The sequence below is a fragment of the Hemiscyllium ocellatum genome, chromosome 3, assembly GCF_020745735.1.
Source record: "Hemiscyllium ocellatum isolate sHemOce1 chromosome 3, sHemOce1.pat.X.cur, whole genome shotgun sequence".
NCBI classification, from domain to species: domain Eukaryota; kingdom Metazoa; phylum Chordata; class Chondrichthyes; order Orectolobiformes; family Hemiscylliidae; genus Hemiscyllium; species Hemiscyllium ocellatum.
In genome coordinates, this window is record NC_083403.1 from 110,313,829 (window position 1) to 110,385,917 (window position 72,089).

The following is a 72,089-nucleotide window of genomic DNA, read 5'->3' on the forward strand; positions in this document are numbered from 1 at the left end:
GTATTTCTTCTCTTTTGAGCCTTTTGTGGTGGGTTAGTCAGCGAAATTGGCAGGGCAGCCAGAGAAGACCACGTGCGGAATGGCATCTCTCTCAGATTTCCCGGCACATCCTTCTGGCTGGCAGCGGCAGCAGCAGCAAAGCTCTTTTGGTGATTGGAGGCAGTGCCGGTAAGGCGACCATCTTGGAGGAGGGCGACCGGAGTAGCACTCTTGCTGAGATGGTGACAGCTTGGTCTGGCAGCAGAGCCAGGAATTCTTGATTGCACTAGGCTCAGAGCGGTGATTCCTGACATCAAGGTGACAGCGCAGCAGATTTAGCTGGTCAGACAGTTCAAGGCTCGGGACTCTCTTTTAGTTATATCTTTTATCCATTTCATTTTTAAACTATTCAAAACGACACCCAATTGTGGTGACTGTTCATAGAGTCAAAGAGTCACAGAGATGTACAGCACAGAAACAGACTCTTCAGTCCAACTCATCCATGCCTACCAGATATGCCAACCCAATCTAGTCCCACCTGCCAGCACCCAGCCCATATCCCTCCAAACCCTTCCTATTCATATACCCATCCAGAAGCCTTTTAAATGTTGCAGTTATACCAGCCTCCAATACTTCCTCTGGCAGCTCATTCCATACACATACCACCCTCTGCGTGAAAACGTTGCCCCTTGGGTCTCTTTTATATCTTTCCCGTCTCACTCTAAACCTATGCCCTCTAGTGCTGGACTCCCCTACCCCAGGGAAAAGACTTTGCCTATTTACCCTATCCATGCCCCTCATGATTTTATAAACCTCTATAAGGTCTCCCCTCAGCCTCAGATGTTCCAGGGAAAACAGCCCTAGCCTATTCAACCTTTCCCTATAAGCTCAAATCCTCCAACCCTGGCAACATTCTTGTAAATCTTTTCTGAACCCTTTCAGGTTTCACAACATCTTACCAATAAGAAGGAGACCAGAACTGTACGCAATATTCCAACAGTGGTCTCGTTAATGTCCTGTACAGCCACAACATGACCTCCCAACTCCTGCACTCAATACTCTGACCAATAAAGAAAAGAATACCAAACACCTTCTTAATTATCCTATCTACCTGTGACTTCACTTTCAAGGAGCTGTGAACTTGCACTCCAAGGTCTCTTTGTTCAGCAACTCTCCCAAGGACCATTAAGTGTATAAGTCCTGCTAAGATTTGCTTTCCCAAAATGCAGCACCTCGCATTTATCTGAATTAAACTCCATCTGCCACTTCTCGGCCCATTTGCTCATCTGATCAAGATCCCGTTGTAATCTGAGATAGCCTGCTTCTCTGTCCACTACACCTCCAATTTTGGTGTCATCTGCAAACTTACTAACTATATCATTTATGCTCACATCCAAATCTTTTATATAAATGATGAAAAATAGTGGGCCAACACTGATCCTTGTCGCACTTCACTGGTCACAGGCCTCCAGTCTGAAAAACAACCCTCCACCACCACGCTCTGCTTTCTACCTTTGAGCCAGTTCTGTATCCAAATGGCTAGTTCCCCCTGTATTCTGTGAGATCTAACCTTGCTAACCAGTCTCCCATGGGGTACCATGTTGAACGCCTTACTGAAGTCCATGTGGATCACATCTACTGCTCTGCCCTCATCCATCCCCTTTGTTTTTTCTTCAAAAAACTCAGTCAAGTTTGTGAGACATGATTTCCCATGCACAAAGCCATGTTGCCTATCCCTAATCAGTCCTTGCCTTTCCAAATACATGTACATCCTGTCCCTCAGGATTCCCTCCAGTAACTTGCCCACCACTGATGTCAGGCTCACAAGTCTGTAATTCTGTGGCTTTTCCTTACCACCCTTCTTAAACACCACGTGCCTACGTTTGCCAACCTCTAGTCTTCTGGCACTTCACCTGTGACTATCGATGATCAATATCTCAGTAAGAGGCCCAGCAATCACTTCCTTAGCTTCCCACAGAGTTCTAGGGTACACCTGATCAGGTCCTGGGGATTTATCCACTTTTATGCATTTCAAGACATCCAGCACTTCCTCCTCTGTTATATGGACATTTTTCAAGATGCCACCATCTATTTTCCTGCATTCATTATCTTCCATGTCCTTTTCCCACAGCCAATACTGATGCAAAATATTCATTTAGTATCTCCCCCATCTCTTGCAGCTCCACACAAAGACTGCCTTGCTGATCTTCGAGGGTCCCAATTCTCTCCCTAGTTATCCTTTTGTCCTTAATGTATTTCTAAAAACCCTTTGGATTCTCCTTAACTCTATTTGCCAAAACTATCTCATGTCCCCTTTTCGCCCTCCTGATTTCATTCATATATATACTCCTACTGCCTTTATACTCGTCTAAAGATTCACTCAATCTATCCTGTGCATACCTTACATATGCTTCCTTCTTTTTCTTAACCAAACCCTCAATTTCTTTAATCATCCAGCATTCCCTACACCTACCAGCCTTCCCTTTCAACCTGACAGGAATACACTTTCTCTGGACTCTCGTTATCTCATTTCTGAAGGCTTCCCATTTTCCAGCCATCCCTTTACCTGCAAACATCTGCCTCCAATCAGCTTTCGAAAGTTCTTGTCTAGTACCATCAAAATTGGCCTTTCTCCAATTTAGAACTTAATGTTTAGATCTGGTCTATCCTTTTCCACCACTATTTTAAAGCTAATAGAATTATGGTCACTGACCCTAAAGTGTCCCCTCAGTCACCTGGCCTGTCTTATTTCCCAAGAATAGGTCAAGTTTTGCACCTTCTCTACTAGGTACATCCACATACTGAATCAGAAAATTTTCTTGTACACACTTAACAAATTCCTCTCCATCTAAACCCTTAAAACAGTGGCAGTCCCAGTCTATGTTTGGAAAGTTAAAATCCCCTACCATAACAACTCAATTATTATTACCGATAACTGAGATTTCCTTACAAACTTGTATCTCAATTTCCCTCTGACTATTAGGGGGTCTAATAATACAATCCCAATAAGGTGATCAACCCTTTCTTATTTTTCAGTTCCATCCAAATAATTTCCCTGGGTGTAATTCCGGGAATATCTCGCCTCAGTACAGCTATAATGCTATCCCTTATCAAAAACTCCACTCCCCCTCCTCTCTTGCCTCCCTTTCTATTCTTCCTGTAGCATTTGTATCCTGGAACATTAAGCTGCCACTCCTGTTCAGCTTGAGCCATGGGCTTCTGTAATTGCTATGATATCCCAGTCCCCTGTTCCTAACCATGCCGAGTTCACCTCCCTTCCCTGTTAGGCCTCTTGAATGGAAAGCAATACAGTTTAATTTTTCACCTTGTTCCACCTTGTTCTCTGCTTTGTCCCTGCCTGCCCTGACTGTTTGACTCGCCTTTGTTCCCAACTGTACCAGTCTCAGATTGATCTCTTTCCTCACTATCTCCCTAGGTCCATGCCCCACCCCACCCCCTTTAAATCCTCCCGAGCAGCTTGAGCTAACCTCCCTGCCAGTATATTCGTTCCTTTCCAATTTAGGTGCAATCCGTCCTTCTTGCACAGGTCACTACTACCCCAAAACAGCTTTCAATGATCCAAAAATGTGAATCCTTCTCCCACACCAGCTCTTCAGCCATGCATTCATCTGCTCTATCCTCCTTTTCCTGCCATCACTAGCTTGTAGCACTGGGAGTAATCCAGATATTACTACTCTCAAGGACCTCCTTTTTAAATTCCTGCCTAACTCTCTGTAATCTCCCTTCAGAATCTCAACCTCTTCCCTTCCTATGCCATTGGTTCCAATGTGTGCAATGACCTCTTGCTGGTCTCTCTCCCCCTTGAGAACATTCTACACCCTCTCTGAGACATCCTTGATCCTGGCACCAGGGAAGCAACACACCATTCTGATTTTTCACTGCTGGCCACAGATCCATCTGTCTATACCTCGAACTAGAGAGTCGCCTAACACAATCAATATTTTGGAACCCGATGTACCCCTCATTGCATTAGGGCCAGTCTCAATACCAGAAACTTGACCATTCATGCTCTGTTCCCCTGAGAATCCATCACCTCCTACATTTTCCAAAATAGCATACTTGTTTGAAATGCGTATAGCCACAGAAGACTCCTACACAAACTGCCTACCTCTCTTACTTTTCCTCGAGTTAACCCATCTATTTGACTGCATCTATGACTTTTCTCCTTTCCTATAACTGCCATCCATCACATCCCCCTTGTAAATTCCTCATTGCCTCTAACTGTCCCTCCAACCGATCCATTCGATCTGATAGGATTTGCAACCAAAGGCATTTATTGCAAATAAAATACTCAATAACCCATAAATTCTCCCTAAACTCCCACATCCAACAAGAAGAGCATATCACTCTACCAAAGGCCATTTTTGCTCTTTCAATCTACAGACCCAGAAAATAGCACTGTCTTATTCCTCTACAAAACACTGCTCCAGGTTAAATTCATTCTTATGGCTTATATTTTAAGTTGAAGCTTTTCCCTGTATTTTAACGCACTATTCACTGTGAAATGCAAGTGACAATAAATAGATCATTCATTCAAATATTTATAAGAATCAGGGAATGATGAGAAATTTGGTTCTGCTTTGCAATGAATTATTTTAATCAGAATTGCAATGCCCAAAAAGCTGGTGGGGTTAGGTTCAGTGAAGAGCTTCAAAGGTAATTGGAAACAAAGAAACTGACAGAGTCCGAGAGAGAAATACAGTAAGAACATCTCCACAAAACATCAGTAGTGTAGAGTATTATTCTCCTTTCTTGTGATAAGTTGAATTGATCAAGATATTTAGTAACATTGTTGCTGAAGCATCCTGCAAGAATATCTTCTTGAAGTCGTAAGGGACCATTTGTGACAACTTTGATGGCACAACAACGCTCTTTCATTGCTGGATCTCGGACAGATTTCTGGGTCAGTTGGATTAGATATCTCTTTCTCATCAAGACCCTCAAGTTCCCACACCCGTCACACAAGGGATATCCTGGAAAATCAGACCGAAGGAGTGGAGAGTAGGCAAGGAACTATTTGGCTACTCTTTTATTGATTGGGATCAGCCTCTGAAATTAATAGCTAAATTAGTAACCCTTTACACTGCATTTATTTACCCTTTATTTAAGGCAGAATACTATCTAGCATTTTAACACATCCCACTATCTCCCCCAGCACCATTGCCTGGCTTGTGTTACTTAACTTCTAATTTGACAGAAAATCTGCTCTTTGAGATAGGCAGTGAATGGAAAATAAAGTTCCCTCAACACCGCCCCCAACCAACACTCCGAGGGCAGGGAAAAATAGAAATTTCTCCTTCTGTTTGGAGGGAGGGATATGAAATACCTCAAAGGCTTCAGTGAGATCTATTACATCTATTATGCAGCTAACAAAGTAGTTCAGGATTGCAGCATACTAAAAGGCCTATAAAATAGCTAGAAATAGTAGTAATTCTGAGAAATGTGATCTTTATAAAATACAAACAAGGAGTTACAAGAAACTGATTAAGAAATTTTTTGGCATTTGCATATTCTCCCCGTGACAGCGTGAGTTTCCTCCAGGTGTTCCGGTTTCCTCCCACAGTCCAAATATGTGCAGGTTAGTTGGATTGGCCATGCCAAATTGCCCCATAGTGTCCAGTGTTGGTGCAGGCTAGGTTGTTAGCCATGGGCAATGCAGGGTTATAGGGATAGGGTGTGCGGTGGGTCTGGGTGGGAAGCCCTTTGGAGCGCTGGTGGAGACTCAATGGACCAAATGGCCTGCCTCCCTGCTTCCACACTATAGGGATTCTCTGATTCAATGTAAGGGAGAATAGAATATGAATGCAGACCAGCTAGAAACATAAAATGGACAGTAACATTTTTATAGGTCTGTAAAAAGGATACACTTGGCTTAAACAAAAGTAGGTTCAGTCAACGTCAGTCAAGGGAACTCACTGGAGTTTCGAAGAATGAATGGTGATTTCATTGAAACATATAGGATTGTTAAGGGTAAATGCTGAGAGAATGTTTCCCTTTATGGGAGGGTCTAGCACCACAGGGCATAGTCTCAGAATGAGGGAGTGTAAAACTAAGACTGAGATGAGGGAAATTTCTTCACTCAAAGGGTTGAAAGTCTTTGGAACTCCTTGCTACAGAGAGCTATGGGGTAGAGTCCTGTGTGCACTGAAGGCTGAGATATATACTAGACGAGCAGGAGAATCAAGGATTATGAGGAAAGGGCAAGAAAGTAGATGTGAGGAATGTCAGAGCAGCCATATCTTATTGAATGGTGAAACAGGCCAAACGACCCATTCCTGTTCTTATTTCTTATAGTCTCAAAAGAGCTGAGGTGGTGCTGGAGAAATAAGGGACAGCCACCTTGAGACACTGTGCAATTTAGGGTGACAGTTGTTCTCAAAAGCAGTTAGAGTGACATAAAGCCATATAGTATGGAAAAAGACCCTACGGTCCAACTCATCCATGCTGACCAGATTTCCCAAATTAATCCCATTTGCCAGCATTTGGCTCATTTCTCTGTAAACACTTTCTATTCGTAGACCTATCCAAATGTCTTTTAAATGCTGCAATTGTGCCTTTAAAATGTTGTAACTTTTGTAATCACGAGGATGGATGCAAAACAACAAACCATACAAAATTCTGTGCTGTCAAACACAGGGCCAGGAATCTGGGTTCGATTCCTGCCTCGGGTGACTGGCTGTGTGGAGGTTACGCATTCTCCCTGTATCTGTGGGGGTTTCCTCGTGTGCTCCAGTTTCCTTCCCCTGTCCAAAGATGTACAGGTCAAGTAAATTGGCCTTCGCTAAACTGCCCATTAGTCAGATGGAAATAGGTCTGGGTGGGTTACTCTTCGGAGGGTTGGTGTGGACTTGTTGGGCCAAAGGACCTGGATCCACACTGTAAAGAATCTAATCTAATCTATTCTAATTTAAATGCTGACATTATGCTCCTGCCTTCAATTAAGCAACTTGATGCAATCATTTTTAATCTTTATTCTCAATGTCTTTTTTTCTGAACAGCACTGCAAAAGGAGCTTAGCACCAATAAGATTATTTTGTCATTCCCACTCCGATCCAGACTGTATGCCTGTAACATAGTCAGTTAAATATGTCAAAAAAAATTCCAACTGATTGCTCAAATGTTTATTTATAAAATTTAGTCAGTTCCTGATTCATTAGAAACAGGGTTGAAATTAAAAGAAACCATTTAGCAACTAAGCAAGCCCTGGAACTAATCATGATGCTTGCAAAACTGAGAAGTGATCTTTAATTGGACAATTTTGGCCTCAATTTGCCACCAGCAGATAGCGTCTTTCCAAACATTCCCCTGGATGGTAATAAGTCCCTGAAGTAGAAAAGAGGTTTCATATCTGTCCTGAGTCCTGCCTGCCCCCCAGCCTCTCAGTGCCAGGAAATCTGATCCCATGCATGCAGGACCCAGTGCAGTGGTGACATTTAAAAGTGACTGTGGCTGCCATTTTGTAGTACAGCAGCATATGCAAATCACTGGACTTCCCCCTCATCGAATCACACCAAAAACACTCAGGGGAAAAATTTTACATTTATATAGCACCTTTCATACTCTCAGAGTGTCCCAAAGCCAGTTAAGTACTTTTGAAGTGCAATCACGAGGGTATCACAGAGAACATGTCATTCACATTGGACCCAACGTGGTAATGACCAGATAATCTATTTTTGGTCATAGTGATTTTGATAATGTCTTGAGAAAAAAACACCACCTTTCCAAATAAGACGTAGAGATAGCTCCAGTGACAGCTCCCTGCAGGGCAAGTGGAACTTAAATTGCTTAAATTGTTTAACTTAATGGTACAACACATGGTGTGAACTATAAATACGTGTTTTATGGAGAGCACAGGTCCAATGGAAAGAAAATCTGCCATTAATTGCTTTAAGCCAACTGTGTAAGGGTAGGGTTCTCAGAATAGACCATATCGGTCTGTTCCTCAAATAGAGGTTTGCGCTAGCAGGCACACCAACTGAAAATGCAGATCTCACCAAAAAAAAAGGCTTCTTCCTTTGACAATCTTGATGATTTGTCCAATTTGTGCCTCTGATAACTGTGAAAACTGGTTGAGCTTACAGCAAAGTATTCAAGTAAACCTACTCAAGAACATCAACAATTTGAGAATTTTCCTTCAATATTTTAGATTTTGTGCCTGGAATGGGTTCTTGAATCGAAAGTATCAACAAACACTGCCCCGACCTTCCCTTGCTGGATTTTGGGTGAAGACAAGATTAGGTGTAGCAGCAAGATCCACTCATGATCATAGAACAGTACAGGCCCTTCAGCCCTCGATGTTGTGCTGACCTTTTATCCTACTTTAAGATCAAACTAACCTACATATCCTTCATTGTACAATCTTCCATGTTCCTATCCAAGAGGCACTTAAATGTCCCTAATGTATGTAAGTCTACTACCACCGCTGGCAGTGCATTCCAAGCACCCATTACTCTCTATGTAAAGAACCTACCTCTGACACCTCCCCTAAACCTTCCTCCAATCACCTTAAAATTGTGCCCCCTCATGATAGCCATTTCCACCCTGGGAAAATGTCTCTAGCTATCCACTGTCTATGCCTCTCATCATTAGATTAGATTAGATTACTTAGTGTGGAAACAGGCCCTTCGGCCCAACAAGTCCACACTGACCCGCCGAAGCGCAACCCACCCATACCCCTACATTTACCCCTTTACCTAACATTACAGGCAATTTAGCATGGCCAATTCACCTGACCTGCACATCTTTGAACTGTGGGAGGAAACCGGAGCACCCGGAGGAAACCGGAGCACCCAGAGGAAACCCACGCAGACACGGGGAGAACGTGCAAACTCCACACAGTCAGTCGCCTGAGTCGGGAAGTGAACCCAGGTCTCAGGCGCTGTGAGACAGCAGTGCTAACCACTGTACCACCGTGCCGTGGCACGGCATCTTGTGCACCTCTCATCCTTCTTTGCTCCAATGAGAAAAACTCTAGCTCCCTCAACCTTCCTTCATTAGACACGCCCTCCAGTTCAGACAGCATCCTGGCAAATCTCCTCTGCACCTTCTCTAAAGCTTCCACATTGTTCTTGTAATGAGGCAATTAGAAATCAACACAATATTCCAAGTTGAAAATGTGTTGCTGGAAAAGCGCAGCTGAAAACACATTTTCAGCTTTTCCAGCAACACGTTTTCAGCTCTGATCTCCAGAATCTGCAGTCCTCACTTTCTCCTACAATATTCCAAGTGTAGTCTAACCAGGGCTCTATAGAGCTGCAGCATAACCTCTCAGCTCTTAAATTCAATCTCCCTGCAAATGAAAACCAACACACCATACGCCTTCCTAACAACTCTACCAACTTGAGTGGCAACTTTGAGGGATCTATGGACATGGACCCCAAGATTGCTCTGTTCCTCCACACTGCCAAGAATCCTGCCTTTAACTGTGTACTCTGCATTCAAATTCGACCTTCCAAAATGAATCATGTAATTACTCATTTCTTCTTCAAGATCTCTGACCAAAGATAGATCTTTGGTGATGATTCACTGAACTACTGGAATATGCCATGGTACGGTCGGGAGGGTGAGATGATATGCTCCAAGTTTACCTCATCTGGGACAGGATTCGAGACCCATGCCACCGGTATTAATCTGAACCATTCACTAGCCACAGTCAATATTCCCATTACTCACTCAAACATGAAGCATTATGTTGCCAAAGTATATGCAAACATCATGATCCTCAAATTGTATCTCAGTGTGAATCAGTGAGGGGAGGGTAGCTAAGACATATGGGACTGTATTACATGATTAACCAACACCTTCTGGATAGCAAAGTGAAACTTAAAGGAATCTGAAACTCGAAAGTTTAGGTCTGGGAAGGAAAATATCATTAAATGATACCAAGACAATTGCAGTTTTCATTAAAAAAAATTCCCAAGTTTAATATATCAACCCCAGTTTTCAAAATGCTACTACCGTACAAAATATAGAACCGATTATAAAAACATTTCAACTTTGTCTTGAATTGATCACTATTTTACAGATAACAAGTCTGAGATATTTATACAATAATAGATTGAAACATTTTCAGTGGTTGTACACATTGAACATTCCAGTGATAGTTCAATCCTGAGAATAAACATTTTTGGCTTATCAAGAAACACCAGCAATTGAGAGCATTCTCTGCAAGTCTCAACTTTCCATTAATGTTCATTTATATTCTAAGGTACAAAAAAACATAGATATTTGAAAGTAGGAAAGACATTCAGTGTTTAAATGAATTCATACAACCATTATCAGATAAGTTCCTGAGGAATCTTGGCAGATTAGACGTGGAGAAGATGTTTCTTCATATGGGAGAATATAGAAGTAGGAGTCACTTTTTACAAATTAGGGCTCACCCACTTAAACCAGAGATGAAGCAAAACTTTTTTTTTCTCAGAAGGGCAAGAGTCTTCCTGAAAAGACAGTGAAAGCAGAGCCCCTGAATATCAACAAAACACAGGTAGATAGTTTCTTCTTAAATGTTTGTGAGGGGTGAGGGTGAAGAAGGTTATCAGGGATAGTTGGGAATGCAGACTGCAGATTGGACCATACAGAAAGACAGGGTAGGCACAAGGGGCTGAATGGTCTACTCCTGCTCCTAATTTGTATGCTCATATCGTTTTAAATTCTGAGGTTGTTTATTGAAAGAAATTTGAAAGCATTGAAGCAATCAACCAAAATAACTCACGTTTCACTATTTCATGTTTACCATCATTGAAAGTTACACGTTTGCCTTCATGTTGAAATTACATGGGATATGGTGTAATGATGGCAACAGTGCATTCTTAGTACTATTTCAATGTACCTCTCATAGAAAATGTGTTACCACTCATTAAAATAGCAGCATGAGGAAGTTCGGGAGACTGCAGTCATATATTATTATACTAACAAGTTATTTTAAGGCTTCTTACTTTTTAGATTTGAATGAGCCGACAAATCTGTGCACAAATTTTTCAAACTTATTTTCATTGTGGTGGGTTACTTGGCGTACGTGATTCTCTTGGTATGAGGGGAATCTTGACTGACGGTGCAACTGCTCACTGGGAAAAGTGTTATTGCTATCAACCGGCTTTGCTGGGACAGAAGTGGGCTCGGTTCTCTTGGGTTTCAAGTTGTTCGTTTGCGGCATGTAAACTTTCTCAAAACGACTGTAAACTCGGTGCTCTTTAGGTTGAGTGGTCGTTGTTGTAGAAATATTGTTCTTAGATTCCTCAGGTTTTAATTTCCTCACTAGAGATGAGGGGCTGGTACGTGATTTATGTTCTGTGTTGCCTATGTCCAGTTGTTCCGTGGCAAATCTCGGAGCTGATGCATCTCCCAGCCTCGTGTCATCCTTCGCAAGCAAATAGCCATCTGTGTTGAATTGCTCTTGTTTGTCAGCATGATCAAATTTTGGAATGTTCACAGAATTTGATGATGTACTTGGTGTCTTCTCCGTTTGCTCATTCCGTGCATATTTTGCTATTTTTCTCCTTTCTAGCTGATCACTCTCAGAGGTTAAAGTGTCAGTGCTGCTATTTGTTTTATAGGATGCAACTGACCCTCTACTCCTCGGCTGATTATCTCTTTTATCGCTTGATAAGCTCAGTAGAGATTTGATCTTCTCTGAACTTCTTGTAAGGAAATTTGTTGGGTGCTCATGATTTTTTTTGCCCTTCCCAAAATGCCAAATCTTGGGAGATTCATTTCCCTTTGTTTCAGTTAGTGAGTGGATTGACAAAGTCCTAGCAGAAGAGGAGTGAAATTTTGTCTTGGGTAGCGTGTAGTGTCCAGATTCCTGTCCAGCTGTGTAATCTGACGCCTTGTTTTGATCAGTCTGGTGTGCTTGGAAGCTCTGATTGTGTTGATTAAGTCTTTGATTCACCTCCCCAGTTTCATTTTGAGGTGACAGTGAATAACTGGACAGTTGCTGTATACCTGCCACACTCGGAGTTTTCACTTCATCTGATGAACGCTGTTTATCGGCAATCATCCATGCATACCTGAGATTGCTCGATGTCTGCTCCTGAGGAGTTGTCGACCCTGAGTTTGCGCTAATCGTTGAAGCCGTTGATTCAGAATTAGGGCTGAAGACATCAGCCTGTCCCATCATAGAGGTCTTGAAGACCAATGAAGAACGCAGACGGGAATTTGACAAATTAGGATTGGTTTTAATCTCGGTTCGGTTTATTAATTCTAAATTTTCATGCATCCTGGGGCCTGCTGGGTTTTCAAACCTGTCCGTTGTATTCAGGTCGGTGCCATCAAATGACTCAGTGCTAGAATTCACTGCTGGCCCAGCCTTATCATTTAAGTAGCTTTCAATTCGCCAGTTTCGCAAACCCGTCCTTTTCATGTTTTCTAGGGTCGGGAGCTTGTAGGTGGAAGGCAGGTTCAGAGTTTTAGGCCCATGATACGTATTCCGAATATTTGAGCTCCTTTCAAAGTTCGGTGTTATTCTCTTATGTTTTAAGCGATCGAGAGCGTTTTTGATGGTGCTGGACATGAATTCACCTCGAGTTGAAGAGGTAACACTTTCGCTTTCCTCGAGCAGATTCTGGTCACTTCTTTGAAACAAGGGTCTTTGGTTTGCTGGTCTATTCATCAGGAGGTACGATGACGTTTCCGGCTGCTCCCCAGCGTAACTGTGTCGCTTCCAGTAATCATTTCTCTCATAGGTCTGTAGGCGACTGATTCTGTTTGTGGCATCCAGACCATTTGCAATGTGAGGTCGAAAATGTGCATTCCGTGAATTAAATTTATTGTCAGCATTGTTCCTCTCATTTAGACGAGTGTTTTGTCTCGAATGCAACTTTTGATACAATGTATCAAGAGTGTGTCGCTTGGGATTCTGCCGACTCAATGGCTGGTATTGGCTAGAGGATGAAGCCAAGGAAGCTAGTGAATGCTGGTAGATATTAGTATTCTGGTTATGCTGCCACATGGATGGTTGCTTTCTATCCACCAATAGTCTGGAGCTTTCAGGTGAAAATATAGCAGGGATATCAGACCGGGCATAGAGTGTCCGAAATTCTTCATCATAGGATTCAACCAGATGTCCAGTGATCACTTGGACCATACTAAGGTTTATCTTCTCAAAGGACCACATGAAACTGAAAATAAATAATTCATTTAATTAGTTGCGGAAAGGTAAGTCATTGAATTTTCAAAGGAAAAGCTTCGAGAATGCTACAGAAAGGAGTCGTCAGGTTTCCTCCTCGCGTTCAGCAACACAATTGTGCTTAATCTAAATTCTGTAAGGTAGAGAATGCGTTGCATACTCTTGCTCTCCAAGTGCAGGTGAGCGATCTCCTGAAGGTGCTGAAGTTCTGATTGCTCAGCCTCGCACCCCCCGCCCCATTAACTGATAATTGTCCACTCTCTTCAGAAGCATCCCTCACTCCTTTCAATTTTACCATCAGCAAATTCACCAACCTCCTGAAAATAAAACAAGATTCTCACCATCACCATAAACTACCATCAGAGTATTGATCTCCCTTCCTTTCTTAAAGTCCTTGGAACATGTCATCACTTCACAATTCTGTGTTCATTTTTCCTGGAATTCAATGTTTTATTCCTGATTATATTCCTGTCTACCTAAATAATGACAAGAAAATCCTACAGAATCCCTCATTCATGGCATTGTTACCTCTGGACTTGAAACTGCAATGAACTCTAGAGTCATAGAATCATAGAGATGTACAGCATGGAAACAGACCCATTGGTCCAACCTGTCCATGCCGACCAGATATCCCAACCCAATCTAGTCCCACCTGCCAGCACCTGGCCCATATCCCTCCAAACCCTTCCTATTCATATCCCCAAAGTCTTCATGCCTGTAATCTTAATCACCCCAAATCTTGTAACCCAACACTTCTTCGCCTGCCTTTGCTCCATTAAGATGCTCCTAACTCTTTGAAGCAGCTTTTGGTAATCTTTCCTAAAACCTTTCTTTGCAGTTTGGTTATCAACTTGTTTCATCATATTCCTGTAATGTCTTGCTACACTAAAAGAACTGTATAAACAAAGCTGTTTCATCAGGATATTTGAACCCTGAAACATTATTAACAATCTCACTGAAGGCCAGTTATTTCTTCATCTTTGCAAGAAGTCAGGATTGGGTTATTTGAATGAGATACTTGCTTAGGCAAGTTCACCAGCATTAAGCTTTGCTAATGTGGCTATTACTTTAAGGTTGCACGAGTGCCAGGCAATGGATCATTTCCAACAAGAGAGAATCTAACAATTATGCGTTTTATGTTGATGGTATTGGCATCATTAACTCGCTACTGTCAATATTCTGGGGGCTACTATTGAACAGAAACAGAACTAGGTAACCCTGTATCTGTTGTGGATACAAAAGCCACTCAGAGGCTGGGAATGCTGCAGTGACTAACTCATCTCTTGACTGTCCATACTACAAGTCAGTAGTGTCATGAAATACTCTTCATTTGCTAAGATGGGTGCACCTCTAACCAATACAAAGAAGCTCAACACCATTCAAGAAAACAGCCCACTTGATCAGCACCCAACCCACCATCTTTAACATTCACTCCTTTCACCAATGCAGAGTGCATCATCTACAAGATGTACTATAGTAACTCATGAAGAGTCCTATAACTGCACCTTCAAAATCCACGGTTTTACCATCTTAATGGATAAGGAAGTCAGATGAATGGGAACACCACCACCTGCAAGTTCCCCTCCAAGCCATTCACAACCCAGATTTGGAATTATATTATCATTCCTTTACTTATGCTAGTTCAAATTCCTGGAAATCCCTCCTAGGCTTCACTGTAGGTATTTCAAAACCTCAACAACTACAGCTGATCAAGAACTCAGCGCACCGCCACCTTCTCTAGGATAACTGGAAAAGGGTAATAAACACTGGCCTAACCAACAAACTCCACGCTCCATGAAATAATAACAAAAGAAAATTGACCATCCTCTACTTATGGACCCTAGTTTTAATCTCGCACACAATTATTTCTTTGTATGTATAAATATGCAGAAAGTTACCTGTACGTTCCATATACCGCTGTCTTACAGTCAACCAGAAGAAATTTCTCTGTCATCTTCCCATGGAACTTGCTCCCCGATCTGCAAAGGTAATCTAATCCCTTGACTGTCCGAATTCTGATGTTCTGTCAAAGAAGGTTGGTTGGAATTAGCAGTTGTTTCAAACCAGTAATAAAGAACATAGTGGCTAACAACATAAAATGGCAAATTTGTGTTTTCATGAAACCTCAACATATAACATTGATTCGATGAGTAAATGATAGCAGTAAGCAAGCATTTCTCTTAATGCCAGCATTACCATTCCCTGATTACACAGAACATAGAACAGTACAGCACAGGATCAGGCCCTTCAGCCCACAATGTCTGTACTGTGTCATTCATGATATGAGGGTGTCACTGGCAAGGCTAGAATTTATTGCCCATCCCTGACTGCCCAGAGAGCAGTTATAAATCAACCAAATTGCTTTGGGTCTGGAGTCACATGTAGGCCAGACCAGGTAAGACTGGCAGTTTCCTTCCCTACAGGACATTAGTGAACTAGATGCTTTTTTTTCCAACAATCAATAATGGTTTCATGGTCATCATCTGACTCACAATTCCAGAATTTTACTGAATTCAAATTTCACAATCTGTCATCACAGGATTCAAACCTAGTTCCCCAGAACATTACCTTAGACTCTGAGTTAACAGTCCAGTGACAATACCATTGCCTCTTTCTAAACTAATCCCATCTGTCTGTACATGATCCATATCCCTCTGTTCTCTGTTTGTTCAGTGTCTAAGTGCCTCTTAAATATTGCTATTATCTACACTTCTACCACTTCACCTGGCAGTGTCCTCCAGGCACCTTCCACCTTCTGTGTGAAAAAAAACTTTGCTCACACACTTCCTTTACGCTTTCCCTATTAAGCCATTTGACATTTCCACCCTGGAAGAAAGACTAATTATCCATTTTATTCATGACCCTCAATTTTAAATACTTTTATCAGGTCACCCCTCAGCCATGGATGCTCTAGCAAACAAAAATCCAAGTTTGACCAAACTCTGCTTACCGCTGATACACTCCAATTCAAACAACATACTCTGTGGCATCCTCTTTCTTATAGTAGTGTAATCTGAACTGCACACAAAAATCCAAATGTGGCCTTACTAAAGTCTTATACAGCTGAAACAAGACTTGCTAAGTTTTATACCCAATGCCCCAACAGATAAACATATGCCTTCTTCACCATCTTTTTCCATTGTGTTGCCACTTTCAGAGAGCTATGGACTTGAACCCCAACATGCCTCTGTATATCAACATTCCTGAGGGTCCTGTCATTTACTGTATGTTTTCCTCTTGCATCTGACTTCCCCAAATGAACCACCTCACACTGGGCCTGATTAAACTCCATCTGCCACTTCTCCACTCAAGTTTCCAACTAATCTATATCCTGATGTTTCCTTTAGTATCTTCACTATCAATCTGGCCATAGTCTAAACAAATTTAACTCTTCCAAAACTCTTCTTGCTGCTTCGTCCCATTTTCTACTCTCCATAAATCTAAGCTCATTTAAAAACTCTGCTGCCCATAGCTTACCTGCAATCAAGTCTCAGATCCTCCTCTCCTTCCACATTTTTCCAATGCCCACAGACTTCTATTGCTCCTGGCCTGGCAATGCCTCAATTTCTAACATTTCATCATCATGTTTACAAGTCCCACTGTAGTCTTACCCTTCTCTCGCTCTGCAAACTACTCAAATCCCTTAACCTTGCAAGGTATATGTGCTTGCACTGTCAGTGGAGCAGCTGGTGAGCGGAGAACTTGATTGGAATGAGAAGCCTTGGGAACAGTGGCATTATGTCTGGGGATGATTGGTAAGGTCAGGGGGAGGCGTACAGCCGGGGGACTTTCTGAGAAAAGAATCAGTGGATCCGGCAGGTGAGTAGAAAGACACTTATCTCCTGGTTCCAGCAATTCTCAACTGGGTTGTGGCATCAGGCTTCCCTAATGTTCTGGGAACTCACCCATTTACAGAACAGCTCAAAACATTGAATTACAAGGAGACCCACAGTCTCATTAAAATAGTTAAGGCGTCAGTTTTTCTCCTGGTTGCTTGCCTGCTGTGAGACGCACAAATTAGTGCTGGAATTCAGATCTAAAACTCTCTAACAACCTCCATGCCTGTTTTTGTGATTCAAATTCATCGCAACATCTCAGGAAAATTATCGTACGTCAGGGTTGGAAGACGTTAGATGTGTGACAGATGTTTAAGGAAGAACAGAGGCAGGGAAAGGGGAAATGGGGAAAGAATAAAAACATAAAGGTCTGTCATTAAATGATGAGGAGCCTATCTCTTGCACTTGTCACCTCTACGATGAAAATCTCACAGATGCCAGTCTTCAGCCTTATTGCCATACTCCTGTGTGATAGCAATGAATGGTTGAAGGCACTGAATACTTCAAAAGGTTGTTGATCTTGATAGCATTCCAACTGAAGGACTGAAGATCTGTACATCTGTACCTTTAATCAAGCTTTTCCAAGGTAGCCACAACACTATATAAAATGTGGAAAATTGTTCAGACATGACTTGAATTATCACTCCATCAGACTACGCTCAATCACCACCAAACTTATTAAGGTGTCATTGACAGCACTGTCATGTGGCACTTATTCAGTAATAGCCTGCTCACAAATGCTCCATTTGATTCCACTGAAGAGGATGCAGAGGATGTAAACCAGGATGTTGCCTGGGCTGAAGAGTTTTAAAGAGGGATTTGATAGTCTGGGGGTTGTTTTCCTTTGAGCAGAGGAGATAGGGATGGATTAAATTATGAGGGACACAGACAAGGTTGGCAGGAAGAAACATTTGCCCTTGCTGAAGAGATCAATGTCTAGGGGGCATAGATTTAAGATAAGAGGCAGGAGGATTAAAGTGGGTGTGAGGAAATTATTTTTCACCCAGAGAATAGTAATAATCTGCAAGGGTAGTAGACGCAATAATTTTCATAATATTTAAGCCATATTTAGACATATACTTGTAATGCCAAGACATTCAAGGTTATGGTGAAGTGCTGGAAAATGGGGTTAGAAGAGTTACATGGTGTGTTTTGACTGGCTCAAACTCAATGGGCAGAAGAACCTTTTTCTGTACTATAGATCTCCATGACTTTATAACCACCTGGGTCCCGAGCTCACAGTAGCTTTGGCCCAAGCTTGAGGAAGAAGTGGTGAATTCCAGAGGTAAGGTAAGAGAGGTTAGCCCTGACATCAAGACAACATGTGAACAAATATGACACCAAACCACCCTAGGAAAACTAAAGTGAATGGCACTGGGGGTGGTGTAGGAGGTGGGAAACTCCCCATTGGGTGGGATCAGCATTCCTAGCACAAACAACAATGGTTGTGACTATTGGACAGCAATCATTTCTAACTGCTTCACTGACCTTTCCTTCATCAGAAAGTCAGAGGACGTTGCTGATGACGACAAATGTAATGGTTCTGAAAGAGTTAATATTGAATTTGCATTAGTTCCACTCTACCTGACGATGTCTCTCAATGTTTGGGTGGAGAAACACTTAGTCTTACATTAGGTGCTGATGGAGACAGATGTGATAGATTTAGCTCCTTACAGTTGTTATTCTGTCTAACCAGTTAATTTAACTTATACATAGTACTATCATACATGTTGTTATGGAAGACAGGTGCCTCTTTCTTAAGGCTCTCTAATGGTTTATCTTCGACTGTTGACAATTATAGGTCCTTAAACATTGCATATAAAAGATGATAGAGGGGCGTTTGTGGTGCAGTGATAGTGTCCATACCTCTGAACCAGAAGACATTGTTAATGACTAACATACTGCAGATGTGTGTAATAACATCTTTGAACAGATTAGTTAGAAAATATCTAAATATCTAGAAAGGACGATGGGTGGTATCTTGTGGCAGTGTCCATTCCCCTGGATTGGGGGCCTGGGTTCAAGTCCCACCTGATCCAGAGGGGTGTAATAGCACCTCTGAACATAATATCTACAACAGAAGAAATTGGAAGAGTAGACCATCTAGCCCATCGAAACTGGTCTATCAATCAACACGGTGATAGCTGCATTTTGGCTGGTTCAAGTTACTACAATAAGGCTGTTTTAGAAAACACATGGCCATCAAGCAACAGAGGTGATTATTTTCTGTGCATGAATATAAGGAATGTTGTACTAACAATAGTTCATCCCACAGAGCTTTAAATAGCACCCCAGCAAATCTACCACAGACTCAGGTGCTCTCTGGTAGGAGTCAAAGTAAGAATCAGACAGACTGTGGCTTCAGGAAGCATTTGCCATTCAGCTAATCTATGCAGAGGCACATGTAATTTGTTACTGATTATTTTGGGAAATTTAACTTTGAAAGCTGCAATATTTCCATTCTAGGCTTTGTAAACCAAATTATTCAAATGTTACTTCTGGGTTTAAGAGGATTTTTTAAACTTTATGTTTAGAGTTATAATGAAAGATGACAAGTAAGGCAGATGAACTTAGGGCATGGTTGAAAACATGGGGTTGGGATATCCTAGCTAATACAGAAACATGGCTCAGGGAGTGCTAGACTGGCAGTTTAATGCTTTTGGGTATAGATGTTATAGGAATGACAGAAGAGGAGGAAAGAGAGAAGGGGGAGTGGTGTTTTTGGTTAAGGGTAACATTACAGTTGTACTTGGGGAGGATATTCCTAGGAGAATGTCCAGGGAAGTTACATGGGTGGAACTGAGAAGTAAGAAAGAGATGACCACCTTTTGGGATTCTACTATAGACCCCCCAATAATCAGCAGGAAATTGAGAAGCAAATATATAAGGTCTCAGTTATCTATAAGAATAATAGGGTTGTAATGGTCGGGGATTTTAAATGTCTAACCATTAACTAGGCCTGCCATAGTGTTAAGGGCTTCGGTGAAGATGAATTTGTCAAGTGTGTACAAGAAAATTTCCTTATTCAATATGTGGATCTACCAACTAGACAAGGTCCGAGACTTGACCTTCTCTTGAGAGATAAGGCAGGACATGTGACTGAGGTGTCAGTGGGGAAGCACTTTGGCACCAGTAATCATAATTCTATTAGTTTCAAAATAGTTATAAAAAAGGATAGACCTCATCAAAAATTAAAGTTCTAAATTGCAGGAAGGCCAATTTTACAGTTATTTGGTTGAAGCTTTCAAAAGTTGATTGGGGGAGGCTATTTACAAGTGAAGGGACAGTTGGAAATTGGGAGGCCTTCAAAAATTAAATAACAAGAGTTTAGAGACAATATGTTCTTGTTAGTCTGAAGAGCAAGGCTGATAAGTGTAGGGAATGCTGGATGATGAGAGAAATTGATGGTTTAGTCAAGAAAAAGAAGGAAGAATGTGTCAGGTAGAGACAGTTGGGATCAAGTGAATCCCTGGAGGAGTATAATGGCAGTAGGAGTATACTTAAGAGGGAAACCAGGAGGGCAAAAAGGGGACATGAGATAGCTTTAGCAAATAAAGTTAAGGATAATCTAAAGATATCCTATATTAAAAAAAAAGAGTAACTGGGCAGAGAATAGGGTTCCTTGAAGATCAACAAGACCAATAACCTCTGTGTGGAACAACACGAGATGGATGAGATTCTAAATGAATACTTCACATCAGTGTTTATTGATCAGAAGGATGGGGAAGCTAGGGAAGTTGAAGAAATAAATTGTGATGTCCTGAAAAGTGTCCATATTACAGAAGAGGACTTGCTGGAAGTCTTAAAATGCATAAAGGTCAATAAATTCCCAGGAACTGATCAGGTGTATGCCAGAACTTTGTGGGAAGCTGATAAGAGATTGCTGGATCCTTTGCTGAGATACTTGTATGATCAATAGCCACAGGTGAGATGTCAGAAGACTGGCGGGTGGGTAATGTTAAGAAAAGTGGTAAGGAAAAGCCAGGGAACTATAGTTTGGTGGGCGGCACGGTGGCACAGTGGTTAGCACTGCTGCCTCACAGCGCCTGAGACCCGGGTTCAATTCCCGACTCAGGCGACTGACTGTGTGGAGGTTGCACGTTCTCCCCGTGTCTGCGTGGGTTTCCTCCGGGTGCTCCGGTTTCCTCCTACAGTCCAAAGATGTGCAGGTCAGGTGAATTGGCCATGCTAAATTGCCCGTAGTGTTCGGTAGGGGTAAATGTAGGGGTACGGGTGGGTTGCGCTTCGGCGGGTCGGTGTGGACTTGTTGGGCCGAAGGGCCTGTTTCCATACTGTAAATCTAATCTAATCTAATCTAATCTAAATAGAGCGATAGGCTCGATGTCAGTGGTGGGTAAGTTGTTGGAGGCAATTCTGAGGGATAGAATTTACATACGTTTGAAAAGGCCAGGACTAATTACGGATAGTCAACATGGCTTTGTGCATGGAAATCATATCTCACTAACTTGATTGAGTTTTTTGAAGAGATGACAAAGAAAATTGAGGTAAGCAGAGTGGTAGATATATATATGGATTTCAGCAAGATGGTCAACAAGGTTCAATTGGTAGACTGGTTAGCAAGGTCAGATCACATGGAATCTAGAGAGAGCTAGCCAACTAGATACAAAATTGGCTTGAAGGTAGAAGACAGAGGGTGATGGTGAGGGGTTGCTTTTCAGAATGGAGGCCTGTGACCAGTGGTGTGCCACAAGGATCAGTGCTGGGTCCACTGCTTTTTGTCATTCATATGAATGATTTGGATGGGAACATAGGAGAAATAGTTAGTAAGTTGGCAGGTGACACCAAATTGTAGGTATGATCGACAGTGAAGAAGGTTATCTCAGAGTACAATGGGATCTTGATCAGACAGGCCAATTGGCTGAGGAGTGGCAGATGGGCGTTAATTTAGAAAAATAAGAGATGTTGCACTTTGATAAGACAAACCAGGACAGGACTTATACACTTAATGGTAGGATCCTGCAAAATGTTGTAAAACAAAGAGACCTTGGAGTGCAGGTTCATAATTTCTTGAAAGTGGAGTCACAGGGAGACAGGGTAGTGAAGAAGGCTTTGGTATGCTTGTTTTTATTGGACAGTGCATTGAGTGTAGGAGTTGGGATGTCAGGTGTTGTGGCTGTACAGGACATTGATTAGGCCACTTTTAGAATACTGCATTCAATTCTGGTTTCCTTGTTATAGAAAAGATGTTGTTGAACTTAAAGAGGTTCAGAAAAGATTTATAAGCATGTTGCCAGGGCTGAAGGATTTGAGCTCGCGGGACATGCTGAATAGGCTGGGGCTGTTTTCCCTAGAGCATCAGAGACTGAGGGGTGACCTTATGGAGGTTTATAAAATCATGAGGAGCATGGATAGGATCAATAGACAAGGTCTTTTTCCCAGAGTAGGAGAGTCCAAAAACAGAGGGCATAGGTTTAAGGTGAGAGGAGAAAGATTTAAAAGGGACTTGATGGGCAGCTTTTTCCACACAGTGTGGTGCTTGTATGGAATGAACTGCCAGAGGAAGTGGTAGAGGCTGGTACAATTACAACATTTAAAAGGCATCTGGATGGGTATATGAATAGGAAAGATTTAGTGGGATATAGACCAAATACTGGCAAATGATACTAGATCAGTTTAGGATTTCTGGTTGGTGCGGATGAGTTGGACCAAAGAGTCTGTTTCTGTACTGTATAACTCTATGACTCTACGTCCACCTGCCCCAGACATGTGTTTGAACAGTGGAGAATATAGTGCTGGAAAAACACAGCATGTCAGGCAGCATCTAAGGAACGGGAAAATCGATGTTTCGGGCAAAAGCCCTTCATCAGGAATCAGGCCTCATTCCACTCTCGACTCTAATCTTCAGCATCTGTAGTCCTCACTTTCGCCAATGTATTTGAAGGGAATTTGAATTTGAAAACATTACAAAGCAGGTTTGGTGTCAGCGATATACCTTAACCACCAACTACCAACGGTTGATGCCCAGAACTCAAAATACCATTCATAACTCCTCAAATCTGATGCAGTCTATACCTACATGCAGAAAGACAGGGACTATATCCAGGTGATGTCTGATGACTAATAAGGAACATTCATTTCATAAGTATTAGGCAAAAAGAACAAGAATCTAACTGTCTCCCTTTGACAGTCAATAGGACAGCTGGAACTGACAACCAGAAGCGCTTCACAGGAGGCTCCCAAGCACTGAGGATGTCACCTAGACAGGGGACGAAACGTCTACAACACACATTCCCAGTTCGGCAAACAGAACCACAACAACGAGCACCTAAGCTACAAATATTCTCACAAACTTTGGGATTATTCTCCATTTGCCTCAGTGAACAGAGCCCCAACTGCACTGAAAAAGTTCACTGTCATCGAGCATAGTGGAGCCCAACTTAGACATCCACGTCAGTGACTCAACGGGCAAGAACCACAGCAGAAATTCACTGAGGCTTCTTTGACAGCACCTTCCAAATCCATGATAAGAAGCTTGACAGCATCCAGGACAAAGCAGCCCACTTCACTAATTTGATTTGGATTATTGCCACATGTACCTAGGTACAGTAAGAAATTGGTTTTGCGTGTAGTACAGGTGATCATATCATATATGTGCACAAGACTAATAAACTGAGCGAGGAACACAATGTTACAGCTGCACAGGAGATCATAAAGAGCAAGTTCAACATTAAATTTGAGAGGTCCTTCAGAAGTCTGATAACAGCAGGAAGAAGCTATTCTCAAATCTGTTAGTACGTGTGTTGAAGCTTTTGTATCTTGTGATACAAAATGGAAGCAGTTGGAGAAGATTTTAATTGGGGTGGAAGGGGTCTTTGATGATGTTGGCTGCCATTCTGAGGCAGCGAGAAGTGCAGATGGAATCAATGGATGGAACATTGACTTGCATGATGGACTGGGCTGTGTTCACTACTCTCTGTAGTTTATTACAGTCCTGGTTAGAGCAGTTGCTGTACTGACCTCTGAAGCATCCGTACAGAATGATTTGGCACCATATTACCAACATTCACTTCCTCCACCATCTACATAATACACTGCAGAAATTCCATCAAGGTTTCCTAAGACAGCACCTTCCAAACCCATGACCACTTCCATCTAGCAGGATGAGGGTAGCAGGTACATGGGCACATCACTACCTGCAAGCTCTCTTCCAAGTTGCTCATCATCCTGATTTGAAAATATATTATCCCTACAGTGTTATTTGGTCAAAATTCTGGAGCTCCCTCCCTAACGGTACTGGGGAAGGTGCCCCTACATCAATAGAACTACAGCGACTTAAGAAGGCAGCTACCCACCATATTCTCAAGAGCAACTAGGAATAGACAATAAATGTTGTCCCAGTCAGCAATATCCAAATCTCTACTTTGCCAGTGGAATGTAATTTCCTGAACACCTCACTCAGTGCCAGAAGCTCATCAGCTCCAAAGAGGAGCCATTTGCAGCCAGAAGTTACTGTCCCCTGTGAACCAGCTACGTTCTATAAAATCACGCTTCAGATTGCACAACTTTCTGACTCAAATGTAAAGATGCTGCCCTGAGAAACTGCTGAGGCTATGCCAGTAAACTGCATATAAAAAAAACCTTATGTCTACATAGGAGCCAGTTCTGCTGGTCAGGTTTCAGCACTGTTTCTGAGATAGTCTTTGTTGTGTTTAGTAAACTTAGCAGCTTCCTAGTGTCATGTGGACTGAACGAGTAAGATGAAGGCAAGAACCTTGGGAGATCAATGCAAATTATTTACACGTCAATTCCATCTGAGCCCTGTCTCTTGCTCACTCACAAAACAATCTACTGTAGATGAGAACAGCAATGTGCATGAACCATCCTTGTTCTGTTAGTTGCTTTAATGTTCATCATCATTCTCTATTGGATGCGATGAAGACAGAGAGATTTGGTCTGATTCACTCTTGGTATAACATTCTGCCTATAGTTTGTTGCTTTTAATATTTAGATTAGATTACCTACAGTGTGGAAACAGGCCCTGCTGCCCAACCAGTCCACATTGACACTCCGAAGAGTAACCCATCCAGACCCATTTCCCTCTGACTAATGCACCCAACACTATGGGGCAATTTAGCATGGCCCTGTACATCTTTGGACAGTGGGAGGAAACCAGAGCACTCAGAGGAAACCCACTCACCCAGACACAGGGAGAATGTGCAAACTGCACACATACAGTCGCCCGACGCTGGAATTGAACCCAGGTCTCTGGTGCTGTGAGGCAGCAGTGCTAACCACAGAGCACCATGCCACTCCTAGCTCTATGCTATGGTTCACTGGATTTGCACTTTGTTTGAAGATATGTCTGATGTTCAATCTGTCCATCGTGACTCATACCCTTGGCTAACAAAGATTTACCAATTTCACATTTGAAGTTTTTAATGAGCTAGCCTTAGCCCTCATTTCCCTTCCTCCCACCTTACCTTCCAGCTCAGCACTGTCCTCATGAGCTGTCCTACCTGCCAATCTCCCTTCCCACCTATCCACTTCACCCTCCTCTCCAACCTATCACCTTCATCCCCACCCCCATCCACCCATTGTACTCTTTGCTACCTTCTCTCCAGCCCCACCATTTATCTCTCCACCCTGGAGGCTTCCTTACTCTATTCCTGATGAAGGACTTTTGCCCAAAACATCTATTTTCCTGCTCCTCGGATGCTGCCTGACCTGCTGTGCTTTTCCAGCACCACTCTAGTCTAGCCTTACCTTAATGGCTGTTTCAAGACCCAGCCACTACTTTCTCAAGGACAGCTGGGCACAGGCAATAATGCTGGCCCAACCAGCAGCGCGCACAGCTCATGAATAAAAAAAATTCCACCACCTTTCATAGTGTCGAAGTGAATGCTGACATCACCCTCAGCTGACCCAGCTCTGATTTTCTCTGTCGTAGAGAGCTTGTGTTCTAGCCTCCCCGACAGGAAACACTGTCTCTCTACCCAACCCACTACATATTTTAATCATTTGAAACACCCCGAATAGATCACACCTCAATTTTCTAAATTCAAATCTTATCTTGGCAAATTGTCCACAGAATTTAACCCTCTCAAGCCCAAGATCATTCTGGTGAATCTGCACAGTTCCCTCCTTGACCTATGGCAGAACTGAACACTGTATTCCAAAAAAAAACTATGTACAACTAAAGTATTATTCAAAACTCTTTGCATTCCACCTACATTTCATTAGAAGTTAACATTCTATTAACCTTTTAAATTATCCTCTTCTGTTTGCCAATTCCACTACTTACTGTGCCACCTAACTTGTTGCCATCAGTGAATTAGTCTACTTGATATTAAGATCATTTCTCCTTTTGATAAATGTTAGTTATATCTTGGATTTATAGGGCATGATTTTAAAGTTTGCAGACAATTCAGAAGTATAGTAAACAGCCTGGCAATTCAGCAGGACAAAGACAGATCAGTTAAATGAGCAGGAAAGTAGCAAATGTATAGAATACAGAACTGTGAAGTAATTCATTTCAACAATGAGAATAATGACAGCAATGTATGCAAAATGGTACAATTTTCAAGGGAAGTTTCAGAAACAGGCCAGAGGTATATAGACACAAAACATTAAAAAGGTGACAGAATAAGGTAAAAAGCTATTTTTAAAAAAAAAAATTAGACCCTTGGCTTTATAAACAGAGACATAGAATGCAAAAGAAAGGAATGTTAAACTTTTATGTCTGGTTAATTTCCAGCTGGATTATTGTTTCCCTTTGGGTTTCAATGCCTTAGAGACGGTATAGAAGAGACTTACTTGAATAGGACCAAGAACGAAGGACTTCAGTTATGTGGAGGGACTGAGGAAGTTGGGCTTGACTCCTTAGAGCAGCTCGGAAGATTCATCTAAGACTCGAAACGCTAGCTTGCTCTCTCGCCACAGATGCTGCCTGTTCCACTGTGATTTCCAGCATTTTTTGTTTGCAGTATTGATTCCAGCATCTGTAGTAATTTGCTTCTCCTTAGAGCAAGGCAGGTAAGGGGCGATTTACTGAAAATCATGAAGGATTTTGACAAAGTGAAGAAGGAAAGACTATTTGCATTGACATAAAGAGTTGTCACCAGGGGACACAGATTCCAGAGAAGCAAAGGAATCAGAGTGTGAGGAGATTTTAACACAGCATATGATAACTAAGAGGATTTATATATATATTTTTAAAAGGAACAAAATGTCAAGCTATGGGGAATGAGAAAGGAATTCAGGATAATTGATTAGCTCTTTCATAGAGCTGACATTTGTATAATGGGCTGAATAGCCGACTTCTGTGTGAGACTACATAAATTAAGAACGATATTATTTCTGGATTGTTGCCAAAGGCCAATTTTATTTTCTTTTACATCTGGATTCAATTGTTGAATATATTCAAGACTGAAATCAGTAGATTTGTGCATACTAAACCAATCACAGGATATGGGAGAGCGTGCAAAGGTACGGAGTTGAGTTGGGAGTTCAGGCACAATACTGTTACGGGGTAGAAAAGGTATGATGGACTGAATAGCCTATACCTGCTTCGATGTTCTGTGATATATGTCCTGATTGGCTCACTAGGAATCAACCACATTTTGTGAGACTGGAGAGGGGCGGAATGAGTAAACTCTCAACCTTGTAGAACCTTGGGTTTTTGTGACAATCCGGCATGTTCCCTAATTATTCTCAGCCCACACATTAGCAGCATGTCAAATCGAGTTTCAAAAGCAGCCATAATTGAATTTCAGCTCAGGACCTCTGGGCCACTGTTCCAGTTAATATATATATATTGTACAAACCAATATCAAATCTTGTAAATGGGCTAATTGCTTGTTGCAGAGTAAAATGAGCTTATTCAGGTTCCAGCAAACTCGAGAGGCAGATTGAAGTCAGAAATTGTAATCATGGCTCATATGTTTGTTTGATGCGCTTTGATGAAGGATCGACAGTCTTGTGGTACTTTGCAATGGACTTACTCCATAGAGCAGCATCAAATAATGCTCTGCTGACTTAATTTAAAATTCACATTGCTGGCAAAGAAGCAGGCAAATAGCTTCTGTTTAGGTATTCTGCTTAAGTGCAGAGCTCATCTGATTATATAATCAGTTTACTGTAGACAGGGATAGAGTTAGTTGTTAGTCAATGATGATCCACAAGCAAAGGGTTGTATTATTTCCTGTATGACAGAGAGTGTGCTATAGAGGAGAATACTGAAGTAAATTTACTGTGATTCTGTTTTACCAGCAGTGTCTGCTGGGCAACCTATGATTTGTCAGAATAACCTGATTCCATGAAAATTCAGTTCTTCTGGTCAAGATGGCAGTAGAGTGGGATGCTCCAACCGGAGTTGCTCCAATCCTTTTGTTTACTTCCAGTTTTGTTCCTCTCTTTCTCCCCTTTTTCATTGCTTGGTGTTCTCTCTTGAGGTACAGTGGCTGGAGATCTGGAGGAGAACGGAACAGCCAGCAGGTCCCAAGCGGAGCAGGGATGGCCAGCAGACTGGAGGCTCATGGGGAGCAGGGATGGCCAGCAGCCTGGAGGCTCGTGGGGAGCAGGGATGGCCAGCAGCCTGGAGGCTCGTGGGGAGCAGGGATGGCCAGCAGCCTGGAGGCTCATGGGGAGCAGGGATGGCCAGCAGCCTGGAGGCTCATGGGGAGCAGGGATGGCCAGCAGCCTGGAGGCTCATGGGGAGCAGGGATGGCCAGCAGCCTGGAGGCTTGCAGTTCAACTGAAAATTTCAAAACTAAGATGATATGCTTTCATTACACAAGTGTTATTAAGAGGTGGAACCAAGAAAGATAGATAATGTTAAGATAAAAATCCACATTGATCTAACTTTGTGACTGAAGGGGCTCCTCCTGTTCCTATTAATCCAGTATTGAATGTTGACATTGCTGGTAAACCTATACCTGTCTATTTTTCTTCAGCATGGAGCCTACAACCATTGAGAGCATCGGCTGCTTTTGCCAAGACTTTCATCTCATCGAATTCCATTGACCATTTTTTGATCCCACTCTATTTTTATCAATTTCCAGTTTAAGTTGGTCTTCTGAGCAATTAATCATCTCTTGTCTAGGGCCTGGGGGCAGGGCAGGGCAGGGGTGGTGGGGGAAAGGGGTACTGGCCTAGTGGTATTATTACCAGACTGTTATTCCTGAAACCCGGGTTATGTTTTGGGGTCTGGGTTCAAATCTCATGGCAGCTGGGCGAATTTGAATTCAGTTTTTAAAAATCCTGGAATTCAAGGTCTATTGATGGCCATATAACCACTGTCAATCGCTATAAAATCCATCTGGTCTACTAATATCCTTTAGGGAAGGAAATCTGCTGTCTTTACCTGGTCTGGCCTACATGTGACTCCAGAGCCACAGCATTATGCTTGACTCTTAAGTGCCCTCTGAGCAATTAGAGATGGGCAATAAATGCTGGCCTAGCCAGTGACACCCATGCCCTGTAAAATCAAACCTTATATTTTTGTTTCAGTGGTATATCACGTCTGAGTACGCCTGCAAAATGTGTCCGTACTGGACTGAAGCTGACTTACTACAGGCCATCATGTTTTATTTTAAGCAGAACTTCATGATATTTACCTTAAACTTACTTTTTTGATGGCCCATCTGTCCCAAGAACCAACACTAAGTACAGGATTTTTTTTTGGTGAGCTAAACCTCAAGAAAAAATATAATTCAAATCTTTGTGGAGCAGATTGAAAATCTGCTAGAGTTTTGTAAGAACATAAAAAATATAATAAATAGGAGCGGGAGTGGGCCCCCAGCTTGAACTCCTGTCATGCCAGCTCTTCATAGCCCTCAATTTATTGATATTTCAAATGTCTATCTGCCTTTTCTTTAAATATTGCCACATTCCAGACATTCACCACTAAGTGGTGAAGAAATCCCTTTGCATCTCATGTCTAAAGAGTGTCCTTTTATTCAGTAGCTGTCCCCTATTTTGAGATTCCCTCACTCGTAGAAACATCTGCTCATCATCTACCCTGTCATGGCCCCTCAGCATCTTTTATATTTCAATAATATCACTCCTCATTCTTCTAAATTCAAATGAATGAAGATTTAACCTGGATGACTATTCTTCGTAAGTCAATCCCTTTAATCCAGAAATTAGCCTAGTGAATTGCTTTTGAATATTCTTTCTCTAATATGGGGACCAGAACTTCACACAGTACACCAGATGCAGCTTAACTTGTACAATTGTAACAATACTTCACTATATTTAAACTCCAAACCACTACCAATAAAGGCCAAAATCCATTTGCCTTCTTAATTACTTGCTACATCTACAAGCTAACATTTTGTTTCTTGTGCACAAGAACACCCAAATTGCCTGTGTGTCAGACATTTTTTGGAATATCTCTCTGTTTACATTACCGTTTGCCTTTTGATTCCTCCTACCAAGTTACATGAACTCTCACTTGTTTACATTAAGGTTCCATTTCCCAATTTCTTTTTCTCTCACTGAACTTACCTTTATCTCCTTGCAGATACTGTATGTTTTCATCATTCATACAAAAATGGGAGGGAGTGTTGCATTATCAACAACATTATTACAAAAAAAAATCCCAAAAGAACCAGATGCTGGAAATGAGAAACAAAAAAAAAAGAAATTGCTGGAAAAACTCAACAGGTGTGGCAGCAACATCTTTGGAACTGGGAAAGGATCATTGGACCTGAAACATTAACTCTGATTTCTCTTGATCTGCTCAGTTTTTCCAGCAACTCCTGTTTTTCTTGCATATATTACAGTCTGCCCTTTCCTGCAAGTCATTAATACAGATAGTAAATAATTGAGGCCATGGGACTGATCTTTGTGGCACTTTATTATTTACAAATTATGTGCAATAACCTTTTATGGCACCTTGCTAAATATCTGCTGGAAATCCAAATACAGTACATCTACTGGTCCTCTTTATCAGCTGTGCTTGTTATATTCTCCAAAGTCTAATGAATTCGTCAAACATAATTTTCCTCTCACACAACCATATCAATCATTTTTCTATTCTCCCTGCTATTTCTCCCTTATAAATGGGTTGTAGTATTTTCCTAATGGCATGTGTTAGGCTAAGTGGCTTATAGTTTCAATACATAATAAGTGCAGGAGTAGGCCATTCGGCCCTTCGAGCCACCACCACCATTCATTATGATCATGGCTGATCATCCATAATCAGTATCCTGTTCCTGCCTTATCCCCATAACCCTTGATTCCACTATCTCTTTCTTGAAAATATCCAGAGACTTGGCCTCCACTGCCTTCTGGGGCAGAGCATTCCATATATCCACCACTTTCTGGGTGAAGATGTTTCTCCTCAACTCTGTTCTAAATGGACTACCCCTTATTTTTAAACTGTGTCCTCTGGTTCTGGACTCAGCCATCAGCGGAAACATGCTATCTGCCTCCAGAATGTCCAAACCTTTAATAATCTTATACGTCTCAATCAGATCCCCTCTCATCCTTCTAAACTTAAATGTATACAAGCCCAGTTGCTCCAATCTTTCATCATATTATACTTCCGCCATTCCAGGAATTGACCTCGTGAACCTACGCTGCACTCCGTCAATAGCCAGAAAGTCCTTCCTCAAACTTGGAGACCAGAACTGCAAACAATACTCCAGGTGTGGTCTCACCAGGGCCCTGTACAGCTGCAGAAGGACTTCTTTGCTCCTATACTCAATTTCTCTTGTTATGAAGGCCAGCATGCTATTAGCTTTCTTCACTGTCTGCTGTACCTGCAGGCTTGCTTTCATTGATTGATGTATAACAACACCTAGAATCTCGTACTTCCCATTTACCTAACTTGACTCAATTTAGATAGTAAACTGCCTTCCTGTTCTTGCCACCAAAGTGGATAACCACACATTTATCCACATTAAATTGCATCTGCCATGCATCCGTCCACTCACCTAGCAGTCCAAGCCACCCTGTATTCTCCGAACATTCTCCTCACATTTCACCCTGCACCCAGCTTTGTGTCATCAGCAAATTCGCTAATATTAATTTTAATACCTTCATCTATATCATTAATGTATACTGTAAACAGCTGTGGTCCCGACACCGAGCCTTGTGGTACCCCATTGGTTGCCACCTGCCATTCCAAAAGGGACCTGTTTATCACTACTCTTTGCTTCCAGTCAGCCAATTTTCAATCCAAGTCAGTATTTTGACCCCATACCATGTGCCCTAACTTTGCTCACTAATCTCCTATGTGGGACTTTATCAAAGGCTTTCTGAAAGTCCATGTACACTACGTCCACTAGCTCTCCCTTCTCCATCTTCATAGTTACATCTTCAAAAAATTTCAGAAGATGAGGTTGAGTAGGTTAGGTTTGTTTTCATTAGAACAAAGGAGATTGAGGGGGCACCTGACTGAGGTTTACAAAATCATGAAGGGTATAGACAGGATTGTTAGAGATAAGCTTTTTCCCATATGAAGGATTCAATAACAAGAGATCACGCTTTCAAGGTGAGAGGTGAAACGTTTAAGGGGGATACACGCGGCAAGTACTTTACACAGAGGGTGGTAGGTGCCTGGAACGCATTGCCAGCAGAGAGAGTAGAGGCAGGCACAGTAGATTCATTTAAGATGCGTCTGAACAGATGCATTAGTAGGTGGGGAGCAGAGGGATACAGATGCTTAGGAATTACTCAGGGTATGGAACGCTTTGCCTGCAACGGTAGTAGATTCGCCAACTTTAAGTACATTTAAGTTGTCATTGGACAAGCATATGGATGTACATGGAATACTGTAGGTTAAATGGGCTTCAAGTTGGTATGACAGGCCGGTGCAACATCGAGGGCTGAAAGGTCTGTACTGTGCTGTAATGTTCTATTAGTCAAGCACAATTTCCTACTTTTGGTCTCCCTCCCTCTAGAACAGGGGAATTACAGTAGTGGTTTTTATCGCTCTGAAATTCAGGGAACTCTAGAATATTTGTCCATGCCTCCAGTACCACTGCAGTCACTTTGTATAAAACTCTTGAATGCAGGCCATCTTGTTTCCCATTAGTTTGTCAAATACTTTGTCCCTCCTGATACAGACTATTCAAAGATTTTTTGTTCCATTAGCACTTTGCTTCTCTGTTATTTTTGCAATGTTATAATATCTTCCATCATGAAGAACAATGAAAATTCTTTGTTTAAATTATCAGCCATTGTCCGAGTCCTGGTTATTAATTTCCCAGTTGCACGTTTAAACATCCCAATTATACCCGTAGAAGCACCTGCTTGGACTGTTTTTATATTCCTAACCAACTTATTTTTATAACTAATTTTCTCCCTCTTTGTTCATTTCTTCTTTAATTCATTCAATGCTGATTCCTAAAAATCTCTCATCTTTGACATACCACTGTTTTTTGTCACTTTGTATCCTTAGTCTTTAATTAAGTACTCTCCTTGACAGACTTTGTTGACTATGGATGGTTCATCCTTCTTCCAAGCTTTCTCACTTGCCCAAAATAATTTTTACTGAGCATTATAACATATCAAGTGTTTGTAACTGCTCATTCACTGACCTTCCCCTTAATCAATATACTCAGTTTGCGTTAACCAGTTCTTTCTTCATATCTCTGTCATTGCTCCTTTATTTTTTAAGTTCAGGACACTGAGTCTAAGACCCAAGTTGCTCTCCCTCAAACTGAATCTGAAACTCTACCATGCAGTGACAGCTAACCCCTAATGGATCCTTAACTACAAGATCTCTGATTAATCCTACCTCACCATACATTGCTAGATCCAAAATAGTCTGTTCTCAGGTTAAGCATAGAATAGAATCCCTAGAGACTGGAAACAAGGCATTAGGCCCAACAAGCCCCACTGACCCACCCAGACCCATTCCCCTACCCTAGTACTTTTTACATTTTCCCTTGACTAATGCACCTAACGTACACATCTCTGAACATTATGGGCAATTTAGCATAACCTATTTACCTAACCTGCACATCTTTAGACTGTGGGAGGAAACCGGAGCACGCAGACACGGGGAGAATATGCAAACTCCACACAGACAGACAGTCACCCGAGGCTGGAATCGAACCTGGGTCCCTGGTGCTGTGAGGCGGCAGTGCTAACCACTGGGCCCCCGTACCACCATGAGACTGATTCATCAGAGATGAAGCAAACCCTTATGCTTCAATCTTAGTTCTAAATTACCCAAACCCATTTGATTCGTCCAGTTAATATAAAGATTAAACCTACCCATGACAATTGCAACGCCCCTCTTACAACTCCTATTTACTGATCTATACTGTACCCGATGGTGAGGCAACTTTTTTTGCGGCCTCTAGAGGACTCACATACATGAATTTTTTCCCCTGTTATCCACATATTTCACCCAATCTGATTCTGCGTCATGATCTCGTGTTTCACTACCATCTTCTCAAGGGCAATGAAGAATAAATGCCAGCCCAGCCATTTTTTAATACAAAGTGGTAGGAATGGCAGTTGAGCTAGAAGCCGCGGAGCACATGTTTGAAGGACAATAACATTGATTCATTGATTGAGAAGAAATGGGAAGTTTTAAGAATGGCAATTATAAGAGAACAGCAGCCCTTTGAGTTAAGACATACTGCCAAGACAACAGAGAGAAAAAAAACATTTTATATCTGCTCTTCCTGGGTGAGGAGTTTTTGTTATTGATAACGGAGTACAAATTAGGAATTTATTCCCCTATTATATACTTTCCACATATAAAGAGCCCAGAATTCTGTCAAAGTTTCTGTCTTGTGTCAACATTAAAATGCTGCTGGTGGAACAAAAGTACTTTGTCCCTGTGTAATATATTCTGTGCAATTTTGAGTTCAAGTGCAAACATTATAGCAGCTGCTGTTCTAAAATAGTCAATTAGAAATCCATCTGGAAACAGACAAAGGTTATAATTCTAATTAAAATATCCCACCAACTCTACATGGTAGCATCACTTTGTTAAGCCTCAATACCACTTCATATCTATAGGACAGAAAGTTATCATTGCATTAAATAAACACATTCTAAGTTAATCATACTCACTGGCTCAAATAGGTCACAGAGTGAACAACAACTAATCCACTGCCTGAATCATACTGTCAAACTTAGCAATTTCAAAAAAGCAATTAAATGAAAACATAAAACAAATCAATGGCTCAAAATATTATTTTTCCATTTGTTCACTCCCAACAATTTTAACTTTCTCTCTCAGCTGAAGTTTATTCCGTTAAAAATAGGAACAGTAAGAACAGGAGTCGACTCTCATCAGCTCTTCAGGATGTCTACACTCTAGGACAACAGAGGAGAGTTGCTGGCCACAAGTGATCATGCAGCTGGGGCAATAAGGTGGGGGTCAGCTCACTCGAGGATATGTTCACATACTACAAACCATGGGCTTACAAAAAGAATGCTGACGGGCAGTCATTAGAAAAGTGCGCTTGTGAGCTTGCATACTTTATTACACAACATGGAGGAATCCTACTCCGACTTGTCGAGTCTTTGCACTGAGCAAAGGACGCATCCACCCAGCATGGACCAAATAGTTAGTTCTGCTCACATTGCAGTGGAGCCCACATCACTACCATTGAAACTCAGGCAGCTGCCAGGGGTCAGTGCTATCAGCCTCTCTGAAACATTACATTGACACCTTACTGTTGTTTACATGCAGAATGCTGGGGTGAGGAGAGTGGCCTGGGCCTCCGTAAGACAGGAATCAGCTTTCTCTCTCAGGATGCCTACACCCCCAGTGTCCCTGCTAGTGCCAAACAGCCAGCTGGTACAGAATGCCATGGTCCACCAGTCTACAGCTTAGTCTCCAAGGTGCTCAGCATTACCCACCACAGCCTCAGTGGAAGGTACCCATCACAGCTCAGCAGCTTTTCACTGCTCACCTCGAGTTATTGGGGAAAAACATTGCAGGAACCACAAGGATACAAACACAGAAGAAAGGACCCTAGGGCTTACGTGTAGGTGATTGTTCAATCATGATGGAATATAGTTCATCATTGATTCCCTACTGTGTGAAAGTAGGCCATTCAGCCCATTGAGTCCATACTGATCCTGCAAACAGTTTCCCACCCAGTCCCACTACCCCTAGCCTATCCCTGTAACCTTGCCTTCCTCATGGCTAATTCACCTTGCTTACACATCCTTGGATACTATGGGCAAATTAGCATTACCAGTCCATCTAACCTGCACATCTTTGGAATGAGGGAGGAAACCAGAGCACCCAGCGGAAACCCAGGCAGACATGAGGAGAATGTGCAAACTCCACACAAACAGTCACTCATAGGCGGAATCAAATCCTGGACCCTGGCACTGAGGCAGCAGTGCTAACAACTGAGCCACCGAGCATTCCGTTATTTGATAAATTTGGTCTACATTCTGGATTTTGTGTCACTGTTTATGTTTTAGTGAATACAGGAGAAGACTCATTGGATTGGACGGAAGGAAGCAAGTTGCATTGCTTTTGTAAAGACTGTGTGACTGGTCCTGATTAAAGATGAGAGTGACGTTACAGAGCTCTCTGACAGTTCTATCAACTGGGGGCATTGGTAGTCCCTGGATTTGTTCTATTTCCTCCTCTTCAGGCTCCTTATCCTTTTCTTGCTCCTGCTGCCTTTCTCCTTGCTTTGGTGAGGCAAGTTACCAGGCCCTCATTATTGCAAAAGATGGAGCAGCCAACCACACATGGGAATTGCTGAGGACTTTACTGCACAGCTTGTTTCAAACTATCCAGAGAGAAGAAGCCACACCTAGGTCACTCAGTGACATTTTATATACAGATGTAGTTCTCAATGCAGATTTACTTTGTCAAGATTTCTGATAAGAGTCATGAACATTGAATGGAAAGGCTAATCTTCTTCATTCAATGAGTCAGTATTGTTGACATGAATGATGCTGGTCAATTAGTTTAGTGACAGGGCTGAATCTTATTGTTTCTTGGCTACATCTGAGTTGCGTTGAGTATTTTGGAGGGACTTCTGTTATGAGGTCCAACATATTTTCATAGAATACCTACAACGTGGAAACAGGCTATTTGACCCAATGAGTCCACACTGACCTTCCCAAGAATAACCCACCCAGACCCATTCCCCTACACTACTACCCTACATTTACCCTTGACTAACGCACCTACACATCCCAGAAAACTATAGGCAATGTAGTATGGACAATTCACCTAACCTGCACATTTTTGGATTGTGGGAGGAAACCGAAGCACCCGGAGGAAACCCACGCAGACACGGGGAGAATGTGCAAACTCCACACAGACAGACAGTCACCCAAGACTGGAATCAAACCCAGGTCCCTGGCACTATGAGGCAGCAGTGCTAACCACTGAGCCACCATGCCATCCAGTTTCTCACTGTACCTTGGCAAACTTGCTGCTTTAATTATGTACCCATTTCCTATGGCATCCATGACATCTGATTCCAGTCCAATTTTCCCATAAATCATTCCCGAAACAACCATCCGCTCAATGGAAAGCCTCAGAAAGGCCTGCATCCCCATTGGCTCTAGTGCCGCTGTACACAAGCACTTGCATTTCTGAAGCTGCCCTGCTGGATAACAGACGTTCATCAAAAGGTATTGGAGAAGGGAAAAATGGTGCCCTGAATCTCCGACTTTGACCTGAAGGTCCTGGTGAACAGGATGAACCTTTTTCCCAGAGTTCCAGCAGAAAGAGCCATGCCATTACATCCTGGCAGTCTTGTCAATGTGGTCACCACAGTCCAGAGGAATGCCGAGCAGTGCTTCAAGAAAGTCAGTGATCTTCTCCATTGTGCCAGGGTAAATGCCACAATCTTTTATCAACTGACACTCAGTCTCTCTCTCTACTACAGCATCACCTCCCACCAGTATTCAGTCTCACTGCTGCCTATAACATCTTTCCTTATTTCCTCTCATTTCTCCCCCCACCACTCCCAAGTCTCCCACAGCACTAACCCTGCACAGCCTCTGTGCTGCCTACTCATTAGCCCTGGACACCTCAACACCTTTCCCGATCTGCACCAGCATTAACAACTGTGCTTCCCACATGCATTTCACCTACCCCCAACCCCCGCAGCACATGCACGCACACGATACAAGGAGAGAATCCTAGCCCTCAAAGGACCAATGGGAATGCTAGGATCCATGCCTCGTTAACTCAGTAAGTACCAGTCTTCATTCCACCGCAACTCTCATATATACCCCCTGTCAAAGTCAAAGTCATTCATTGCACATCACTTCCAATCACTGGCTGCCATGCCTTCTCTCTGTTTAGTCTTGCAGCTACCTCTAGGATGTCCACCACCTCTGTAGCGAAATGGCCACCTCCTTGACTCATGAGGATGACAGTGTTGAGGCCTCCCGTACCCATCTCCTCCTCCCCTCGAATCACCTCGGACACAGACACCTCTATGGGAATGTTGCGTTTGGACAGTTCAGGAGCACAATCTGCTCAGCATTTCACTCTGCAGCTAGTTGAGGAAAAACCACCTCAGGCTGCTGACAATTGGAGGACTGACCAGGCCCCTGCTCAGTCCCAGGCAGGAGAGGGCAATCAGGGATTTTCGCCACGTTCACTGGGAGGAACAGGAAGCAGCAGACAGGTCTGCGGGAGGCAATGACCCCACCCTGCCATAGCCCAGAAGTGGCAGGAACACAGTGAGTCATATGACTGTCTAGCTGCCTCCATGGACAGGTTAGTGGTTACATCCATGGAAAGCCAGGTTCAGCACCCTCAGGGACTGCTGGAGAGGTGCACAAACCTGCACTCCATTGCTTCACCCATTGGCCCTCAGGCAACAAGATGCATGGCAACAGAAGGATGGCGAACACCACGCAAATTTTGTGTGCCCTTCCTCACATGGAGACAATGTGGCTAGGGTCCTCCACCGTCACCCTGCCTCCCACACTTTGATCCTGGCAAAATTATTTAACCCTGCAGCCACCAAATCAAATCTACAGGCCGTAGCTGCAGTCTCAAGCAAAGTCCTTCAATCCCTAACTTCAAAACCTGGGACAACACAGACACATAATGAGAGAGGAAGAAGACTCATGTAAGGGACGTTGGCGGCAGGAGTGAAAACACATTGCACTTGAGTGTAAGGGTGACTGATTTGATCTTACATCTGGTTGTTCAGCTCTCTGTGTAGCCTGGAATGTCATTGTTACAGCATCAGGCTTCATTTTGTCATCACAGACAAAGCTCAGCGATGGAGATCAGTGCTCAGAACCTGCTGCATCACCTAGAAGCAAGAGGAAGGCAGCCTATCCAGTGCTACATGTGCTGCCGATGCCTTTCCACAACGTCCCCATTCTTTTGCAGCTTTGGTCAACTTAAGTCTTGATGTCATTGAGATGCCCAGAAATGTCTGTGGTAGGGTGGTGCAACACAGACAGGGGAATGCTTTAGGGTGGCTCTGATTCCTCTATAGTACCCGGGGGTGTGTGCAATGTTCTTTCCGTTTGATGCTAGTGGAAGACTGTACTTCCAGAGTGCACTGCCAGTGTATCGGAGAGATGCCACAATAGTTCATAAGGAGTTGGCAAATGCCAATGCCCGTGGATAAGAGTTGTGTACCATCGAATTCGTGTGTCTCATTCACTGATTCAGTGAAACATGGAAGTCATTTGAGCAAGTGGCAATCTGATTCTGTCAGCATCTGCTCTGACTTCCATGTCAAGTTTCCTTGATGCAGAACTTGTTTGGTACGATAGAAAAGGTGAATATCAAGGACGTGAATTGGATCATTAACAAAACATTCAATAAGTAATAATCTGCTTTAAGTGGCAAGTCCCTGCTGCAGAGCAAGAAACTTTCAAGTCATTTGTCAAAAACAGAAGAGATAGCCCAAGATGCTCCTGACTCTCCAGCCACAAAGGCAACGTTACCTGAACATCTTTCAGCAACACACCAGTAAGGGTACAGATGACCATTCTCAGCAATCAAAATGGTCTTTCCAGAGATTAAAATAGAAACTAATGATCACCAGTAAATTACAATTACAAAGCAGCAACTTACATTTGAGATGCTATCACACAGAGCTGCTAAGAGGACCTCTGACAGTGAGCAACATGGAGCTAAATTGTCCCAGCCCTTTGATAAGGGAGCCAATGTCTTCCCTTGCAAATTTTCCAATGGTACAGACACCCACCAGGAGGATAATGAAGGGTCACTACCCATCTCCGCAGAGATATTGCCCATCATCGCTGACTGGAAATAAGCCTTCATAATGTGCTCACCAGTTTGGAGAATAAGTTGGTGGTTTGCCATTTTATCTGGATGTGGTATAATTGATGCCTGTGTCTGTCCTACCACTCAGCATCAGTGGTGCACGTTAGATTCGAATTTCTTTTGCATATACAATAACATTGTGATTATGTCAGCGCATTAGCAATTCAGAAATTCAAGTCCAAATGCCCACAGTGGTTGGGGCATTTATGTTCAATTAATCAAATAATGCTTGAACAAATCTTGAACAAGCAGCAGCAACCACCATGAAATCACCAGAATGTCACCAAAACTCAACAGATTCATCAATGCCCTTTATGGAATGTCCTTACTTGTTCGAGCCTGCCTCAGATTCACAGCATTGTGGCTAACTCTGAAATGGTCTAGTAAGCCCCTTGTTCATGTGGAATTAGGGATGAGCATCAAATGCTGGCTTTGCCAACCGTGCTCACATCCCATGAAAGAATAAGGGAAAAACACTTTTAAAAACTGCTTAAACCTCAGCCAACCAACCAGCAGACAAAATGCTAACATTAACTCCGGGCGAAAGCAAAAGCTCAGTGTTCATTACCCTGATGATATAATTTCTCCATGGCTGATACCAATTTCATTACTTGTAATGCCATCTCCTAAGCTGCAGTATTTGAAACAGAAATCATATGATTTGCTGCAAAAAATCTTCCTAGAATAGTCATGCTGCGTGTTATATACATTAATTGAGCAGAGTCTGTGATTTAATGGATCAGACATAACTTAAGATTGCTCTTATTATCCCCACCTTTTAATTTGAAGAAAGATATATTTAGCAGACTAATCAGTAGAGAAGGTGTTATTCAGTTGCTCTCTATATATGATGCATTGCATTTGAGCAGTGGAACAAATTTGCTCACTTATCCATGATAAAGGTGCTTGAAGGCGTTGTTTCCATTCTGACTGAACAAATGCTGTCATTTAAAACCTAACAAAAATACAAAGTCAAATTGAAGTTTGGAGTCTAGTCTGCTTTTTCCACAAATATTATCCAATCTATATCCCTTCCCTGCACTTCCATGGCTTGTCTGAGCAGAATAAAACAAGACATATGGAACTCCATGCATGTTAATAATAAAAGACAGCACATTATAATCAGAGCTCACTGTTTCCACAAATCAATGGATCAGATCAAAGCTCTATAGCCATGTCAACTCCAGTCATGAATCAATGACTTAAAAAGCAAATGGGAGGAGAAGGCTCTCTAAATATTACCAGTAAAACAAAAGATGTGCAGATGCTGGAGATCTGAAACAAAAACAGAAGTTGTTGGAGAAACTCAGCAGGCCCAGTAGCATCGGTGGGAAGAATGCAGAGTTAACATTTCAAGTCTAGTATGTTAACGCTGCCTTTTCCCTCACACATCTGCTGCCATATCTACTGAGTTTCTCCAGCAATTTCTGTTTTTGCTTTGGGCTCTCTAAATATGCCCTCCTTACTGATGGAATTCACAAGATGAAGATGAAGCATTTGCAAACATCGTCAGACAGAAGCATAACGGAATATTCTTTCTTGGCCTCCCCAGCAGTCCCCACAATCAAAGATGTCAGATTTCAGCTAATTTGACTCATTCTATGTAATGTCAAGGTTCACCAAGGTATATTTGAGCAAATCCAATCAGCCTCAGCTTTTGGGCTGCAGGCTTTTAACCTGGAATGAGCTGCCAAACAGTTCCAGTGCTGGTACAACACTGCCCAACAGTGACGGGACAATATGCAAAAATTCCCAGACATAACCTGTTTACAAAAAGCAGGAAAAATTAAAATTTCTGTTCATCAATCGATGCTTAATTATCAGAACTAATGGAGGGTGTAGTTGACAGATAAAGTAACAGTTACTTTCTTATATGCTGTTGACTTACACTTAATTTGTTTAACACTACTCAAATCTCCAGACCTCCCTAAAACCTTGGTTCAAACTTGCTCACAAGAGATGAATTCTCAACAAATGAGGTAGTAGGACTGCTCTTAACATCAAGGCAGACTTTAATCAACTGAAGCACTGAGGAGTTTTACTAAAATTAAGTCTTTGAGAATTGGGGGAATACTCTCACTGGTTAGAATTAATACTTGACACAAAAGGAAGATAATGGTGAAGGCCAGTTATCTCAGCCACAGGACATCACTCTTCAGAACATACCAAGAAGAGTCATGTTGAAGCATCAGCTCTGTTTCGCTTTCTCCAGATGCTGCCAGAACTATGGGGTTTTTTTCAGCATTTTGTGTGTTGTTTCAGATTTGCAACATATGCGGCACTTTGCTTTTACTATATATTGGACAATTTTCATTTCACAAATACTGAAGTGGTCTGTATCCATATGTAGCAAGACTTGAATTAGGCTTCAGCTGATAACTGGAAAGTAACATGTGTGCTTCCAGTGCCAGGAAATGAACCTCTCCAACAAGGGTGCAAAACCAACTTCTATTTATATTCAATGTCCTTACCACTGCCATGATCCCTACCATTACGGAGCTACCTAGTTGACTAAACCCCAATTGGGCTATCCAAATATCTATCATGGATACCAAGAGTAGGACTGCTAAATGAATAACCTCTTGGTCCTTACAAAGCCCAAGTCAAGAATCTGGTAGAAAAAAAAAGTCAAGCAGCTTAGCACCAGCTAAGCAAAGTAGCCCAGATCATTCACCATCTAAATCCAAACATCTTTTTGCTCACTTTGCAAAGTTCTAAGACTACAATGCATGATATATGTAAATCACTTCCCAAATCACTAACCTGCTCCCCACCGAAATGAGTAGCCAAACATTGGCTCAGTCTCTCTCTCTCATCACAGCCATTAAAATTGCCTTCTCCTGCTGTTCCACACTCCCTGGATTTGCCCCCAGCAGTTGTCACAAAATTTATTCAGGCATCAGGCAAACAGCCCATGGAAAGTGCAAAGTTTGACCCATAGTTTGCACAGATTATTTAGCAGAGGACCCAAATCTCTCATTTTTTGTCAGCTTTGTGTGTCCTACTTTAAGCACGCTTTGCACCTACTTTTATCACATTTGCAACCAAAGATAAGGAATACAGACTTCTACCCCAGTGTATACTCAGTTCAGATGAGAAAAGTCTAGGGGTATGAAAAGCAAAAAAAAAGCCTTACCATGAGCCTTTGAAGGTGAACTCCTTGTTTCTCACACATCATGGTAAAGTGTTTGAAATTGGAGTCATCGAGCACTATGTAGACTGGAACTCCTCTGGCAGCAGCCTCCAGCACCTCCTTGAAGATATCCACATCAGTGAAGATGTCCATAACAATCGCAATGACCTGTTTGAAATTTTCAACGAACAATGTTAAGTCAATTAGCCCTTGGAGCCGACTTGCCATTGTATCACTTTGGGAACAACACATCCTTTCAAAGTACGTGGAAGAACTTATCCAAAATTCCAGATGCATAAAAGCCAATTCACGTTGAAGAAATATGTTATAGCAGAACCGACTGTACTTTCTTTGAGGACTAACTATTTCCAATCCTCATGCCCAGCTATTTAAATACTGCAGGTACAAAGCAGGTCAGAGGCTTGGGGTCCTGCTGTGAGTAACTCCCCAAATCTAGTCCACCATCTACAAGGGACAAGTCAAGAGGGTGTTGGAATACTCTCCATTTGTCTGGATGAATGCAACTCCAACAAGACTTGAGCAGTTTGATACCATCCAGGGTAAGGTAGCCCGCTCAGTCAATATCCCATTCACCATTTCAAATGGTCTCCATCACTCATAAACAATGGCAATGTGTGCCACTTACAAAATGCACTGCAGCAACTCACCAATGTTCCTTTCAGAGCATCTTCCAAAACCCTGAGCTCTACCACCTAGAAGAACACATACATCACTTTCATGGGTGGAGCATTGTCTGCAGCTCCTCTTCAAGCTACCACCATCCTATCAATGTTACATCACTGTCACGGAGTCAAAACCTGGAGCACCATGCTGGAAAGCACTGTGGGTATACCTACATCTCATTAGTTCAAGAAAGTGGCTCACCATCACTTTGTCAAGGGTAATTTGCGAGAGGCAACAAGCTCACATACCTTGAAAAAGACAACCACAATGGTAACCACAGTCATGCCTGGCCTCTGTGATGGTTGTATTTACATACCCAGGCAAAAAGGCATCATCATCATGTGATTATCCAAAAAGTAAAACAGGCGATGTATAATATCTAAAAGATCCTATGGTGCTGATAGTCAAATGCTTTAAATCCCCTCTGGTGGCATTTGTGGAAAGAAAACACCAGGTTCGGAGGTGTTTTAGCCTAGATATAGATTGCAGTATGAAGGAAATAAATGATAATAATGCTAAAGATCTGCATTCAGTAACTTAAAAATACAACATGAATTTGGCCAGTAATGCAATAATGGAGCAATATCACCTTTTATTTGCACCATTTGTGGTGTACGTCTCTACCTTCCAGTCAGGGGAACTGTGGGATTTCAATTTACTGTCATTTCCACTCACAGCTCCTATTGAGATTCATGGGTGTTAGAGGGGATTAGGGCCTCTTCTGGAGACATCTGGATTAGTGGTGCTGAAAGAGCACAGCAGTTCAGGCAGCATCCAATGAGCAGCGAAATCAACATTTCAGGCAAAAGCCCTTCATCAGGAATAAAGGCAGTGAGCCTGAAAGTGTGGAGAGATAAGCTAGGGGAGGGTGGGGGGTGGGGGGAGAGAGTAGCATAGAGTAAATTGGGTGAATGGGGGAGGAGATGAAGGTGATAGGTCAGGGAGGGGAGGGTGGAGTGGATAGGTGGAAAAGGAGATTAGATTAGATTAGACTAGACTAACAGTGTGGAAACAGGCCCTTCGGCCCAACAAGTCCACACCGACCCGCCGAAGCGCAACCCACCCATACCCCTAACCTAATACTACAGGCAATTTAGCATGGCCAATTCACCTGACCCGCACATCTTTGGACTGTGGGAGGAAACCGGAGCACCCAGAGGAAACCCACGCAGACACAGGGAGAACGTGCAAACTCCACACAGTCAGTCACCTGAGTCGGGAATTGAACCCGGGTCTCAGGCGCTGTGAGGCAGCAGTGCTAACCACTGTGCCACCGTGGATAGGCAGTCGGATAAGTCCGGACAAGTCATGGGGACAGTGCTGAGCTGGAAGTTTGAAACTAGGATGAGGTGGGGGAAGGGGAAATGAGGAAACTGTTGAAGTCCACATTGATGCCCTGGGGTTGAAGTGATCCAAGGCAGAAGATAAGGTGTTCTTCCTCCAGGCGTCTGGTGGTGAGGGAGCGGTGGTGAAGGAGGCCCAGGACCTCCATGTCCTCGGAAGAGTGGGAGGGGGAGTTGAAATGTTGGGCCACAGGGCGGTGTGGTTGATTGGTGCGGGTGTCTCGGAGATGTTCCCTAAAGCGCTCTGCTAGGAGGCGTCCAGTCTCCCCAATGTAGAGGAGACCGCATCGGAAACAACTGATACAATAAATGATATTAGTGGATGTGCAGGTAAAACTTTGATGGATTTGGAAGACTCCTTTAGGGCCTTGGATAGAGGTGAGGGAGGAGGTGTGGGCACAGGTTTTACAGTACCTGCGGTGGCAGGGGAAAGTGCCAGGATGGGAGGGTGGGTCATAGAGAGGCTTGGACCTGACCAGGTAGTCATGGAGGGAACAGTCTTTGCGAAAGGCGGAAAGGAGTGGGGAGGGAAATAGATCCATGGTGGTGGGGTCTTTTTGGAGGTGGCAGAAATGTCGGCAGATGATTTGGTTTATGCGAAGGTTTGTAGGGTGGAAGGTGAGCACCAGGGGCTTTCTGTCCTTGTTACGGTTGAAGGGGTGGGGTCTGAGGGCGGAGGTGCGGGATGTGGACGAGATGCGTTGGAGGGCATCTTTAACCACGTGGGCAGGGAAATTGCGGTCTCTAAAGAAGGAGGCCATCTGGTGTGTTCTGTGGTGGAACTGGTCCTCCTGGGAGCAGATACGGCAGAGGCGGAGGAATTGGCAATACGGGATGGCATTTTTGCAAGAGATAGGGTGGGAGTAGCTGGGGCCCATCCAGGTAGCTGTAAGAGTTGGTGGGTTTGTAAAAAATGTCAGTGTCAAGTCAGTCGTCATTAATGGAGATGGAGAGGTCCAGGAAGGGGAGGGAGGTGTCAAAGATGGTCCAGGTAAATTTAAGGTCAGGGTGGAATGTGTTGGTGAAGTTGATGAATTGCTTAACCTCCTCGCGGGAGCACGAGGTGGCGCCAATGCAGTCATCAATGTAGCAGAGGAAGAGGTGGGGAGTGGTGCCGGTGTAATTACGGAAGATCAACTGTTCTACGCAGCCAACAAAGAGACAGGCATAGCTGGGGCCCATACTTGTGCCCATGGCTACCCCTTTGGTCTGGAGGAAGTGGGAGGATTCAAAGGAGAAATTGTTAAGGGTGAGGACCAGTTTGGCCAAACGAATGAGAGTGGAAGGGTACTGCTGGGGACATCTGGAGAGGAAAAAACAGAGGGCTTGGAGGCCCTGGTCATGGCTGATGGAGGTGTAGAGGGATTGGATATCCATGGTGAAGATGAGGCCGGGGAAACGGAAGTCTTGGAGGAGGTGGAGGGTGTCTCGACCGTATGTGGGGAGTTCCTGGACTAGGGGGGATAGGACAGTGTCGAGGTAGGTAGAGATAAGTTCAGTGGGGCAGGAGCATGCTGAGACAATGGGTCGGCCAGGGTTGTCAGGCTTGTGGATCTTGGGAAGGAGGTAGAACCGGGCAGTGCGGGGCTCCCGGACTATGAGGTTAGAAGCTGTGGGTGGGAGATCTCCTGAGGTGATGTGGTTCTTTATGGTCTGGGAGATGATGGTTTGGTGATTGGTGGTGGGGTCATGGTGGAGGGGGCAGTAGGAAGAGGTGTCCTCGAGTTGACGTTTGGCTTCAGCAGTGTAGAGGTCAGTGTGCCAAACTACCACTGCGCCCCCTTTATCCGCTGGCTTAACGGTGAGATCGGGATTGGAGCAGAGGGATTGAAGGGCTGCGCGTTGTGAGGGTGAGAGGTTAGAGTGGTGGGGGGGGCGGGTAGACAGGTTGAGGCAGTTAACGTCCCGGCGGCAGTTGGAAATGAAGAGGTCGAGAGCAGGTAATAGGCCAATGTGGGTTGTCCAGGTGGATGCAGTGTGTTGGAGGTGGGCGAAGGGGTCCTCGGAAGGTGGTGGCGACGGAAGAATTGTTCGACGCCACGGCGTGTATTAAATTCATTGATGCGTGGACAAAGGGGGATGAAGGTGAGTCCTTTGCTGAGGACTGATCGTTCGCCCTCAGTGAGGGGGAGGTCTGGAGGGATAGTGAAAACTCAGCAGGGCTGGGAGCTGGGTCGGAGCCAGTATCTGGAGTGGGTGTGATGGTGGGGGGGAATGGGGGTGGAGTCATGAGCAGGGGTAGTGTTCCCCTCGGGGTTCTGGGGGGTGGGGATAGTGACAGTGGGGTCTGTGAGGGGGGGGGGGGGGGGGGGGGGGGGGGGGGGGGGGCGTGTCAGCAGAATGCAGGTGAGTGCCGCTGATGGGGGCGGAAGTGGTGGCAGACACGGCAGTACGGGTGGCGGAAGTCACTGAGTGTGTGGCATCAGCAATGATGTGAGGGCCGGCAGTGGCTGTGTTAGTGGCCACGACGGGGGCGGAAGTGACATCAGTGACCATGATGGGGGCGGAAGACCTCTCCTGGAGACAATCAGCCCTACTTCCATCAGTGACAATTACATTACTTTCCCTCCTAACAAAAATCTGGACTTTGTCTTCAGGAACACAGGCTTTAAGTTTGGTATTGAATAAATTGCCCATTTTCCATCATCATCATCATTTATGGAAAGTAAAAGGATATTATCTGGGCATCTCATTATACTGAAGTTGTTATACAACTACTAACGGTTGCGTTCTCTCTGTCTCAATATGTACCTATGATGCTTTTTTTAAATCTCATCTGATGTGTGTGCTTCTCTTTCTCATTGGAATTTCTATATTTTTGAAAGGAATTGATAAGTGACATGGGCATTGTGAGGAAGGCAGATGGCAAGGTGGCACATGCTGCTATTACATGTTGGTTCAAAGGAAGATTAAGATAGAGTAATAGGTTTTGTGTCTGTGTGTGCTTGATGGGACAGGTTGGCTGTGACAATGGGGCATACCTTAGATGTAGGACATTTTTCAGGTAGTTGGGCATTATTCCAATTCATGAGATGTAGGCATGAATAACTAAGCAGTACTTGTTGCCGATTTCCATGTGTCCTCAAGAAAAGGTAAAAATCATCACATTACTGGCTTCAGGAGTCACATGTAGGTCAGACCAGGTAAAGATGGTGGATTTCCATCCCTCAAGGACATAAGTGAACTAAATGAGTTTTCACAAAACAGTCCTGATGATTTCATAGTTATCATACCTGAGACGTGTGGGAAACTCCAAAATTATTCACCGAATTGAAATTTGACCAGTTGCCAGGATGGGATCTGATCCTATGTCCCGACAGCATTAGCCTGTGGTTCTAGATTATAGTCCAGTGATATAACCTTCCAGGATAATGGTAGTAATGGGTAGCTGCAGTATGCAATGTTTGAGGAAGGAATTTTATTTCTCTTTTCATTCACAGGATGAGGGTGTTGCTGTCTATCCCTAATTGCCCAGAGGGCAGTTCAGAGTCAACCACATTGCTGTAGGTCTGGAGTCACATGTAGGCCAGACCAGGTAAAGATGCTAGTTTCTTTCCCTAAAGGACATTAGTGAGCCAGATGGGTTTTACTGACAACCGACAATGGACTCATTGTCATCATTAGATTCTTAATTCCAGATATCTTATGGAATTCAAATTCCATCACCTGCTCTGGCGGCATTCAAACCCAGATCCCCGGAATGTTATCTGGATCTCTGGATTAACAGTCCAGTGATAATACCACTAAGGCCAGTGATTCATTTTGCCACACTGCAGTCACATTGTTTATTCACAAATATTGATATTCCCTGAAGACCTCTTCCTCATGATCATGACAGACACTATAACAGGAGCAGAAGAGATTTTTCTGATTGCTATGTTAAACTGTATATCTCCACATTCCTTTAAGGGAATGATATCAAGGTATAAACAAAATAAAAAGTAATAGGATTACTTTAATTTTATATTAAATTCATTAAGAAAATCATGTAGCTATGGCTCAAAACTAGCGAGGCAATTAATTATTCCCTACCTCTAGTTGTTGGGGAAGAGGGAGGTGAATAGTTAAATTAGAGCTGCTATTAATATCAAGACATTACTCATTGAGAACATTTGAAGCTCAAGACTAGCCTTAAGAATGAATGTAAGTCAGAAGGACTCGAGAAGCACACAGAATCCTGCTGTAATTTTAGTCTGACCCTAAGTGGGGTAATCACCGTTTGTCTCGCCAGGTAAAACTATTGGGAAGCCGGCCGAACCCAAGGTATGTGAAATAAAATCACTCTTAGTGGGATCTACTGTGGGAGAACTATTCTTTCATAACCCGTGTGGAAAGTCCACTCCTCAAACAGCCTTGCAAACATATTTCTTAACTAGCAAACTCCAACCCCACCACCAATCCCTCCCTGTCTGCTTGCCCAGTACTTCCTCTGCTGTGGATAGCCTGAGTTACAACAATAGCCTGAAAGATCCCCACAATCAGCCAGTTGCCATTTCCCAACAAAAATGGCAGTGTTCAAGTGAGCCCTTGCAGGTGTCCACTTTTTCAGCTTCCTGCATCTTTCAACTTTCATGCTGGGGACTTAATTTTAACCGTAAAATAATTTCCACGTGGAAACAATTGTAAACATTGTAAATCCTGAAGACTGCAATTTTGTTTCTATTTCTTTGGATTGATCTTGGGTCAGAATCAGAGACAATGAGGAACTGACTAATCAATCCATTGATCCTGCTCCAGCTCTTTGTTAAAACTCCACAAATCCTTCCCTTGCCTGCACATTTTTTCCCCCTCTCATCATATATACAATATTCCCAATTCTCTTTTGAAAGTTACTATGGAAACTGCTTCCAAAACCTTATCAAGTAGTGATTTCAGATCATCAACTCTCTGCCTAAATAAATTTTCTTTTGTCAATGATCTGAAATCTGTGACCCCTAATTAGCAATCTCCTGATTTGTGCAATCAAAATGCCCTAATTTTGAAACAAACAAGAACAGAAATTGCTGAAGAACTTCAGCAGGTTGGCAGCATCTTTGGAGTGAAAACGAGAGTTCACATTTCAAGTCCACTGAACTTTCTTTAGAACTTCTGAAAGGTCACTGTTTCTCTCTCCACAGATGCTGCCAGACCTGCTGAGTTTCTCCAACAATTTCTGTGTTTGCTTCGGACCTCCATCGTCCATAATTCTTTGTTTCATTGCCATGATTTTGACAATGGTTATGTCCAAGTGGCATAATGACTCTTTCTGCTCAGCTTGGAATGCTTTCAGACAAAGTTGGTTCCTTACCTTATCTTCACCATTGTTCACATCAATTATCCCTTACTTTCCAACAAAAAAGCGCAAGCCTTAATTTGGTACCACATTTAATTTACTAGTGAATTATTGTAATACCTGTTTTCCATTTTTTATTAACTTCCTGACAATTTCCTTGATTGTAGGCGAGTTATCGCGAGGCGGATGAAAGTATAGGTCGATTTTGGTTTGTGTCTCCAAGCCTTTAATAACATAAGGCCATCCCAAGTCTAGATCTGGAGCATCTGCATCAGATTGAACAGGCCAGTAGGTGCCAGAGGATGAACCATCCTTACGGTCATCCAGATAATAGGTTGCAATGGATGGGGCTAATTTTTGAACATTGTCCTTGATTAAACAGATCTCTTCCTCAGCCAGGAACTCACTCAGTCCTTCCTTTGCTAGAAATTGTTCATAGGCAGGAATCCCTTCATCTGCTAACGTATCAATAGCTACACGGTACCATTCCTTATAGTGAGGTTCAACATAATCCTCAGATCTGAATTCTTCGCCCAGCGAAGAGATGTGGGAAGATAGGTTCATGTTGTTAAAATGGAATACGAAATGTTATCCAGGGTTGGTGTTGTACCTGCTGGGGGAAGAAAAGCAAGTATTACAATTCCGAACAACCAGGAATTCAAACCAGACCACAAACAGTTTAAGCATCTTACAAGTTTTGTTGTTAAAAGAAACTTTCCTTGTCTTGCTTCACCTCAATATTGATGACAAAAAAAGACAGTTAGCATGGACCATTAACACAAAAACCAATGGCAGATGGTGACATTTGAATACAATAAATATGGGGAATAAAGAAGTAGTCAAATAACATCCACGTAACAACCATTGATTGTTGTAAAAATCCACGTGGCTCATTAACATCCTTTAGAAAGGAAATTTGCCATCATAAATCTGGTCTGGTCTACATCGACTCCAGATCCACAGCAATGTGCTCAACTCTTAAGCACCTTCTGGCAATTAGGGATGGTCAATAAATGCATCTCATGAATAATAAAGAAAATACTGCAGATGCTAGAAATCTGAAATAAAAACAAAAATATCCTGGAACTACTTAACTGGTCAGACTGCATCTGTGGAGAGAGAGAGACAGACAGACAGAGTTCACATATCAGGTTGAGATTCGAGAGATCGGATGAATAATCAGGAACCCGAAAATTAATGCTGCTTTTTCCCCCAGATGCTGCCTGACATTCCTGAACATTGGCAAATTCTCTTTTGCCATCCATTATTACAAGCTTGGCTGCTTTCAGATGTCCACAAACAGGGACTGCTGTTCGCGGTTTCAGTGCCTATTCAAAACACATTAGGAGTTTCAGTGAGAGAACTCTTAGGGTTGAATACATATCGGGCAATTAGTGCACCAACTAATAGCTTCCGACTGATCACTACAATACAACTGGCCACAGAAGAACTCCATGGGTTGAACTGGGGAAAAAAACAAAAGTGCTTTTTTTTTTGAGAAAATGGATCCAGATTTAGCAAAAGAACCACACAATGAAATAACGCTGCCCATGCTCTAGTGATGTCGCTAAGCCCTTACATTAAAACCATTGTTACCAAACGACGTTTGTCGAACAAGTTGCCTGTAATAATGTTGTATTGTTAAACAGAGCAGATGTACAGGGACCCGAGAAATGTTTTGCTCCACACTTCTACAGAAGTTGGAGTTGAGTTTGCTTTCGTCTTGGCTGCATTGTCATGGATATTTCCACTTGTACTGGTGTTCCCACTGTTAGATCCTTGGTTCTCAAAACAGCGTTTCCATCCCTTACATTGCTTTGACAGAGCATGAATTGTTTGGTCCCAGGAATGGTCAGTCATAAATCGGTGCTGGCCTGTGGGCAGCTGACCAGAAGACAGGCTCAAAAAGAGAAGCTGAAATATCTGTCTACTTACTCTGTCCAGTAGCTTGGGAGCACGGCCTTATTGACAATTTTAGTTTATAGATAACTAATTCTCTCTTCAGTGTAGAAACCGCCACTGCAATCTGCGCTGGTTCAAATGTTTTCAGTGACGGCCTACAAACTGAACAGTTTAGTAAGTACGTAAGCAGGGTACGGCACCGGAGTACAGGGCGTGGAAACCAGTTCTAACATGTACTGTATGTCAAGGTGTGTGTGTGTGTATGTGTGTCAACTCGCTTGCTGACGCCGCGCCAAAGATTATGCAAAAACCTGTTTCATTCTGTGAACCACCCTTCCTTTTCATTGAAACCAACAACTAAGAAAGTATTTTCTTTTAAAACAAATCAGGTGGGAATAGCAATCCATACTTGCATCACGTAGTTCATGGAGTTATACTTACTGAGTTACATGACTTTTTTTTGTCTTAATTGCCAGTTAATCATTGGTGGGATTATACAATTGAAACTACCGACATTTTACCAGTGGCTGCAGTGTTTTTGAAATGCATTTCCGTGATTGGAGTGTTGTGGAGAAAGCATTTGAAGTGCTATATAAAAAAAACGCCAAGTTTCAAATCTGATTCTTGCTCTTTGAGTGGAAACACAAGACACCAAATTACCAGCTAGTTCAGAGAACGCTGATAAAAGTGTGCTTTGCAAAGTACAAACACCTCTGGCCCAGCATCAACCACTCATTCCTGAGGTCACGAATCTTCCTGTGAAATGACGGAAGTGCAGATCTCCCGCTGTCTGGGTAGATTCGATGGGAACTGTTTTGGAAACCTGGACTCTCTGAAAGAAAGCGTCCTACTCTTCCGTTAGAAATCCAGGCAGTTCTGATTTACTTGCGTGCATTGTGGTGCAGGATATATTAGAGACAGAAAAACCCTCGTGTAATGCAGCACCATGCAACACCGAATCTACCCTGATTAGCTCCTGATCCCATTTACCGCTAGATCCACCCCAACCCCTCACTTGACCAGCCCCTTCCCCGCTCTCACTGCCCTCCCAATCCAACTTTATCCTCACCAATATTCCTTTTTTTTCCCACTGCACAGATCTCCAAGGTCCCTGTACAGCAGTGATCCAAAACCGGAAATCACTGAGGAGACCTCCAAGCATGAGGGGGAACTCTGACCCATCTCACTCTGCCATCCTAAAACCCTGCCACCATATCAACCATCCACCCTTACTTTCCTTACCCAGTCACTCTATCCACTTACATACTCACCGCATCCACCCTACTCCTTTACCCACTTTATCCCCAACACACTTCCTGCTCCACTTTACCCCATCCCACACTATACTCTGACACAATTAATTCAACAATTCTATCTCTTTATCCACTATATACCCCTCCAAATCTAACTTATCCACCACATCCCCCTCCATCCCTGGAAGCACTTAATGTTCAGCTGTATTGCTTTACCCCCTCTATTCCCCAACATGCCAAAGCTCCATGGCTGTTCAAAAAGGTTCTAAAACATTTAAACTTTTTACTTAATGGAATACAGCAACTTACATATGAGCATGGCTTCTGCACGATTCTCTAAGCTGCTCACTCTGAGGAATCCGTGCTGAGTCTGTTCCAAATGATACACTTTTTGGAAGATTACTCAATAAATTGGGAGGGAAATGTGCATTCCTTTTTCCAATCAGGGAATCAAAACAGGATTTTCTGACTTCCTTCCACACTGACCTATCTTTCTCTGCCAGAGAACTGGATCATGCTTGCACTGGGCTTTGTAAACTTAAAATATCCCAGTAACACTGAAGTCAGTTTTTAAAGAGCAATTGCCAAAGGTTGCACACAGCATTCTTTCTTGCTGCCACCTCTCAATCATGTCTCAACCGATTTAGGACATTTTAATTAGTAAACAATATCGTGCCGGTGCATTCCATTGCCATTCTGAGTAGTTAGTTTCCCTATGTCATCTGCGTGAAGAAAAATATATCATTTGTTGGTCCTAAATGTCAGCTGTGGCTTGATCTTGATCTGAGTCACAAGGTTCTAGGTTTATAGTTGACCCCATATTTTGAATTGGTGACCCTAGGTATAGATTCTCACAACCATTTTGCTAAGGCCCCCTCAGGATCTTATATTTTTCAAGCAACTCATTTCTTACTCCTCTAACCTGAAGTTGAGCCCAGTCCATCCAGCCTTTCCTAGTAAGGCAACACTCACATCCCAGGTATTAGTAAACATCTGGGAATTGCTTTCAATGTATTTCTATCTTTTCTCAAATAAGGAGACCAAAACTGTACACCGTACTTCAGATGTCATCCCACCAACTGAAAGTTATAAATGAAGCATAGTCTCCTTAATTTCATATTCAATTTCCCAGGCAATAAATGTTATGTCATCTTTCCTAATTACTAACTTGGGCAGCACGGTGGCACAGTGGTTAGCACTGCTATCTCACAGCACCAGAGACCTGTGTTCAATTCCTGCCTCAGGAAATTATCTGGGTGGAGTTTGCACATTCTCTGTGTCTGTGTGAGTTTCCTCTGGGTGCTCGGGTTTCCTCCCACAGTCCAAAAATGTGCAGGTTAGGTGAATTGGCTATGCTAAATTGCCCGTAGTATTAGGTGAAGGGTTAAATATAGGGGAACGGGTCTGGGTGGGTTGCTCTTCGGAGGGTCAGTATGGACTTATTGGGCTGAAGGGCCTCTTTCCAAATTAAGTAATCTAATCTGCATATTAGCATTTTGCAGTTCATGCATGAGGGCACTCAGATCCCTCTGCATCAGCTTTGCAGTCTCTGACCACTTAGTTAAGCTGCTTATTTTTCTTTCTTCCTGCCAAAATGGACGATTCACATTTAGCCACTCGCCTAACCTATCTATATCCATTTGTAACTGCCTTATCTTCCACACAACTTACTTTTCTATCTATCTTCATATCATCATGAAATTTAGCAATTATGCTTGCAGTCCTTTCATCCAGGACATTTGTGAAAATTGTAAAAGTGAGAACCCACATTATATCCTGCCAAACAGAAAATGGCCATTTTTATGACTATTCTCTGCTTCATGTTAGGCAGCCAGTGTTGTACTGTACATTAACTTTTTATCCACAAAACCATATGATACAGCCTTTAATTAGATGACTTCTGGAAATACAATACATCCATTGGTTCCCCTTTATCTGCAGTATGTTATTTCCTCAAATAATTTCAATTAGTTCAACATGATTTCCCTTTCAGAAGGTCATGTTCACTCTACCTAATTACCTAAGTGCTCCGCTTTAACTTTGCTCATAAAGCCTTCTGACATTTTCCCTATGAAAGACAACTGTTCTGGAGTTGACTGTTTTTGGGCTTGTTCCTTTTTTGAATAAAGAAATTGCATTTGCTTTTTCCCATCTTGGGGAACCTTTCCTGACTCTGAGCAATATTACTCAACAAAAATGGCAATACCCTCTAAAATGTACTGTTTTTCATTAACTCGCATTACTAATTCACATTCAGTTTATTTTCAGCACAACATATAAATGCATCATAAATTATATCAAATTGTGCATGATTTCTCCATTTTGAATCAACATCACCAAATGTATACCATTGTGGTACGTTCAGTTTGACATTATCCTGGTGTACTTGCATCCTACAACTTATTGTGAGCAGTCTTTCAGGAGACCTGATGGATATAAAAAAAACTTGCAGTCAGACCAACTCTTAATGACCTTTGGAATGTCTCACTTTCCAAAAGTAGGAAGAAAACTTGTTCAGAACAGTATAAATAGTTATTAATTAACAACTCAATGACCTGATGTATTCACAAGCAGCCATAATTAAAAGGAGTTTCCTATTTATATCATGATCTCATGAGGAGTACTTGAGCTTTGGGTTTACAGGGACAAGATAATTTAAACACCATCTTATCAGCTCTTTGTGAAATAGGCTGCTGAAACCAGGCTACCCGAGAGCAAAACTACAGGAGATATGCTAGTATTTGTTAACAATGCTAATCATGCTGGTAATTATATCTATAGCAAGTGAAATTATGGAAAAGAGAATGTTCAGATACAGTTTGAGACCTATAGAAGCTCATTAACTGCTGAAGACTGAAGGTTATTTGATACTTCAATTGCTGACAGCTTTGACTCACTGGTCCAATGAGTTTAATTTAAATATTTAATTCCTGTACTGAACAATTTATCACACAAATGTTACAACGGTAAAACTAACCCTGCATGATGCTAAAAGGCATCGCAGTTGATTTGATTTTGATTTTATTGTCAGGTGTCCTCAAGTACAAATGTACAGGAGTACAGTCAAAAGTTATAATGTTGTCACACAAGGCACCATCTTAGGTACCACTACCTAGGTACAGAATCTTCAGAACAAGGTAAAAAGAAAGAACAAAGTTAAAAGTTGAACATTGTTGTGATCATAGTACAGTGATATCTTCTATTGAAGAAGGTAAAGAAATAAAACTGAAAGTTCAAACGTTACAGTGTTTCTCAAGTGCTTAGCCATGATGGGACCATACTTCAAGGAATTAGCACAAGTCCAGAAGTCCATGCTGAAGCTATGTTAAGCTGAGAGATCACCGCATACTGCCGAAAGACCACCATGCTGGACCACAGAGACTACCACACTGGACCGAGAGACTGCCATGTCAGGCTGAGAGACCACCATGCCAAGTTGAGGGATTACAACACCAGGCTGAGAGACTGCCACATTGGGCCAGAAGACCACCAACCGGGCTGAGAGAGATCACCATGCTGGGCCACTGACAGACAGCCATGCCAGGCCAAGAGACTGCCACACAAGGTCCGAGAGACTGCCATGCTAGGCCAAAAGACCACCCCTACCAGGCCGAGAGACCACCATGTTGGGCCACTGTGAGACTACCAAGCCAGGTCAAAAGACCGCCACACTAGTCCGAGAGACTGTCACACTGGGCTAAGGGACTGCCACATAGGCTGAGAGATTGCTACACCAATCCAAAAGACTGTCACACCGGTCTGAGAAACTGCTACACCAAGACAAGAGATCATCATGCTGGGCCACTGAGAGACTACCACCCTGGGCCAAGAGACCACCACACTGGGCCACTGAGAGACTGCTACACTGGGTCAAGAGACCACAACGTTGGGCCACTGAGAGACTGCCATACTATGCCGAGAGACCAACTCACCAGGCCGAGAATCCACTACACCAGGTTGAAAGTCCACTGCACCAGGCCAAGATATCCCCCTATGCCGACAAAAAAAACTACCACATTGGGTCAAGAGTCCTTGATTCACATTTCTTAACAAACTAGTGGAAAGTGATGGAAGGATTCGGAGCCTGATTAAATGTCAGACAGTCAGTACTCGTTCTGTGCCTGTAACCAATCAAAATATCATGGTTTGTAAATATTTGTTTGATAGGCCAAAGCTTCTTATCTTGCACTCATCAGGCCATTTCACAAGCATGTAAAACTTGGAGGGAAAACCAATATATAAACTGCATGCAAGGAAAAGGCTGATAGGTTGGCAGGTGGACTGTGATTTGCAGAGGCATTGCCATGGAGAATGCACCATTGATACTAATTGACAGTTAGGCTTTGCTTAAGTTTTAAACCAGGCCAATTGATTCTGATAGGTCAGAGCATTAAAGTTGAAAAGTTAAACATTAGTTTCACCTGTTGTCCTAACCTTTAAGATACCTCACTGTTTTGCATTACTACTGTGCAGACAAAAAGAACATGTGCATGCGATGACCCTGTTACAACTCAATGAACAAATGACAACTATTTTTGCTTCGCTTCTAGGGTAACATCTTGACAAGTCAGACTTGACATGCTTTGCTTAAAATTTCAGTAATTTTGGCTGTTAATTGTCAATAAATATTAATCAGTTCATTCTCCATCCCAAGCATTTAGAGTCTACTTGCCAAACAATCAGCTCTCTCATCTCATGCAGTATAAATATCCGAATCAGTGCAAAATGAAAAGTTTCAGTAAAATCTGACTTATTTCAGCAATTATGGATTGACCTATGTAATAGGTTTATAAGGGCTTGCACAACCCAAACCACAGGTATGTCACTTAATCTCAGTCCAGAATTTAGTCAGAGCTCCAGTCTCCACTCAGCACAATTGTCAGTAGCTTAAGTTCATGAAAAATAATTTTGCATCAAATCCAGAAACTTAAAGTGTCTTTCACCTTGTCATTTTTCTTCACTATTTCCTTATAAATTCTGCAATCTGTTGGTGAAAATAATTTATTCCAACTATTCCAACATTCCACGCTTTCAAAATTTCAAATCTTACTCTTGCCTTCACTACTTACTCCACAGTGCAAACTGACAACAGGATAATTAGCAGGTTATATTGTTGTGAGTCTTTTCACCAAACAGCACTCGAATAAGCAAACTTAGCCGTGGTATTCAAATAGATAATATTGAGAAATGGAAAATATTTGTGTTAAAAGTAACAGATACAAAGACCAAGTAAGATAGTGGACTTTCAAAAACTCAACCGGGACAAAACATTGATGTAATTGTGGATCTGAGGCTAAAGGTTGATTGATGCTAGTAGTTAATATGCTCATCCAAAACAGAATAGAATTCCTACAGTGTGGAATCTGGCCCTTCAGCCCACACTGACCCTCCAAACAGTAACCCACCTAGTCCCATTCCCCTACCCTATATTTTACACCTGACCAATGCAACTAACATGCACATCCCTGAACACTATGGGCAATTCAGCCTGGCTAATTCACCTAGCCTGCACAACTTTGGATTGTGGGAGGAAACCAGAGCACCCAGAGGAAACCCACACACACATGTACAAACTCTACACAGACAGTCACTGAGGGCTGGAATCAAACCCCAATCCCTGGTGCTGTGAGACAGCAGTGCTAACCACTGAGCCACCGTGCTGCCCTTTAATATTTTAAGACTGGGTTAGTCTGTATATCTTAATGCATTAATGACTAGCAATGCCAAGTTGCATCTCTTTAGATACTGGTATTATACCTGCCACTTGAAGATGGCATTGTCTTATGCCTTTATGTATTTTTCTGAGAATTACAATTGTGACTGCACCTCACATTAGTACGGGAAAGGCAACTGCTAGGAGGAGATCAACAATGACATCTGCAGATCCAGAGCAACACCAACAGTCACCAACAATGGCACCACATGTCATATACCAAGAATGACACAGACCAATAACAGCATTGCCCGTCAGATGTCAACAATGGTACTTTTACATGGCAGCTTCCAGCATACACCATATAAGATGTCTTAATCCAGTATGGAAAGTTGTAATTGTCAGATTCAGATGAAAATTCACCAGATTAGTCAACAAACATGATATTTACACATAGTTAGAAAAGGCAAACAAGAATAATCTGCTGCTGTCCATTGTGAAAAATGATAAATGTGTGGAGAGCAGCTGTTCTGTGTTAACCCACCTGCCATCCCTTCTGGGGAACTCCAGTGTTTCATAGCACCTCAGACAGCAGGTTTCCTATTGATGGCTGTATTGATTCTGTAGGAAAGACTCTGAGATTGAAGAAAACAATTCAAAATGTCAAAGAAAATCAGGACAGAAATAGTTTGAAAACAACAAAAACTTATACTTGGAAATGTTTTTGTCTGCACTGTTCATTATGCTTGAAAGTTGACCTTTGAACAAGACATGAAAGGTGCAATTGCTGCCAATTTAATTCGCAGAACAAGGCAAACACCAGATGTTAACCATTGTGCAGTACATTCTTACATGGACTAACACCTTAAAATTAATTGACCAATTGCAATAATCTCCTGATACATTTCACTACAATGGCAACAATATCAAACAGAGGAATCCAGTAAAGGCAAATGAAACGCTATAAAATAGATATCTGGGAAACACGGATTTAAGATTAGGGGCAAGATATGCACGGTAAATATGAGGCAGAACATTTTTTTTATAGAGCAACTAGTTATGGCCAGGAATTTACTGCCCATGAAAATGGTTGATGTAGAAACAATTTAATGGGTATTTGAAGGAGATAAAATCTCAGAGCTATGGGACTGAATGGGCAAGTCAACTGACTGGATTAGTCCACAGAGACTGGCATGAACTCAATTGGCTGAATGGCCGCCTTCTATACTGTGACTTCATGATTCTTTGAGTGGTTTTGCATTTTTATTTTCATTTGTCCTCACAGCATGTGCATCACTGCCGAAGTTGACATCAAATTGTCAGATATCCTTAATTATCCTGAAAATGTGTACCACATCTTCTTCTCAAACTAATGAAGTTTAGAGAAGTTGCTTCCACCAGGGTGTCCACCTTGAAAGTTTTGTTTTTGACTGGTCTTTGCTTCTCTGTGTACTAACATGATGTATCACTTGTGTGAACTGGCCAGGGCTATATTGACAAATCTTTTGATTTGAAGTGCTCAGAGGGACTTGCCAGAGTCTCCCTGGTATATGTGTTACCGCTGCAGTTATTGCATCCTTCATTGTGTGTGTTTTTAACCTTATACATTAACTGCAGTTTGGCTGGTGTTGAGTTTCCCTTCTTAATAACCCTCCTGAGTGGCCAGTTCATTTCAAATGGCAACGATAGAAAACTATGTTAAGAGCTTTGCAGCTCCAATTTGCATGACTGCTATGAAACTACAACAACACCTATCACTGAGTAATTAATCTCTCTTCTAGCTTATTGAAGAATGATGTGACATCCTGAATCCTTTGATGGAGTGTGTCAGACATGAAAAGCGATCTCCTTACAGTAAGGTGTGCCATAAACCTACTATTTTATTATATTGGGTCTTTCTGATGATATAGTAATACATTTCCTGATTAATGTTACTTTGCAAGCTTAGGCTTCATTTCAGATTCAGTGATCTCCATAAGGCTGCTATGAAGGGCAAACATGCTGAACTTTACTAGACCTGTTAATTTACCCTCTCCTGAGATACTATGGACATCAGCATGAGGAGTAAAATTCTCCAGGTGACTGTCATTCTGGTGTGCTCTGAGTTACTGTAGTGGGCTCCTATCTTCCAGGCAGTCTGACGTTCTGACCATGTTTCGTGGATGTCAAATGCCTGAACGGACAATACCAGGACCCTCTGCTGCACTGAACCTATCCTCTTAATTTTCAAAGTCTCCATCTGTTACCTGGATCGGCTGAGATCAATGACATGCTACAGGAAAACATAAGCAGAACAATTTCAGACATTGGAATCTGTCTAAAGCTGTCTCATAACAGGTTTTGGATTTGATCATTTAGTTTATCAGAAAAAGTGAATTGAAAGTCAAACAGCTTTTTTTTTGAAATGACAAAAGTTCACTTCATTTTTCTGTGCCCCATTGTTATTTAAAAGAGCAGTTAGTTTCCCTCATGTTTCCTGATGAAGGGCTTTTGCTTGAAACGTTGAATTTCCTGTTCCTTGGATGCTGCCTGACCTGCTGCGCTTTTCCAGCAACACATTTTCAGCAGTTTCCCTCATCCCCAAAGTTAACTTCATAACTAACATGGTGATGCTAAAACTCAGGTTAGGCTTCAAGTCAGGCCTGTGCCAACTCCTGTCACTGCTCAGTCTTGGACTTGAACGCGGACTTGGCAACTTTAATTTTAATGGGTAGATTCTCTTTCAGTTTCACAAGGTGTGAACTCTGATTCCTGTAGAGCATCATGAGTGTTCAAGGTGGGGAGGCAATGTAGATATGAAAAGGCAATTTCACTGGACTTAGTTAGTCTCTCAAGTACATTATTAGCTGTCATCCCAAACTGGTGGAAACAAGTCTAGGCAAATCCTCTTTTATAGGTTCAGGCTTCCAGTGACAGCTGTACAGTGATTATAAGCTACTCAATTTCTTCAGAAAGCTTTTTGGAATTTAGATTACAAAAGATTCCATTGTTACTGCCAATGAGTGCTTATTTCTATTTGACTGGTTGGTTTTAGGAATTGCTGTGAAATATAGGCAAGAACTCCTGGTTCAAGTTGTCCCAAGTATTGTATGTAAAGAAAATCTAACTTGGGTTTCAATAGACTCATTTCAATGTCAAATATCTTAAATCCAAAAAAAAATGATGTAGGAGTGACCTATACCTGTTCATAACAAAATGGCCCGTGTCTGCTCACACAAAATGGCTGACAAACAAAGAAAGGCAGCCTGCCCTAGCAGTAAAAAACAAAATAGCTGAAAGGAGATTATTAAGACGAACAGTCTGTTCCAGTCTTTAAGTAAAGAAAACAATGGTGCCCTTGAACAAAGCTACTTTGAAGTCAGCAAAGGGGTCTTGAGCAGCAACCATCCCAGACAGTTTTGATAAGACCATGCCTATGAAACAAACAAGTTAATATTCTCAGATTTACTAATGAAGGAATAATTGTCCCAGTAAATGAATGAACACCAGATGGAAGATACAGCCTATTAACTCCCTAAGTAGCTACTAGAACAACACCTAGTTATTTTCATAGAATCCCTATAGTGTGGAAACAGACCCTTCAACCCAGCAAGTCCACACCAACCCTCTGAAGCTGGTTATGGGCGGCATAGTGGCACAGTGGTCAGCACTGCTGCCTCACAGTGCCAGAGACCTCAGTTCAATTCCCACCTTAGGTAACTGAGTGTGTGGAGTATGCACATTCTCCCTGTGTCTGCGTGGGTTTCCTCCGGGTGCTCCGGTTTCCTCCCACAGTCTAAAAATGTGTAGGTTAGGTGAATTGGCCATGCTAAATTGCCTGTAGTTTTAGGTGTAGGGGGGTGGGTTAGTCTTCGGAGGGTCGATATGGACTTGTTGGGCCAAAGGGCCTGTTTCCACACTGTAAGTAATCTAATCTAAAAAAAAGACTAACCCACCCAAACCCATTTCCCTATTACTCTACAACTACCCCTGACTAATGCACCAAACCTACACATCCTGAAACACTATGGGCAATTTAACATCTTTGGACTGTGGGAGGAAACCAAAGCACCTGGATGAAACCTAGGCATACACAGGGAGAATGTGCAAACTCCACACAGACAATCACCGAGGCTGGAATCGAACACAGATCCATGGCACAGTGAGCCAGCAGTACCAACACTTTACCACACACCAGGCTTTGTTAAGCAACAGGTTCTACTTAGAGATTCTCCAACATAGAAAATAGATACGTATAACCAAAATATTAATGCCTATATGTGAAAGTTAGCTTTAGAAAATGTCCTGTCATATGCCCTGAACAAAATAGATTGTTCACAGCCTATTAATCACAAAATATTAAGAGTAGAAATAGCTGTATCTAACTTTAAACTTTATAACTAACTTAATAACAAAAATCCATATTACAAATCTTATAGCAGTTAGTTAAAATTAACTGTATTTTCACATATATATTTAGGACATTGAGAAATACAAGGGAGTAATTGAATAGAAGATAGTGAATAACAGGATTCAAGCTGTCCTTAGAGATAACCCAGCATGAGATAAGTTCAAGGGAGTGTGGTCATTAACTTTGGAATGCAAATGAATGGGTGCATAGAAATATCCCAAAGACTGGAGATCATGGTGTCTGTTAAACACCATGAGAGCATAGGAATCTCGGGATAGCCAGATGGATACCCATCATTGATTAAGTTTTACAGGATTGGTTGTGTGGATCAGGAGGGAAGGGCTGCAACGACATTGAATGTGATCATTGTAATACAGAACTGTATAAAAATACTGCTTTTTACTATATGATTTCGAGTGTGTTGCTGATCTTTCTTCCAATCTGAGCCAAAGATTAAGAGAATAATTGAGTTCATACGTCGAAGCTAGATTTGGGGAAGATGCTTTGACCCGCCCCTTCCTATTTTAACTGGTTTCTGCTTGAGTAAACATCTTCCACTTGCCTGAATCCTGCTTCCCTCCTGAGTTTTCATCCCCAGTCCAGGGTTATACTCCTATGTATGGTAGCAATAAGAATAACATATCAATGCTTAATAAAAACTAAGTGCAAAATAAATGTTATTACAATGATGACTCATTTTCAAACAGCGAAGTAAAGATTATTCCAAGACAATAAGATCTTCAAGAATACATATCTTACCTGTGTCTTTTGTTACTAATTTAATTATCAGAACTTTTATTTACAAGCAAAATAAAGTTCCACAATACGACTGCTGATTCATATTTGTCTTGTGCCAAACCTTATAAAGGCATTTTCGAGGCTTGTGCATTTGTGATCACTTTTCTGCAGCATTTACCAATTCAACCAAACACCAACCATTCTTCACAAACAAACAAACAAACACAGAAAATTTGAGAAATACCCAGCATGTCGGGCACTACCGTGAGGATGTGTTTTCAGAAGTGGACTTTCATCAGAATTCAGTTCGTTCTCTCTGCAGATAAGGTCTAGCCAACAGAGCGTTTCCAACATTTCCTGATTTGGTTTCAGTTTTTTGACCTCTGCAGGATTTCTGCTATTTCTTCATTGATTCACTTTGGCACCAGTAAGGATGTTTCAAAGTGCTTCACGGTTATTGCTGTGTCAAGTCTATGCAGCAGAATTGAAACTCACCAGTCTGGCTGACCTCCTCTCTCGGCAAGGCTGTGCTTAAAGAAGAGATTACTTGTGTAAGCAGAAGGTGAATGAAGCAGAAGCAACAGGCCAGACAGCCCCTCAAACCTGCTTCACTGTGCAACTCAATCATGGCTGACCTTCCTCCTCAATTCCACTTTCCTGTCCACTCTCTGTGTCCCTTGATTACCTGAGTGACAAAATAGCTGTCCAGCTCAACCTTAAACCTACTCACTGATGGAAGCATCCGCAATCATGTGGAGTAAAGACTGCTAAATGATTCACAATCCTTTCAGTGGTGGAATTTCTGCTCACTTGAGTCCTAAATAAATGAGCTGTTATGCTAAGACTGTATCCCCATGATCTAGTTTCTCCAGCCTGAGGAAAGAATCTCTCTGTGCCTCTCCTGAAAAGACCATTCTGATTCTTATCTGTCTCAATGAGATCTCCGCTCATTCTTTTTATCTCCAGTGAGTGGAGGCCTAACTTACTCAACCTCTCTTCATAGGACAACCCTCTTATTCCCAGTGCCCAATCTAGTTCTATCTCCAAAGCAAGTTTATCCTTCCTTAAACATGGAGACCAAAACTGAGCCATATTGACCAGTAAGCTTTCTGGGTTGCCTCTGGTCTGGATTGAGTTGGTTTATCTTAGCTGGGGCAGATGTTAGAGTATTACAAATCAAACCGACATTGTTTTGCCAGGAATAAAGTCATGATAAACTATCTCTGGGCTCCTGGCCCTGTTTGCTATTCAGCTATACTCATTGGCAAGTGCACGTGTATGGACATCAGGTCATTTGTCTTGGTTGTGATGCTGCTCATAATTCCTAGCTTGCCAACATCCACTGCCCAGCTCACAAATGAGGAATGCCCACATGAGTAAGCAACTGAACAGCATACCTCATAGCATGACACAGTATCACAGAAGGGAGAAAAATGGAGAAAGTTTTTAAAAACTTAATTTGTTGAACAGCTTTCAGTAAATGTTTTCAGAGCTTGTCTCAGTTTATAACATTGTTGCCTCTGGACCGAAGATTGTGCCATCAAACTCTCCATTGAAACAGAAGCTCATGATTAGTGACTACTAATGGTAATTCTGTAATGAGGCAGGATAACATTAACATAAAAATGCTGTCGAGAGCGTGTGGTGCTGGAAAAGCACAGCAGGTCATGCAGCGTCCGAGAAGCAGGAAAATCGACGTTGCGGGCAGGAGCCTTTCATCAGAAATGAGGCTGGAAGCCTCAGGGGTGGAGAGATAAATGGGAGGGGGGGTGGGGCTAGGGAGAAATTAGCTGAGAGTACAATAGGTGGATGGAGGTGGGGGGGGTAAAGCTGATAGGTTGGAGAGGAGGGTGGAGCAGATAGGTGGGAAGGAAGATTGACAGGTGGGACAGGTCATTGGGGATGTTGCTGAGCTGGAAGGTTGGAACTGGGGTAAGGTAGGGGGAGGGGAAATGAGGAAACTCGTGAAGTCCACGTTGATGCCCTGGGGTTGAAGGGTCCCAAGATGGAAGATGAGGCGTTCTTCCTCCAGGCATTGGGTAGTGAGGGAGTGGTGATTGAGGAGGCCCAGGACCTGGATGTCCTTGGCAGAGTGGGAGGGCCACTGAGCGATGGGGTTGATGGTGCGGGTGTCCCAGAGATGTTCTCTGAAGCACCCTGCAAGAAGGTGTCCAGTCTCCCCAGTGAAGAGGAGACCACATCAGGAGCAACCAGATACAATAAATGATGTGTGGAAGTGCAGGTGAAATTTTGACGGAGGTGAGGGAGGAGGTGTGGGTGCAGGTTTTGCAATTCCTGCAGTGGCAGGGGTAGGTGCCAGGAGGGGAGGTGGGTTATTGGGGGGCATGGACCTGACCAGGTAGTTGCGGAGGGAATGGTCTTTGCGGAAAGCAGATAGGGGTGGGGAGGGACATATATTCCTGGTTGTGGGGTCCATTTGTAGTTGGCGGAAATGTCAGCGGATGATGTGATTTATGTGGAGGTTGGTGGGGTGGAAGGTGATGAATAGGAGGGTTCTGTCCTTGTTACGGTCGGAGGGGCAGAGATGCAAGACATGGATGAGATGCGTTGGAGGGCATCTTCAACCATGTGGGAGGGGAAATTTCCGTCTTTAAAAAAGGAGACCATCTGGTGTGTTCTGTGGTGGAACTGACCCTCCTGCTGGGCATATAATCAAGAGGCCCAGATAGTGTCTCTTTTTGTTTGTAGTTAACATTTACCTGAAATCTACGTTTAAATTCTAGAGCTCCCAGTTTTAAATAGAGGTTTAAGAAGGCCTCTGCTGAAAAAGCAAATGGGAATAATTAATTAAAGAAGCAGATGAAAATGGCCCCTCTGTAATTGGGGGCAGCCAGGCCTTTTGTATTAGGAGCATATAAAACAAGTCAACTTAGTTCGACCTACAATAGTCCTGGAAATTGGGAGGTTAAGTGAATTAGGGGAGGAAAGGAAAATAGTGCTCTTTTGCTCCTGTACTTTTCGGACTCCAGGAATTTGTTCTGTTACCATAATGTATCTGGTTCGGCCTGACTGGGAGTTTTTCAGTTCCTCAGGTTTAACATAATATAGCAACCAGTTTGTAAGGTAAATAAATATATAATTGATAAAATAACTAAGTAATTACTGAGAATGCATTAAGGATGACAGGATTGGTGATATGTTACAGCTGCAGCCCATAGGCATTCCTGAATTCAGTGTTTCTTTCTCAGGCAAACATGGCCGCAGTAAGTATTTGACTCACCCGAGTAGCTTTGGTTCAGATTTTATGAGCTGGAGGCTGAAGGCAGTATATCGGGGATGGAGATTGCTACCTGGAATCTTTGTACCAGATAGAAAGATTTCTTAGGGTAGTATTTTCTGGATTGACCAGTGTTTAATTATACGAGAGTATTGACAGTGAATGAGGGAGCCTCAACCTTTACAATGTCTTGATAGGATTGATGTTCTGTCAGCTTGTTTAGATGAGAGTGGAGTCTCTAGCATGGATGAACAAATTGATAATAGCATCACAATACAGGAAGTAATTCAAATGGTGAGAGCTTAAAGGAATGGTATTTATAGTAGGGGACAGTATAGTCATAGGGATTGACACCATTCTCTGCAGACAAAAGCATGAATCCAGATAGCTGGGTTGCCTGTTTGAAATGAACTTGCAGCTAGAGGGAGAAGATTTAGTTGCCATTGCCCATATAGCTACCAATGTATGATAAAGGTTTGAAATAACTTTACAGTAATATTTTATTATTATTGTTAAGTTATTTCAAAATATTCCCATCAAGGTGCAATATCTGAGATGAAGAAGGGCTCATGCCCAAAACGTCGAATCTTCTGCTCCTTGGATGCTGCCTGACCTGCTGCGCTTTTCCAGCAACACATTTTCAGCTCTGATCTCCAGCATCTGCAGTCCTCACTTTCTCCTAATATCCGAGATGAGCCAAACAGAACACAGATTGAACAATTTGCAGAAAGTAGTTCTTCAGATTTCAAAATTAAGGACTAAATCTCAAGCTGAACAAATAAATATATATTGGTGTATTCAGTGAATGCTATAGTAGAGGAAGCTATAAACTTTGAAAATCTATAAGGAGGCACCGTTTATTCGTAGAAGTTCCAACATCTTGTGATGACCACTTTAAATTGAGAATAAATACAATTCTTGTGAAGGAAAGTTTGAACAAAAGAGTTCAAAAGAGAATCTATAGATAACTTCATTAATAATCCCTACACATGAATTGAAAATTGTGACTGTGGAGCTTTGAAATCAGAAATGGCAAGAAAAAGAATTCTTGCTGTCATTATTGATGAGTCTGTCAGATTTATTACAGCCCAAGGAAAATGTGGTTTTGGAGAAGTCCATTTAAACAGTGCTGGGATCAGAAACCAGAAAGACTCTCAGACAAATCCTGAGAGAGTTGAGCAATCTTACCATTAGAGAGCAATAGAATCTACCCATTTTATAAGGTATAACCACTCTACAGACATATGTTAAATTCTTGTCCTTTTCTCCACAACCTTGCTCACCTTGTCCTTTGTAACCTGCTGGAGAGAATGGGACAGACCTTTGTAACCTGCTGGAGAGAATGGGACCGAGGAGAACAGCAAGAAGCCAATTCAGCGGAGGCCCTCCAAAATGGAGCTCGGCAGAGCACTATCACTCGTCCAACTCAAATGTAGATCAAATGCTACAGTCTATTATAAAAGATGTGGTAACAAAACATTTTGAAAGCATTAGCATGATTTGTGAAAGGCAAATCTTTAATAACAAATCTACTAGAGCCTTTTGACAATGTAATTAGTAGAATAGATAAGGGAGAGCAAGTGGATGTGGTACATTTGGATTTTCAGAAGGTTTTTGATGTGGTCCTTCATAAGATGTTTGGGTATAAATTTAAAACATATGGAATAGGCAGTTATATATTTTCATGGGTTGCGAGTTGGTTGACGGACAGAATACAGAAAGTGGAAATAAATGGGTCTTTTTCTCAGTGATAGGGAATGACTAGTTAGATACTGCAAGGATCAATATTACAGCTTCGGTTATTCATAGTATATATATAAATTATCCAGATGAGGAAACCAAACGTAACATTTCTGTGTTTACTGATGAAAAAAACTGGGTGGGATTATGAGTTGTGAGGAGGATGCAAGGAGGCTTCAGGTGAATTAGACAAGTTGAGTGAGTAGGCTAACATCTGGCATACACAGTACAACATGACTAAATGTGAAGTTATATATTTTGATGTGAAAAACAGAAAGGAAGAGTATTATTTAAATGATGATACATTTGGAAGTGTGGATCTACAAAGGGATCTGGGTCTCCTTATTCACCAATCAATGAAAGCAGACAGGTATGTGTTGTAAGGGATTAGGAAGGCAAATGGCATAATGGACTTCATTGCAAGAGGATTTGCATTCAGAACTAGGGATGTCTAATTTCTTGGTGAGACCATATCTGGAGTATAATGTGCAGATTTGGTCTCCTTTCATAAGAAAGAATGCAGGGAGAGCAGCGGAGGTTTATGAGGCTGATGTTGAGGATGGCAAGGCTGTCGAATGAGAAAAGAGCTGAAAGTGTGTTGCTGGAAAAGCGCAGCAGGTCAGGCAGCATCCAAGGAACAGGAGATTCGACGTTTCGGGCATAAGCCCTTCTTCAGGAATTGGGCTTATGCCCAAAATGTTGAATCTCCTGTTCCTTGGATGCTGCCTGACCTGCTGCCCTTTTCCAGCAACACATTTTCAGCTCTGATCTCCAGCATCTGCAGACCTCACTTTCTGTCGAATGAGAAAAGCTTGGTTTGACTGGGCCTGTAATCACTAGAGGTTAGAAAGATGAGAGGAAATCTGATTGAAATGTTTAAAATTCTAACAGGGCTGGAAAGACAAGATGCAGGGAGGGTGCTTTCCCTGTTTGGAGAATCTTAGAGCCAAGGGACACGGTAACAGGATATCAGGCAGATAATTTAGAACTGAGGTGACGAAGGTTTCTTCATTCAAATAGCACTGAACTTGTGGAATGCCCTCCCATGGAAGGCTGTGGAGGCCAAATCACTGAGCTCATGCAAGAAAGAGAGATTTTTTAGTTTTTAAACACTTCAAGGGTATAGGGTAGAAAGCAGGGACATGGCATTGAGATAGAGGATCAGCCATGATCATACTGAATGGTGGAACAGGCCTGAAGGACCAAGTGGCCTACTCCTGCTCCTACTTTTGATGTTTTGATATTTCAGGTAGGTACCTAGCTTTTAGTTGATGGCCCCTTGTTCGGCTGTGGGTAAACCAAAAACTTCCTGGACAAAGTAAGGTTTCACTTTAGGCAGGCTACTTTATTGGACAGAGTTCAGTCCTTCACTTCCACATATATGTCGTCTAATGCTAGCTTTATACATTCACCCAGGATGCCTGCAGACCAACTAAAACCAGGGTGGCATGAGATATTTCTCAGGAGCTGTTTAGGCAGAGGGCCGGTGGCTATTTCCATGCATGCAATCTGGGATCCTTACATTCCTATGCTAAATAGGCTGGTTGATATCGAGTGAACAGAAATTGTGACAATATTTGCCTGTCACGATGTTTATGCTAGGTCACAGGTAGAGGTCAAATACTTGTACGGCCCATCTTCATTATGTCCAGTGAATGTAAAAAGGAACATACTTTTTCTCCTTCATATTGATGTCATCTTTTAAATCAGCCAAAACATTAGCTCCAGATGCTGAATTGCGTAATTAAACGTGCCTTGCACAATGCCCTGCAGTAAAATGTACTTCAATCTACAAGAAATCAGGTTCAACTAGTCAAATGCTAATTTCACAACCATCTCACCAGTATGTGTGATGTTGGATACTACCTAAGAGTTGATAGTAAAAACAGATTGTTAGGTGCACAAACCAGTTGTCATTATTAGTCACAGATTGTTAGCTTCAAAACTGTTGAGTAATAGCCTCACCTATACATTTCAGCCTGGCTTTCCATTGCTTTTATAATGACCTTTTATTAATATGGCTAATCTTGATAAAAGTTTTCCACCAGCTCAACCCTGAGAAAACAAATCAACTCACTTCAAGTTGCAGCAGATTATCTGATTAGAGAGGGATTTAGCAAAAACTGCAGTTATTTTTGGAGAAAGCTGGAGGAATAATGGAAGGAGGGTGTTTTTGCAAAAAGTTGATCTGATGTTCCTTCCAAAGTAACAAGCTTCTTTAGTTCAGTAGTGAGTCACAAGACAAGCTTGACTCATTGGCTTTGTGGTTTAATGTTATTGGAATATATTGAGCATGTAATCCCATTTGTCATCAAGCATTATAGACAAAGTAAATTCATGCTGTACAGTGGAGCCACATTTGCACAATTATATGTACAATAAGCTTGTTCATTAACTAAGGCTAATGAAACACTTCAGCATTCTATAGTGTGTCATGGGTCAGAGTTACTAATCTACATCTCTTGAGGAAGAAAGTGCCTCCTTCATGGATTTTGCTTCATTCGAGTTGTAATTTTTTAAAAAATTGCATTATCAGCTCAAAACCATAAGATAACATTGTAAAGTTAATGACCTTCAAGAAAGCATTTATTTTTTACACAGA

At 42.3% G+C, this 72,089-nt stretch overlaps 1 protein-coding gene across 3 annotated transcripts; it reads right to left on the reverse strand.

Moving 5' to 3' along the window:
- Positions 1-9,938: 9,938 nt before the first annotated feature.
- fam83b (family with sequence similarity 83 member B) lies at positions 9,939-54,103 on the reverse strand. 3 transcript variants are annotated; one of them, XM_060852811.1, is made up of 5 exons: positions 54,038-54,103; positions 50,694-51,186; positions 43,278-43,442; positions 15,025-15,149; positions 9,939-13,118 (listed from the first exon to the last, which is right to left on the reverse strand). In XM_060852811.1, the coding sequence occupies exons 2-5, from the start codon at positions 51,135-51,137 to the stop codon at positions 10,934-10,936; spliced, it is 2,919 nt and encodes a 972-aa protein (XP_060708794.1). In that variant the 5' UTR covers positions 51,138-51,186; positions 54,038-54,103; the 3' UTR covers positions 9,939-10,933. The 3 variants fall into 3 exon arrangements, with proteins under 3 accessions (XP_060708794.1, XP_060708802.1, XP_060708785.1); XM_060852819.1 differs by having other exon boundaries at positions 50,694-51,183; positions 54,038-54,090; XM_060852802.1 differs by lacking the exon at positions 54,038-54,103 and adding an exon at positions 52,509-52,666.
- Between the last annotated feature and the right edge of the window lie 17,986 nt (positions 54,104-72,089).

Bases quoted from the DNA above. Each gene is read 5' to 3' on its own strand.
- fam83b (XM_060852811.1), bottom strand. From the start codon at position 51,137: ATGAACCTATCTTCCCACATCTCTTCGCTGGGCGAAGAATTCAGATCT. The intron at 15,150-43,277 runs GTAAGGCTTTTT...CTTCTTTGACAG, and splicing joins TTCACCTTCAAAGGCTCATG to AACATCAGAATTCGGACAGT. The intron at 13,119-15,024 runs GTAACTTTCTGC...ATTTATTTTCAG, and splicing joins GCGGTATATGGAACGTACAG to TTTCATGTGGTCCTTTGAGA.